The sequence below is a fragment of the Mytilus edulis genome, chromosome 8 (assembly GCF_963676685.1).
Source record: "Mytilus edulis chromosome 8, xbMytEdul2.2, whole genome shotgun sequence".
Classification (NCBI taxonomy): Eukaryota; Metazoa; Mollusca; class Bivalvia; order Mytilida; family Mytilidae; genus Mytilus; species Mytilus edulis.
The window spans coordinates 32,551,851-32,616,937 of NC_092351.1; the positions used below are offsets into that span (position 1 = coordinate 32,551,851).

Consider the following 65,087-nt stretch of genomic DNA (forward strand, 5'->3'; position numbering starts at 1 on the left):
CAAAAGTTTAAAGGTATGTCCATCTGATGACACGAGACGTAATTTGCCATCTTTCATTAAAACAAGCAGTCTGTTATCGAAAATACATGTCATTCCTTGAGGTTTTTCTCCTAGATCCACATGATAAAGTTTTATCCCATCATCGTGGTAACATGTTAACGTATTTCTAACGTAGTTTGAGTGGTATATTCGGTCGCCAGAAGAACTCAGAGAGTCATCCGCTGATACCGGTGTTTCGAAAGGGACAGAAACATCACGAATCAAATCCTTAAAGAGAAGTATGTTTTCACTACATGCTACAATAAGTTTGTTTTTTATGCAAGTTAATTTAAAGCAGCAATATGATATGTCAATTGATTTAACTTTTGTACTTTTGGTTGTAATTTCATACACGTCAATTCGTCGAGCTTCCGGCAATGTTATTGCCACAGTCGTTGTATCCGTTGCCGTTATATCATAGGGGGAAAATTCAACTGGTATAAAATCTATCCCTGCTCCACTCATATTGAAAGTGATAATTGTATTTTTCTCGGATGACGCTAAAATTATTAAGCCATCATCTCTCAACAACCCAGCTGCAATCACATGCCGTTGTAGCTGTGTCGATATATCAATATGCCGTTCAAAACACAGCTTTGCATGCTTAATTGAGGGCCGACGATTGTCTGAAAATAAATTTTATAAATTAAATATATATAGATGTGGTTTTGATCAAAACACAAAAGAAGGAACAAAAACCCTCATTTAAGAACAAACTCTCCTTTAAAGAGTGACGCTCCACTAACTTTATCGAAAAACGTTTTACTTGATCTTGCCTTGTTTGTCATTTTTGTGATTTAATGTGTCTATTTATCTATCCTATTTTTGTTATATTAAGGTAAAACGCAAACAAATGGTTACGTCAACAAGAGCCGTCGGACGATTCACTCTTAGTCTCAATTATAGATCTTGTCCTGCTGATCATATTGATTATATAAATTGTGTCTATCTATTCCAATTTTAAACATTTAGAGAAAAAACGCCAAAAAATGATAAATTAATCGTCATTTAAATGCAACAACTCTAGATCTAATAAAGAGTCGACCGACGATATCGGCCAAAAGATTCGTTTTTATAACTTATCTTGCTGATCATATTTGCAGTTGAAAATTCGCTCTACCTACTTCAGTATTGTACTTTTCAAGATAATAGGCAAAAATTGGTATATGAAAATAAATAACATTTGTCTTTTAAGGATACCAAGAAGTCATCTCACAGTTTTTACGTATATGGGCAATTTGGAGAACTCAATATTATGACCATATCTACTCAGTGGTATATTTTTCTATTCATAAAGGTTTTCAAAACAATAGATAAAACTTGCATTTTACCCCTATGTTCTAATTCATGTTTGTTGGCAGGCGGGGTCTGCGGAGATACACATGCATTTTCTAGACAAGAAACATTGATGTTTCTGACGAAATTATGTTAAATTAGGCACAGCTATTCCCAAATGCCAATTAATATTATACAATTATTGACTTTTGATGAGGTTGATACAATGATTTATCAACCCCAGAGATGTGATATTCACCAAGGCCAACGGCCGAGGTGAATATCACATCTGGGGTTGATAAATCATTGTATCATCTGATATCAAAAGTCAACAATTGCTTTATTATATGACTCTTTAGTTCTCTTTAAAATCTAAACAAAATACTGTCCAATTCATTGTTTGGCAAATTCTCGAAATCTTCAGGTAGATTTTTCCTTCTTAAATAAGATTTAAATGTCCTCACGCTAGAATCTGTTGCTTAGAAGAATAAGAAACGATTTTATGTCGAGAGCGCTGATTGGTTGATATTTATTCGGTCGTCCAATTAAAAACCATTTTATTTATACATCCCTTAAATAGCTAACAAGAATTCCCCGTTTCTATATTTAGGTACACGGACGCTGTTCCAAATCTTATATTAACCTCTCGTGATTTTTGACGCGGTGAATATAATGTTTTATCAAAGAGGATTTCCTATGCTTTTAGCCAATGAGAAAACAGAAAATTTATAGTACTTGTGTCATAACCTTCAAAACATGAAATAATTTGTCTATCAGAAAAAGAAAAAAAAGAATAGTGTATGCAATTTTTTTCAAATATATAGATCCTGCAAGAATGAAATCATATATGTATTTCTACTTATAATTACTTGATATTAAATGCTCGCAGGAGCTTATTTCGCTCACCTGTTAACTATGAATACCGTTGACTTATTCTGAGTTTCTGAAATATGTTTGAACATTTCCATGATTTCAAATGATAGGCTTCATTTTAATTGACCCTCTCAGTTTAGAAGAGCAGACCTTTCATGAAACTCACCGAAATGAATAAATAAACAATTAAATAAAGTGAATATTAAGTAAATAAAAATCAAATATTAAAACTGGAATTTTATTGTCTGAAATTAGGAAAATAATTTATTCGTTCAGAAATGAACCGTTATATATCTTTTGATCGCTAACATTTTTATCAGGTTCTAATTTGTTGTATAGTTTACAAAATGTTGAGTAGTTACTGACTTTTATGTTATGACCAATCATATCTTTTTTAAATGCATGGTTTGTGTTTTTTTACTAGCAGGTTGTATATATAAATTGACTGTGTCATTAATATTCTATTTGAGAGCTGAGGGTTATTCAAGCGTCAATCATAACGACGACCATGTTGGGATCAGTTGCGTCAACCAAAAGTTCTTCACACGACTTTCTACTAAAAGTGTGAGTTAGAATGTCGCGTTTGCTTTCTGTTGTATTTTTTGTAATATTTTTCAATTTAAAAGTATACTTGCATTCATATTTTATTGCTATTTAAGTCATGCGTCTTATGCATTTAAACAAAAGATACGTGTACATATTTCGATGGGGCGGGGAAAAGACAGACAGACAACACAATAATCAAATGAAAAACAAACCTAACAAAGACATTCTTAAACATACAGCAAGTAAAAATAATCATTAGACAACGAACCTAAAAACTAAAGATCAACTAAGGTGCTCCGGAAAGTGAGCAAATTCTGTTCATGATTAAATCCGGTGCAAACCGTATCAGGTTTTGTCATAACATAGGAAGGGAGGATTGGGTTGTGGCTACAACAAAGGAGCACATTTTTTTATATCTATATTTTCCTGAATGGCTAATTTAAACAAGCACGACTGTGTTATTTGAACTATCATACAAAGCCGTCAATAATATTCATGAGATGAGACCGCGTGCGATGAATTGGTGTCGGTAATTAAAAGATTGTGACAATGCAATTAAAAGATTATTTTACCCATGTCAGATTTGCTCTAAATGCGTTGGTTTAAGAGTAATAAGCCAAAAACTACATTTTACCCCTATGTTCTATTCTTAGCCATGGCGGCCATCTTGGTTGGTTGGCAGGGTCACACCACACATTTTTAAAACTAGATGCCCCAATGATGATTTTGGCTAAGTTTGGTTTAATTTGGCCCAGTAGTTTCAGAGGAGAAGATTTTTGTAAAAGTTAACGACGACGGACGACGAACGCAAAGTGATGGGAAAAGTTCACTTGGCCCTTCGGGCCAGGTGAGCTAAAAAAGGAAATACATTACGGCACAATATTTTGGAAGCAGAATCAAAGATTATTTGTTGATATAGAAAGCTGCCGTTGCTCGTGTAACTGTACATATGTCAGAGTATTCGGGTGTTGTTTGTTTGTGATGTTTTGCTCTCCACAATTTGTGGTAATTTCTTGTAACATTTGTATTGTTAAAGACAAGGTAGCTACAATGGTTGACTGAAAACTGCCAATTTAGAAAATAAAATCCATAACAATACAGCTTGGACGATTAAATAAACGCTTTCTCATAAAATCGGCAGCATTTGCGAGAAGCATGTAAGGTATTCAAATCGCTAGACCTTATAAAGAAGCATTAAAAAAGCAGGTAGATTCCTGCATGAGTGTTTTTTCTATATAATTATTCTATAGAGATTGTTTTTTACATTGCACATGATCGTTACTTTCTTTTATGTGTGTACAGCTGGATTTTGGCATCTTATGATATAAAGCATATCAACATAATGAGATTGAAATATTTTGAAAAATTAGACGATACATTTCATATCAGCCAATTAAGATCTGTGATCGTTTGAACGATAATTGCGAGAATTATTTGATATTGAACTCGTATTTATTATTTTCACTGTATTTGTATTTTTGTTATCACTCATATCGTTATTTTGGAGTTAGTTGTTTTCCTGTACTTTAAAGGAATGCTTAATGAACCATCTAATGATCCATTACAACACAATTGTATACTTACCCGATGAAAAATCAAAATAAATGTTATTGGTGGATGCCAAATGTGAAAAGGAACTACATACCCTACAGAATACTTGAGTTCACACCCGAGTTTTCGTATTGCTCAACCTAGTTTTCTGGGATGAAAATTTCAGGGACTGAATTTTCGGCTCTCCCTTGACACCATTTGCGAGTATGGTCTTGAGGAAACGATGATAGTCGGTTGGACGGGGACGATAAATGACTGACCCGTCTTAAGAGAGAGCCACATCTCTTGCACGTTAAAGACACTCTTGTAGATTTCGAAAAAGAGCAGGCTAATGCCGCTACAAGGCAGCACTCGCACCCGCAAAGTGGAAAGGGATTAATATAAGTTACAAAACTTGTTTCCCAATCCACTATAAATAAATATGTTTAAACTAACTACCCCAATGATGATTTTGGCTAAGTTTGGTTTAATTTGGCCCAGTAGTTTCAGAGGAGAAGATTTTTGTAAAAGTTAACGACGACGGACGACGACGAAACGACGAACGACGACGGACGACGAACGCAAAGTGATGGGAAAAGTTCACTTGGCCCTTCGGGCCAGGTGAGCTAAAAAAGGAAATACATTACGGCACAATATTTTGGAAGCAGAATCAAAGATTATTTGTTGATATAGAAAGCTGCCGTTGCTCGTGTAACTGTACATATGTCAGAGTATTCGGGTGTTGTTTGTTTGTGATGTTTTGCTCTCCACAATTTGTGGTAATTTCTTGTAACATTTGTATTGTTAAAGACAAGGTAGCTACAATGGTTGACTGAAAACTGCCAATTTAGAAAATAAAATCCATAACAATACAGCTTGGACGATTAAATAAACGCTTTCTTATAAAATTGGCAGCATTTGCGAGAAGCATGTAAGGTATTCAAATCGCTAGACCTTATAAAGAAGCATTAAAAAAGCAGGTAGATTCCTACATGGGTGTTTTTTCTATATAATTATTCTATAGAGATTGTTTTTTACATTGCACATGATCGTTACTTTCTTTTATGTGTGTACAGCTGGATTTTGGCATCTTATGATATAAAGCATATCAACATAATGAGATTGACATATATTGAAAAATTAGACGATACATTTCATATCAGCCAATTAAGATCTGTGTTCGTTTGAACGATAATTGCGAGAATTATTTGATATTGAACTCGTATTTATTATTTTCACTGTATTTGTATTTTTGTTATCACTCATATCGTTATTTTAGAGTTAGTTGTTTTCCTGTACTTTAAAGGAATGCTTAATGAACCATCTAATGATCCATTACAACACAATTGTATATTTACCCGATGAATACCGTTTATTTTCTCTACAATATTACATAAAAAAAATCAAAATAAATGTTATTGGTGGATGCCAAATGTGAGAAGGAACTACATACCCTACAGAATACTTGAGTTCACACCCGAGTTTTCGTATTGCTCAACCTAGTTTTCTGGGATGAAAATTTCAGGGACTGAATTTTCGGCTCTCCCTTGACACCATTTGCGAGTATGGTCTTGAGGAAACGATGATAGTCCGTCGGACGGGGACGATAAATGGCTGACCCGTCTTAAGAGAGAGCCATATCTCTTGCACGTTAAAGACACTCTTGTAGATTTCGAAAAAGAGCAGGCTAATGCCGCTACAAGGCAGCACTCGCACCCGCAAAGTGGAAAGGGATTAATATAAGTTACAAAACTTGTTTCCCAATCCACTATAAATAAATATGTTTAAACTAACTACCCCAATGATGATTTTGGCTAAGTGTGGTTTAATTTGGCCCAGTAGTTTCAGAGGAGAAGATTTTTGTAAAAGTTAACGACGATGGATGACGACGGACGACGAACGACGACGGACGACGGACGCAAAGTGATGGGAAAAGTTCACTTGGCCCTTCGGGCCAGGTGAGCTAAAAAAGGAAATACATTACGGCACAATATTTTGGAAGCAGAATCAAAGATTATTTGTTGATATAGAAAGCTGCCGTTGCTCGTGTAACTGTACATATGTCAGAGTATTCGGGTGTTGTTTGTTTGTGATGTTTTGCTCTCCACAATTTGTGGTAATTTCTTGTAACATTTGTATTGTTAAAGACAAGGTAGCTACAATGGTTGACTGAAAACTGCCAATTTAGAAAATAAAATCCATAACAATACAGCTTGGACGATTAAATAAACGCTTTCTCATAAAATCGGCAGCATTTGCGAGAAGCATGTAAGGTATTCAAATCGCTAGACCTTATAAAGAAGCATTAAAAAAAGCAGGTAGATTCCTACATGGGTGTTTTTTCTATATAATTATTCTATAGAGATTGTTTTTTACATTGCACATGATCGTTACTTTCTTTTATGTGTGTACAGCTGGATTTTGGCATCTTATGATATAAAGCATATCAACATAATGAGATTGAAATATATTGAAAAATTAGACGATACATTTCATATCAGCCAATTAAGATCTGTGATCGTTTGAACGATAATTGCGAGAATTATTTGATATTCGTATTTATTATTTTCACTGTATTTGTATTTTTGTTATCACTCATATCGTTATTTTAGAGTTAGTTGTTTTCCTGTACTTTAAAGGAATGCTTAATGAACCATCTAATGATCCATTACAACACAATTGTATATTTACCCGATGAATACCGTTTATTTTCTCTACAATATTACATAAAAAAAATCAAAATAAATGTTATTGGTGGATGCCAAATGTGAGAAGGAACTACATACCCTACAGAATACTTGAGTTCACACCCGAGTTTTCGTATTGCTCAACCTAGTTTTCTGGGATGAAAATTTCAGGGACTGAATTTTCGGCTCTCCCTTGACACCATTTGCGAGTATGGTCTTGAGGAAACGATGATAGTCCGTCGGACGGGGACGATAAATGGCTGACCCGTCTTAAGAGAGAGCCATATCTCTTGCACGTTAAAGACACTCTTGTAGATTTCGAAAAAGAGCAGGCTAATGCCGCTACAAGGCAGCACTCGCACCCGCAAAGTGGAAAGGGATTAATATAAGTTACAAAACTTGTTTCCCAATCCACTATAAATAAATATGTTTAAACTAACTAACCTAGTTTTCCATGTAGCATGTTGTAGATTTGTTCCTCTAATGGAATATTAATTTGTCTTTAACTTATTAGTTTGGAATGTTCCTTTGGTATTTTTCTTCTTCGTTTTATAGTATTAAAATTTCAATATTACAAACAGCTGTGTAACAGAACTCCTTGCTCATTCGATGACATCAGAGTCATGATTGCCGATCAAAAATATAAAACTTCGTCCAAGAAGGGATTTTTGTCTTTGTACAAAACGTAAATTAAAAATGTTTGCAAATTTTACTTTAGTATTTCTTAAATTCAACGAAAACACGACGAATTTTTTTAAATTATTCCTTATACCTTCATATAAACATTGTACCATATACAAGATTCTTTTATATTTGAAAAATGACTATCACAGTTCTACTGCGTAACTAATCATTGATGTTTTTGTGCGCTTTAAATAACAGAATTATGTCTGAGAAAAGGAAACGAAGATATTTCTGTGTATTTGTGCTTTTTTTTAGCATTTTTTAATTTATACGGCAGTATCTTTTGGTATGCATTAAGATTTTTTTAAAATCAGGATTAAGTAGCAGCGTATTTCATGGGATCAAATCTATGTATACAACTGCGCCCCTTCGCGTATGGTCTGAATGTGTATATTCTAGACGGTTTTAAATTTTTAATCGGATAGACATGATCACAATTATAGCGAACTTGAAGAAAATCAGCAAACCAAACATCGATCATTGTACCAAGATAATAATGCACTTTCAGGGCTCTTTAGTTCCCTTTCTCTGTTAAATATATCAACAAAACAACAATGTGATATGTTTAATAGTTTCGTCCGATGGATCATGAATTATGGTTCTGAGTTATCGAGTTTCGTCATGCATAACACATTGAATTGGTTCATGATCTATTTGTAGATTTGTACAAAAGTTTGCAGTTATAGACCTTTGTGTTTAAGATTAATGCCAAAAAATGTGTAATCCTTTTGATCCAGGCTATACATAGTCGTTTTGTTTATTTCTTAATCAAACAGATAGGTGTTGTGTTTAATATATTTCCAATTTGTTAGGTATTGTAAAAATGAAAATCTATTATCATTTTTATTCCTTTGGTTTTCATCCATATACTATCGACTAAATGACATAATATAAGTCATTTGAACTGTTCTACGTTTGAAAACAAATTACAGTCGTGCCGTAAAATAATATTTAAACAGTTACGTTCTACACCTGATTTTGACAATTCTATAACAGATTACTCTAACTGTTCCTAAGATATTCCCATTATACCGTTTGCTTTTTTTTTTGTCTACTATTTTGGACATCGAATTTTTTACTAAACATCTTGATTACCATTTATTTTAAAAAATAATAACAACCCTAGAAAGTTTACAACATTCTTACAGCAATAATAGAAGTGTATTTACCTTGATAATGTATAATATAAGTGATTGCACATATACCAACTTTTTGTTGAATATTTAAATACTTCAATTGAAGGTTGCCTTTAATATACAAGTCAAATAGGTAGAGATCATTGTGTTTATCCATGACTACGAGATACACACGTTTTGTATTGCGTTACGTTTTTGTCAAATCATAAAACAAATTTAGTTTTCAAAACTATACTATTTCATTTATGTGACTATTTATACAACAAGTTCGCCTTATTAAATCGTTTATATATTGCAGAAATGATTCATGCAACCTATATTTATTTTTAATTTTAGCATAGCTGTAATATTTAAATTTTATCTAGAATGTTAATATAACGAGGTATAATATGTTTTGCAAATTTTTGTGTCAATCTGATGAGTGAACCTCTTATCAATTGACTTCAACAGTTGTGTTCTAACATGATAGAAAATAAAAGGATAAGATGTAGCCATCCATAACTCATAATGTGTACATCACCGGCAAAAACGTAAATAGCAAAGGAACCGCGCTTTTATTTATGTATGTTGCACTTTCCCATAAAAGGCCTACGCTATGAGCGGATATTCGGACTTTTTTCTAACATTTTTACGGTTTCAGTTTAATCTTTTCAGACAATTTCATTCTTAATTCAACAGACAACGTGTTTTGATTTGCGTTCTTTTAAATATTATTCAAGTGTGTGGCTTAGTAATCGGCAATGTACAAAATTCGGTAATCATGATTTTTATTTTTTCGATAAGACAGTACCATTGAAATTTGAACTGATACAAGTAAAAATTAAATTGCAGTGATTTCGGAATTATCAAACCTTTTGAAACGTGGACATGGGGAAATCGAGACTTTATACTCCAAACAAGAGGACAGTCAGAATCAACTAGATTCCACAAAGCAGTTACAAGAATGTTTATGGAGAAAAACGCAAACTAGAGAAAGAGAATGAACAAATTCTACAGGCATGAAAACATTTAAATGAAGAAGATGTATACTTTCTATATAATGAAAAATTTCTCCACAAGAGACCAAATGATATAGAAATTACCAACTACTATTATATGTCGCTGTAAGGCATTTAACAAGGAGAAAAACCGATACTAAATAATCAGCTATAGACCACAATATGAAAAATATAAAACAATACAAATGATCACAATCACACAAATGCAAATGCAGACTAGTTACATTTATTCGTTCAGTGAACGTTCACTTGTGTTAGTATGTCTTCTGATTGAGTTACGCCATTTCAATCGAAATTTTTAGTGAGTCTGTCTATGTTGTGATGTTACACTATTGTTTCTGTTAAGAGTGAATGTTGGTATCTATCAAAACTTTCAACCCCCTGCATTTGTTTGCAACTGTTCAGAAGACTGAGCTTCAGTGGTTATCGTTTGTTGATGTGGTTCACAAGTGTACTCGTTTCTGGTTTTAATTAAAGATTAGACCGTTGGTTTTCCCGTGTGAATGGTTTTACTGGTCATTTTTGGGCCTTGCTGTTCAGTGTGAGCCAAGGCTCGGAGAAGACCGTACTTTGACCTAGTATAATGGTTTACTTTTACAAACTGTGTATTGGAAGGGGAGTTTTCTCATTGGCACTCATACCACATCTTCTTATATCTAATTCGAAATGTACGACATATTTTTTGCTCCATTCTTAAATACAGGTAAGGTTATATCTTAACTCCATTTGCTTATAAGATGTATTGTAGTATTTTAGATGAAACATCAGTAAAAATAATTAGATGAAGGGAGATAATTAATAATAAGAAAAATGATCCTTCATCATTCAAACAATCGTTTCAACAAATAAGTTATCACTCCAATTAACGATTGTTTGAATGCACAAGGAGGTAGTCTCTAACTTTTATAGAAAATAAAACGCTTTTTGTCTTTCCAGTAAGACCTCTAAACTATGATTTAGGTCACTTTACAAAAAACTAAACTGTTGGTTGATATTTGTCTACGTCTCTTGATGGAATAATCCGAAACCAAACAGATCCCAACCGTGTGAAATGTTGAAAGCCGTCAAAACGGACAATGATTAAGTTTTAAAATGCAATATAATGTTTAGTTATCAGTTCTAGTTTGAATCATTGTCAACTATATATTATGCTAACTTTCTCTCGGACTGACTTCTAAAATCTACATGGTAGAAATAAAAGTTTACTACGTAAATTGATTGGAATGTTACATACGATACAACTTTAGCTTTATTGTGATATCATGGGAACAACCAATAATCATACATCGACGGAAAACAAAAACAATGCAACGCCATAAACATATAAACAACGAAGGGCAAAAATCCGTCTCTATAACACTAAACGTTAAACTGAAGAGGTGGTAAAGTAGGGTAACCAATTCCTGTTTTTCGAATGGCACCCATCGTGTTGATAACGGTTAATGAAAATCGTGTTGATTAAGGAAGTAAATAAAGGCAACAGTAGTATACCGCTGTTCAAAACTCATAAATCCATGGACGAAAAACAAAATCGGGATAACAAACCAAAACCGAGGGAAACGCATTAAATATAAGAGGAGAACAACGACATAACACTAAAATGTAACACATATAGACAAAATCCCACGAGAATAACAAATATAACATATATATATAACATCAAAACCAAATACATGAATTTGGGATAGACAAGTACCGTGACACGTCTTATCGCAATGTGAAATAATCGATGATAATCGCGCATGGTGATGTCATATTTGAGGTAAAGAGGGATCATGATAACGACCATTGAATATGTGACACAAATATTCTATAACGTTTAACCAAATAATTTTGGCGTCGGAAAAAATTAAAAGAGATGATTTTAATGAATCAATTAAAAACCCTTAGTTCAAAGCTTGTTTTGAAAAGCTGTGACCCTCTATTTGTATTTATATACGAAACTATAAAATTTTATTACACAAATTGCGGGAATAATCTGTCTGACCATCCTTAAAAGTCAGCAAAATCTGAAACCGATTCGGCAACTTCCATAGAATATATGCTGGTTTAAATTCTAATAAAATTGGAAATAAATGTAGGGTTTGCGTCCCTACATATATTTGCACTCGGTAAACAAATACAAGTTGATTTAATAAAAGAATTATCATTAACATGGAGAATTAATAGGACTGTGTAGCCTGAGAAGATTTTGTGAAAGGGACGAATCTGGTCTAAACATAGATTTTTCTTTATGTTAAGAATAGGCAAATAGTTCTGTTACGACTACATTTGCACAATCATACCATTGGAATTCAATTGGAATAATAACTGTATAAAAAGATTGAATTAAATTTTCTGTTCAGACACACGAGGTGTTTACACTTGGAATCGAATTGCAAAGGATTCATTAAAAATAACTGCTCAATAGCAAAACAGTTTACTTTTAGTAGGGAGAAAATGAATTGTATTTAAAGTCATATAAAACTTCAAATTAAAAAAAATGATGCATATGTTTTTTAATAACTAAATGTCTATTTTTTGTTATAAAACGTATGTACATAAACTTTTTCCTGCAGAAAATTCTGTTATTTGTCCAAATTCAAAATAAATTTACTTTTTTTTAATTGTTTGCTTACAGCAAACAACGCGTGCTTACCTGAATATCCATGCTTCTTTATAGATTGTTTACAAAAGTGATAATCGATAAACTTCGGCTTTAAAACACGACCATTAATTAGTTGCCATATTTTCACAACACTGACAGATTGGTTTTTTTTTACGATAATACAAAATGAATGCTTCAAAAATGAGGAAATAGTGCACAGAAGACTAAGGTTATGATATATGTACGCATTAATTCAAGAATTGGATTAACATTATTTTTCACCGTCCACTCGTTTCATATGATTTTAACATTCCAATCATATTTTTTCATAATTTATTTCATTTTATTACGATTAAACATCAATCGGTCATACTTTTTGCTATTATTACAAAATGTTACTGACATATTGAAAGCACCTCTATTCTATCAGTGTTGTTGACTTAATCTTTGAAAAATCGATGATAATGAATTTCACAGCAATCATATATCAAAATGATTAAAATTGTCAACGCTAAATTATTAGTGATTGACTAGTGAATTAAATGTTTAATTATTAAAACTGTCTAGTAACTTATACCTTTCCAAATGTACAAAAGTGTTCACCCATGTCAACAATATACAGTTTAAATGGGTTTTTAATGCATGTCTTAAAAAACTTTCCTTTACAACTCACATAAATATGTATGTATAGATTATGACGCAAACTGGTCGGTTAATACCTTGACCGAAATAATGCATGTTTGTATATGAAAAACTATTTATAGGAAAGGAATTCAATTCCGAAAAAAACAGTAATAAGTGCGTCAGTCAAAAATGTAAATTAGACAAAATTCAAGCAGTTAAAAGTCTAATAGATATAGGAAGATGTGGTGTGAGTGTCAATAAGATCACTCTCCATCCTAATAACAATTTATAAAAGTAAACCATTATAGGTCAATGTACGGCCTTCAACACGGAGCCTTGGCTCACACCGAACAACAAGCTAAAAAGGGCCCCAAAATTACTAGTGTTAAACCATTCAAACGGGAAAACCTATATGAAAAACGAAAAACGAGAAACACGTATAAATTACATAAACAAACAACTACTGTACATCAGATTCCTGACTTAAGACAGGTGCAAACATTTGCAGCGGGATTAAACGTTTTAATGGTACCAAACCTTCTCCCTTTTTCTGAAACAATAGTATAACAACACAACACAGAAAACACACAATAAAATATCAACAAGGAAAGGAAAAACTGCCGTGTAATTGTGCGTTTTTGTAAAGCATTTCATAATGTAGGCGGAACAAATTATGGTATGAGCTAAAATATTTTGAAATAAGTAGCAGAGGTATAAATATGATAAAATCTATTCCATAAGTTTGAGTAAACGTGTGATAAAAGAAGAAAAGTTCGTTTACAATGCCTAGGTTTTTGAAAAATGAAAAAAGTGATGTGGTATAAGAATATCAAATAATGCAGAAAACAAATCTGACGTTCTGATGTATAGCCAACCGTAGGGTTACAATTGTGTGTGACCTGTCAATCCCACCACTAACTTTGGATAATGGTGTAGCAGCACAATATAGGAATAAACTAGTTTGAAATGGAAATCACTCAATAAACTGGAGCTAAGTTTGTGTTCAAAACTGGGTTTAGTCTGATGGTATGGCTATATTCGTGCCGAGAAGATAGTTAATCAAATCATTATAATTATAGTCTAGTCCAAGCATAAATGTTAGTATATTATCCATACATTTCCCTTCAATTTTGACCAAGAGTTTAATAACATGCACTGAAAACTAAAATTAGAATTAGTAAATAAATTTTGATTTCTACCCTTTTAATAAACCATTGATGAAGTTGTGTGCTCTATCGATTTTTTTCTCAAACGCAACAAGGAAAGGAAAAACTGCCGTGTAATTGTGCGTTTTTGTAAATCATTTCATAAAGGAGGCGGAACAAATCTGATATAAGCTAAGATATTTGGAAATAGGTAGCAGAGGTATAAATATGATAAATTCTATTCATAGAACTTTGTGCGACTCTATGACTTTGATGAGTAGCTCATAATAAAAATACAATGACGGCTGTGTTATATTAATGTCATTAAAATACAGTTGTTGGTTTTTGCAGAAGCAATTAAATGCCAGGTGCTCCACAATAACTTCTTAAAAATCATCAGATATCTTGTACAAAATAGAACATCGAAGGGAACAAAGATCAACTGAATAAAGATGTATTCCATATTCGGTAACGACCCACATGAGCTTAAGATTGTGAACTATTTAAAAAAAAGTTTATCTCAGAAACGTTTTTGATTTCAATTAAATCTTTCAGTAAATCAAAACGCGATTTTCCGACCAAGATGATAAAGCACTTACAGTTTTAGATGTTCATAATCATCAACACACCGCTATGTTTGATATAAACTCATCATAGATACCAGGATTGACATTTTATATTTGCGCAAGACGCTGGTGGTCCTTTTTAGCTTGCTGTTCGGTATGAGCCAATGATCCGTGTTGAAACCTTTATCTTGACCTAGAACGGAGAGTTGTCTCAATGGCACTTATAACTCATCTTCCTATATAGATATAGGAAGATGAGTTATAAAAGATAAAGACACAATTAGGGTACATCAGTCAAAATCTTGTTATAGTTTTAATAACTATAATAACAAACAACTATGTTAACAAAGACAAACAAAATGGCATGTAGACATACTATAGACAATTGAGGTTGAAGATTAGTACTTAAAATTTGTACAAATTAAATACCCATAGATACTCTTATAAAGAACTAGTTCATTTGCAATTGTGTTCTATTGTGCAATAGAAAACTAAGAAATACTAAAAATTGGCAAAACATTATAACGTAGATACCAAGGCTTGTAGTTGACGTTTATTAACTTCCAGTAGATATTAATAACTATTCGTCGAATGTTAGCTTTTTTGACATTTATTTTTACGATTTGTGTCTAAATATTTGTGTTCCTAGCCTTGCATGTCATTTTCATTACACTTGATATTAAAAAGATTAACAACCTATATCAAAACTGCAAGCAATTTATAACATTCTTATATCAAATATATAAATGCATTTACCTTGATAACTCCTAATTAAAGGTGACTGCACAGACACTGACTTCCCACTTAAAATGTTAAAACTGTAATTGTCTGGTAATATATAGAGATGTGTTCACCCATGACTACGATATAAATATACATTTTAGACAAGGTTTTTCCCAAATCATATAGCAAGTATGTACACGTGAACATATAGATTTGTTGTTATTTTACATGGCCTATGCTGTAATATTCGTTAAGGTTTGCATCACTTTTTTCCGGTTGCTTCTCTTCTATTTACCGTTATGTTGTACTAAAAGATTAATGTTGGCATTATGAAATCCACAATTATGCAAATAATACATTTACATAAGTTAAAACTTTAAACAGACTTTATTGATTCACTTATAGGGTCTTTGCATCGGAACTAAACACATTTATTTCTAAAAAGCAGTTGTTGGCATCACACGGGTTATGTTCTTCTCATATATTTTATGATAGTATGATACAAAACTCCTAACGGGAGGGATTGTGCCTGATATTCATATTATGAAGACATAATCTTTCAATCAGTTTAATTGAGGTCTGGAGCTGGCATGTCAGTTAACTGCTAGTAGTCTGTTGTTATTTATGTATTATTGTCATTTTATTTATTTTCTTTTGTTACATCTTTTGACATCGGACTCGGACTTCTCTTGAACTGAATTTTAATGTGCGTATTGTTTATTTTTTATATATTTTTTAGGGGCCAGCTGAAGGACACCTACGGGTGCGGGAATTCTCGCTACATTGAAGACCCATTGGTGGCCTTCGGCTGTTGTCTGCTCTATGGTCGGGTTGTTGTCGCTTTGACACATTCGCCATTTCCTTTCTCAATTTTATTCTTAAACTAATTGTTCATACATATCAATTGCAACTATTTTATATTATTTATAATATAACTTGTATAAAAATGTGCATTAATTTGATACCAAAGCAACAATCAAAAACCATCAGTCGACGAAAAACACACGGAAGTACGGAGGCCTAAAAAAACACACACACAGAAATTTAAAGACTCATAAAAACGAACCCAAACAAAACAGAGAATGATCTCATGTGCCATATGAAAATAGTAAAACCTGCATTTATTACAGCATCCATCGTGTTGATCAAGGACAGTAAACAATGTGTTTATCAAGACTAGTAAAACTTTTGTTGATCATTTCTAGCACACATTCGCGGATAAGTCACATTATGTGATGTTAAGATTAATGGAAAAAGAACGGAATTGTAACATCGACAATTGGTATAGGTAACACAAACATGCCATCAAGACTAATCGAATGTTGATGATGTCCGTAAAATTTAAAAGAAATGACTCTCCGGTAACAAATAAAAAAATCCTTGATTCAATAGCTTCCTTGTAAAGCAGCAACCTTTCATTGGTTGATAAAGTATAACGTTTTATTTTGTAGGTCTTTTTTTTTTGGACTTCTCCATTTTTATATGTATCTTCGAGTCCGATATTGTTGTGTACTCTTTTATCAAAGAATTCGTGATAGGAAAGAAAAGTCTTTTACATCGTATATACTGCTGAAAGATAGCTTTATATAAGTGCAAAACTCACAATGGGTAGCTGAAATGTAAAACTTCAACAACAAAAAAACAACAAAAATTCAAAACGCAAAGTCCCTTATCAATTATCCCTTGTGCCATTAAGTTCAGTCCCTTCCTGTCAGTTTCTAGATATGAGTCGAGATATGAAGCAGACTTAACTTTATCAACGGTATCTTTTATTTCAAATTCGATTGGATAAATGAGTTTAACACACTCACCAACTTTTGAATTATATTGTACGTGGTACGAGAACCTCATCTATATAGCGAAACGTGATGTTGAAGGATAAATATAAATGTTACGGTCCTAGATCCGTGACATTAAGCAGTGAAGAGGATAACCGAAAAGAGTATAATGAAAATAGCTATATTTAAGAGGGAGTTAAATTTATTTTTCAAAATGTCATATACAAATGTATATATGAGGAATAAAAATTTATAATGTTTTGTAAACAAATGAAACATTTGAAACTATCATTGTAATGACTGAAAAGAAAACAGCTTGATGTCAGTAATTCGATTCACTGAGTATGCTTCAATTTTAGTTAGATTCCCTGGTCTATATTCAACATACGTTATTTAACCAAAGCGGAATTTAAAGAAAAAAATATAACGATATGAAGTTAAGAATTGGAATTTTTTCGCTAAAATTAGATAACTTAACGAGTATCTATTTTCGTCTTTTTTTTTAGACAGGAATAGTAAATAGTAATGTCCTGCATCAATAAGCGGGACATTGACTATAACTAAGAACTATGATATTGTTAAAATGGTGCCAGGAAAAGATTGTTTTTCTTATATACTAGATCAAGATTTCAATTCATGCATTTAGTTGATCACATACTCCAATAGATGTATATAACGTTTTCACCATTTCCATTTTCCATTTTATTTTATACAATGTCTTTATTTTAATTTACATAAAAAAAATCCTTCTACTAGATAATGTTTTCTTATTATAGTCAATTATTTATCCAGAAATCAGAAAGCCTAAAATGAGATATCATACAACTGAGAATCAACAGGCCTTGCCGGTTTTATATGTATAAGCAACCACAACACAGCTTTCAAGAACAGGTATGCATGCAAAGTGTCTTTAATCAAAACAAAAACATTTTATAGCTTGCTATCCGGTTGCAGTTTTTACTGATTTGTAAAGTTTGTACGTTGACCTTTGGTCTCTCAATTCTATGTTATTTCGTCTTTGGTATTGGGTTTTCTCAATGACAATATCCCATTTTCTTATTTCATTTTGAGACAAGTTAAAATGTTTAACATACACTTAAAAGTTGTGAATACTTTATATGATTATTTGTATGGATTTCGTCGAGGGGGAGAAGGGTTAAAGGGTCTTTTCAGTTTTGTTTGTTTGTTTTTTGTTTCCCTTTTTTCGGGTTATTAATTTACGTTTTATTCTGGATTGTTGCATTGACATGCCTCAATTGTAAGTTTTATTAGTAACAGGGATTGGGTATTCATAATCTGTAGTCGTAATCGATGTAATTGATTACATTTTATCAATGAATCGACTGTTAAATGTAATCGACAATATTTACGATTACATAAATCGTAATTTTATCGATTACTGTAAAATTTACGATGAAATCATCAATTACTTTCCAGTATCATTTCGATTACTTTAAGTAAAATAGTTAAATGAAATAAAACCTAGTTTAAATGAAAATAAACAAATGCATGCATTTAGTTATCATGATAATTTTATAATAAATAAAGGCAACAGTAGTATACCGCTGTTCGAAATTCATAATTCAATAGAGAAAAAACAAATCCGAGTTACAAACTAAAACTGAGAGAAACGCATCAAATATAAGAGAACTACGACACATCAGAAACACAACATTAACATGTAACACACACATAAACGAACTATAATATAACAAAGGCCATGTCCCTGACTTGGTATAGGGCATTTTAAGATAAAAATGGGGGATTGAACCTGGTTTTGGGGCATGCCAAACCTCTCGCTTTAATGGCAATGTTAATTATAACATTAAAATGACATCTTTACATGACAGGACTACAATACAAATAAATGGGAGAAAATATAGGACAGAGAAACAATTCATTAAGGCTAAATTTCCAATAAGAGTTAGAATTGTAGCTTTGTATGGATAATATGTTGATTTGTCATAATGGTATGACATTACAATCAGGAAGGAATACAAAATCAACCAATGCATTGAAATATTTGTTCGGTAATAGATACATGTATCTCATTTTGATACTAAAATGTATATTGTTTATGGTTTTGAAAAGAGAAGAAAGAATTCTCAACAACCTTCTTGTTTTACTAGTCAAATGAACAAAGACTTTAAATCAATGAGACATAGACTTTGTTTTGATTTCAGTTAGGTCTTATTAAGTGAAAGATTTAGTTCATTTTTATGAGTTGTCCTCCATTGGCAGTTGTATAGCCTGCAATTATAAGAGGTATTATCCAAACAAAAGGATAAATTTATTCATGTTTTAATAAATTTTGAATTTCCATCTTTTAAAATTAGCTGAACTGATTCTCTTTCTTTTTTTATATAATTCTTTTCAGAGGAAACCTCTCACATTTTTATAAATTATATTCAAATATGCCTGTTAATAACGAGTACATGTAAATATCAAACGTAAGTCAGTATGACAGAAATAAATTGGAAAATTTGGGGGAAAAACTACAATATAAAGAAGCAATTAGTAAAGTGGTCGAAGTCATTTCAACAATGGTCTCATGCATCTAGAAAACAACTGTCAAAATAACATTTTGAAATATTATGCTTTTAGAGGTGTTTTTGTAAAGTTCTAAATTTCCATTTTAAATAAGTTAGTAATATTATTGTGTTTTTAACAACATTCTTCGTTGTTTTATAGCATGTAATCGACAGTATTCGAAAAGTAATTAAAGTTATCAATTACAATCGATTACATACAAAATTCAGAGTAATCGATTATCAATTAATCGATTGCACAAAATCCCGTACATAATCGATAAATAATCGATTGCAACAATCATTAATCGTGTTCATCCCTGATTAGAAGGATATTAATGGGAAATCCTCCGAAACACATCATAACCATAAAATTACGATTTGTTACGTACTAAGTTCTGTAAATGATTCTTGTACATTTGAATGAAGTTAAAAATATTAATCAAATTCCGATTTCGATTGTTACTAGGACGACTGTTGGTATTTGATAACTTTCATGACATATACAGTTTATATCATCATTTCGTGTTGCTTAGTCTTTTTCATTTTTAGCCATGGCGTTGTCAGTTTATTTTCGATCTATGAGTTTGACTGTTCCGCCGGGGTCTTGCGGCCCTCTTTTAACGAATGTTTTATTTCTTTCATTGAGCATTAATCAGACAATCATTTACAAAAAAAAAATTATTGTGTAGGAAACGAATGTGCCATACGACGAATTAATTGTAAAAACAATAAAAACAACAACGAATACCAAATCTAACAATATTAGACAATTTGAAAACCAATAGGGAAAATTCAACCGTCGACACAATGGTAAGTTAGTGGCAACCAGTACGTCTTTTCGAAGTATATATAACCAGTAAAAGAGTGTCGAAAGATACCAGAGGCACAGTCAAACTTATAGATCGAAAACAAACTGACAACAACCATGGCTAAAAAAGAAAAAAGACAAACAGACAAAAAATACTACACGGGACACATCATTGAAAACTAATGACTTGGCAACACGATCACCACTAAAAAATGGGGGTGGTCTCAGGTGCTCTGGAGTGTAAGCATATCGTGTTCCACATGTGACACCCGTTCAGCACCGCGACTTGAAAATGGAACGTGTTTAACAAGTTTTTCTATATATTTTATGTACTATGTTCTGTAAAACACAAGTCAGTAGCGACAAGGGAAATTAGAATCGTCCATTTTTACAGATAAGTCTCATCATTAATCACTTCTTTATAGCTTTGTAAACCACAACTTTATATATTTTTGTCGTTTAAAAATTAGGAATTGCCTGTGTGTTCAATATATTTATATATTTTCAAAACTTGTAACAGAAGAAGTAAAACGGGTTATTGCTCATTATAGTTCAGTAAACAAAAAATATATATCTATTTACCCTTTGAATAATTTGTATTTTGAATAAATAGTATCATGAATTCACTAAAATCTCTTAGACACGAAGTTACGTACAAGAATCGAACTCGTGCAAGGAGTTTTCGGTGTAACAAAATGTATATACTTATATATTAAAAACAATTTTTAATCATACGTGCCTATACAGTGTATATAAGATAATCTTTACTCAGTCTGTAATCTGTATTAGTATGTATGATAGATTCGGCTGCAGTGATTTTACTTCATTGAATTTTCTTAACAAAAGTTTATGTCTGAAGAAACAAATGCTTTATAAAAAGGTTTGTTTTAATGATAATTACAAAATGATTAACATTCTTACTATCAACGACAACTAATACAAGAAGACAGTTAATTTAAATAGATTACTAAAATTAAATAATCGTATTTGATGAACAAAATATTTCGAACAATACTTTATGATGCATTATTACACAAATTTTTTTTATTATTCCTGAAATGGCAAAACATACAAGAAAATTAAACAAATCTAGTTTGTTGATGATCTCATACATCACTGATATTCAAGAGTAAATGATATGTTTAATGGGGTACAAACTGCAGATTGAATTTGATCATGTCCTGCTTCAAAGTTGTTCATCTAAATTAATTAGTATTTAAACCAATCCTGTTGCATATTTTAGACTACATTGTTGTTTAAGAACGTCTTCTAAAAGTGTAGTTTTATATTTGTCCCAGTCCACCTTCGTCTGAAATGTGTCTTGGAGCTTTGATTCCGTTGGGTACGGCCTTAGTTCTTCTCGGAGAGTTCTTCGAAATCTGTCATTGGCGTATTTCAAGAAAACTTTCTTTGAGAGCATTACTATCTCAGCACCTCGGCTGACCTGTCAATGAAACAAATAACATGTTATCTAAATATTGAAAGGTCTCTTAAATGATCACCGCTATCATAATTTGTCTAAGTATTATTTGCGATATGTTGGAACTATTTTTGGTAAAATGCAGTTTTATGTGATACAACAGTTATCGCCTGAAAGTCATGATATTGAATTGACGTTGCTATGAATTTTACACTGTAGTTATTTCTGAAAGTGTGTTTGGCATTTTATTTTTGTTCTTTTTCTTAATATTTAGAACAATTCATTGTTATATCAGTAGACGGTACTTCAGTGTATAATTGATTTTAATTTGTCCTTATTAGAATTCAACTGTTTACAAAAATTTGCATTGTTCAAACACTAAGGATTTTCAACCCAAGAAAAAGCTTTTCTTTAGTTGTTACGCTAATTTGAGTTAAACGTCACTGATTACCTTTGTTAACAATATGTTAAATGGCGTACAAAGGTTCATAAGCCTAGTATCTTTGAAATTTGTCACTTTTTGAATACACGTACGACAGCATAATAGCTGTTATAAATAGTAATGTACAAACCAAGCATAAAGGTGGCGTTTCATTCATCAAATCCTCAACGTCATCTGAACCTGATAAAGTATTCAGTCCCTGAAGATATATGTAATGTTTAATGAAGTCGATATCATATTTTTATAATAGAATCCATATCATTTATTAAGTAATACTAATTATTTCATGAGTGTATGTATGGCTATCATAATGTATTAAATGTCACAAACTAATGGTATATGGACACAAAATTAATTAGAAGCAATTGGAATAAGAGATTGAGTTGAAGATGGCATTTGATAGCATGTGCAACATAGCGCAAGACTCTTGGGTTTTTAGAAGCCTGTAAAGTCTCAACAGCTTGAAACCCCTCTATTGTAGATATTTTGCACTATGAGATACTAAAACATGACAATACTGAAATTAGCAAGGAACGTTATAAGTTGTCAAGTTCTTAACAGTCAATACTTATAAGTGCGACCAGTAAGGGCAGAAATTGTACGAATATGATTTTAATATGGTGCTTGTGGAAATGAATGTTAAATTAATGTTAAAAAGAAAACAGACAAAAGAATGATCCAAACAGAGGTGTAAAATATCCTTCCAATGTCGGATAAGATGCCTTCACTGAGCAGTGATTTACCTAGCAGTTTTACTATTAAGACTTTAATTTAGATATTGAAAAGTGCAATACTTTCATACAAAAACAATTTAAATATGCACAATATTTTAGCGAGATGTTTCTATTGCAAATTTGTTAAATAATGTTCAACGTTCGGATCAGCGCTTGCATTTAGCAATCTTTTGATCTTTTAATATTTGATTCTGGGAGCTCGAACTAAAAGTTAGTGAATGCATGTACTCCGATCTCAGAATATTCATAAAATTGAGAATGGGAATGGGGAATGTGCAAAAGAGACAACAACCCAACAATAGAAAAAAACAACAGCAGAAGGTCACCAACAGGTATTCAATGTATCGAGAAATTCCCGCACCCGGAGGCGTCCTTCAGCTGGCCCCTAAACAAATATATACTAGTTCAGTGATAATGAACGCCGAACGCCATACTAATTTCCAAATTGTACACAAGAAACTAAAATTAAAATAACACAAGACTAACAAAGGCCAGAGGCTCCTGACTTGGGACAGGCGCAATAAATGCGGCGGGGTTAAAAATGTTTGTGAGATCTCAACCCTCCCCCTCAGTATGTTTAGATATTGATTTTTACATTATATGAGAGAATTGTCAGTATGAGAACTTTATAAATGTAATTTTGTGGTTGGTATCAATACTTTACTACATATATTTGCTTGAAGAGGGTTTCTTTAACCTCCCACTATTGAAATAATAGTACTCACAAATACATCTTTTGCCTGAAGTAACTGTACATGTACAAAAACAGAATTCTTTCTGACTGTGCAAATTTCCTCTGATTCTGGAACATTTTTCTTCAAAGGAGCCTCTTTTTCAATCATTGAAGCTGTTGGGAACATCTGATACCAAAAATATATAGTTGATGTAAAACATATATGTATTCAAACTAATCTATGCACACACCCTTATTAAGAAACAAGTATGATGTAAAATATATACATTTATTAAAATACATTTGTATCCACACAGGTAATTGCATTTCCCTTATCAGAATATTACCAAGATGTAAAATGTGAATGCTTGATGTATAACACATTTGAACTTGAACGGATCATTTCAACTCTCTTTCTTATAATGACATCGTTGAAGAGTATTAATAAAACTGACATATTAAAGAAATATAAAAGAATTTTAAGTCGTGAGATAAAGACAGGGAATGCGTAAAAAAACAGCATCACAACAACACAAAAATCTGATGACGTCAACACACTGTCTTCAACAGAAGACGGGTGCATACAAATTTTAATAACATGTAGTAGTAGTTCCTATAATCAGATATTGTCGTAAAACCGTTTTTGGTGTTCTATTGGTTTATTTCAAATTATAATTGTCCGCATATTTTTACAGTTTTAGGTATTTGCTAACACTGCTTCCCAGAAAAACGTTACTGGTTTGTGCGCAATCTTCATCCAAATTACTTTGGTATCTTATAATTTTGTATTAATAGTTAGACTTTTCCAAATTTCGACCATTAGCGTTATTAATGAAAATTATTTAACCTTAACTTTGAAGGTGACTACAATCGGTATCTTACTAGTAACACTACAGTTAACGTTTGAAACATGCACAATTTGTTTCGACTATCAAATCTGTTCCCGACCATTTCAAATAGGTCGGGATTTTAATCGATATTACTCGACTGTTGTCTGAAACATAGAAAACAGTCCGTACTTGAAATTGACCCTAATCTTCAACAAACTAAAGAGTCTGGACGCATACTCGACTAGGCTGAGTAAAGGCAACAGTAGTATACCGCTGTTCGAATTTCATAAATCGATTGAGAAAAAAAAAATCCGGGTCACAAACTAAAACTGAGGGAAAGGCATCAAATATATGAGGAGAACTACGACACAACAGAAACACAACATTAACATGTAACACACACAGAAACGAACTATAATATAACAATGCCCTTTTTCCTGACATGGTACATGAGATTTTTAGAAAAAAAATGGTGGGTTGAAACCACTATCGCTCTATATTCGACTGTTTGAAAGGACTCAAATGTCTGAAACATACTCGGCCAAAGTCTGAACCAAATTCGAACAACGCTTGTATCATACTCGATAAAAGATTGAACATTACTTGACAAATCAGCTGACTTTATCCATCTTAAATGTATAACTATAATTTATTCATCACTAAACCACTTTTTTGTTCGAAGTTTGTTATAAAAAATATAGCTTACTGAAATTTCTAGCCAACGGAAAACAAGACAACAAAATTGGAGAGATAGATTTCAAGTATATTGAGGATTCATAAGACTTGGTCGGATATGGCTCAGACGTGATCTAATATGGTCCAGACGTGGTCTAATATGGTCCAGACTTGGTTGTGTATAGTTTAGATGTTTTGAATGGTTATAAACAAAAGTCGGGGAAAATCAAGTACAATTCCAACCAATTCAGAATGATCTAGTAAAATTCAGAACAATCGATTACAAGTATTGCCTTTTTCAGACTTTAACCGGTTTAAATGCATGTATGATGTGTCAATGATAAGAACTTGGAAAAATAAACAATAATTATGTAAACTATTTTCTTTTTTGTTTCTTAACGTGCTAAGTGACAATTGTCGGTAATCGTAATGTCAATCTTTAAATGAACTAGAAACGTTTATATATTCTTAATTTGTTTAAGCGTTTCTGAAAAGACTCCTTACATCAAATGTTTTACCAGAAAAAATACAAAACTATAAATTCAAACATCAAATAAATTCGTACAGTACCTTATAATTCGACAAAAGCAATAAAGCATATATACTTACTTTTAGTTCAAAAAAATGTCATGTTCTTAATTTTGAAATGCGTGCGTTAATAAGATTATGTGTTAATTAAAGAAATAACGTATTAGTTTCACGACAGAATTAAGAATTTTATAACATAACAGATAGTCATACAAAAAATAAGAAAAATCTATAAAGCAATTAGAAATTAGTAAGCATGCAGTCAGATATTATAAAGCAAAATCAAATAAATGCAACATCCTTAAATATTTGTTAAAGGTTATATGGTATACGAGGTAAACGATGATTTGAGTTGGAATTACAGGTAAATGCTAGCCTTGTTATAGGAAAGTGGTTAACCGTGGTTAGTTAGATTTCCCCACGATAATACTTATGCACCTACGTAGTGTGGTTTCATCTTCAGCATTGATAACATTCGGTCATTAAACGTGCTAGCTGAAACTCCTTTAGATCCATAATTTGTTGAATGTACTGGAGGCATAATTAAAACGTCACTACTCTTAACAGAAGTTATATATGTTGTACCGTTGTCTTCAGTTTCGTCTTTTATGCAAGTTAATTGATTATTTAGCTCAAGTCTAGGTAAAGCTGCCATTTGTTCTTTCTTTTTCTTCTCATTTTTCTGTTTTATTTGTCGATCTCTTTCTTCTTCCTGATCACCTGTCTTCTTTTCTTTCAAAGTCTGGTAATTTTAAGTCATATATTTGACAATGTAACTACATGAACCAGCGGGATATGTAATAAACGATGACAAAATATAGATTTGAAACATACTAAAAATGTTTATACATGTATGAACTTCACTTGGTCCCACTTCCGTATCCCTTACTCCAAGACTGGAACCTCTATTTCAACTTCCTTCTTACACCGTTTCCCCTTTCAGACTCCCTCTTCCTGTCCGATCTTTTTTATGTTTCCTTACCCCTGTTCACCCCACTCACCTCCCCCCCCCCCCCCCATTCTTGAATTATTTTTGTAAATCAAAATTCTTATTAACATATATATGACTTTCAGGATTTCCTAAACTATTATGCATCGAATTGGGAAACATAGGACACTTTCAAATTCATCGACAGATTTGAAAATCTATAAACTACTGTCCTATTTTTGTTTAGCTCTTATATCGACTTAAAATGTGTTAAAATTGGGATTGGACAGGAATATTGTTACAATGTTCATGCATGATATTTACACTCGTATTAATTGACCGAGGATACGAATAACTCTAAAACTAATCAATAAAAACAAATGCTAAACTAAAACACAACTACAATATCAATACATTTATTGAGGGGTTCAAAATATATTTGGATTTGGATTCAAACTTGAAGCATGCAATAAGTGATTATATAATCGGGAATCTAGCTTTTTGATTGTTCAAATTGTGCAGCTAAATCTAAAATTGACTTTTAAGCCATTTACCTGTTTCAATTTTTCATAATACTTTGACATTTCTTCAAATACTTCTGGAGTCATAACAAACTTTCGTTTATGAGCAATACCAGTGTCTACCCTTGGTGCTGAAAATATAAGAAAAAGTTTGGATATGTATCACTGAACATATTGATTTAGTACTATGGATGGTATCTTTTCATGCAGATGTTTTCTTTTTAATAGTATCAGAAAGAAAAAATTGTAAATGTTAAGAGAAATAGCAATGATGATATTGTCTGTATGATTGTATCGGTTGTTATATTTTATCAAAATTCATTAAGTATCAATCAGTGGTTTTTTTTAGTTGAATAGTTTCGTTCATATAATTTCGAAACTTAATTATTGTATCAAATTTATATTATATTTAGTATATAACTGCAATTTTCAACATAAATCAGGAATATAAATTAACAACTATCAACACTTTAAAATAGACTTTCAAACACTTACATGCACCCATACCTAATTCAGGTAATATAATATCACTGACAGGATCAGGATGGATATAGCTCTGTCCAGCTTTCCGAGCTCTTGCTGCTTTCAAATCCTTCATCACCTCACAGGTTCCCTGTGTATGAATTGTGTCATGAATAATTTGAGTTATAAATGTTCACCTCAGGGTATCACAATGTTTTCTATCAGTATCGATTTTCAAAATCATGGACGTGAAACTCATTTACAAAACTCATCAAAGATACCGGGATAAAAACAAAGTGTACACTAAATACATGTTTCGTCCACAAAATACTCATCCGTGCCGCACGAGAAAAAAAATGCAAAATACATAACGAACCTGTAGGCTTTGAGGGCTAAAAGGACTAAATGAACTGTTCGCATTAATTTATTGTATTGCAGTACCTTAAAATGAACAACAACGGAAAACAAATTCAAATGTATAACAAATGGAAACTGCGTGGTTACATAGTCGGACAGTTTATTAATTAAAACACATTGTTTTGCATTGCATAAATAAACTCATTAAATAAACCAGGATTGAAATTTTGTATTTGCACCAGACGCGTTGTCATTATTTAATTTGTTCGTATAAATGATATAATTCTGAAGTGACAAAATAGTTTTTTTATCTTACTTATATATGTTGTCATTAAATAAACTCACTGTCACTATTTTACTTTTTTTTTAAATGTGAAAGATTTGTTTCCCTTTTGTCATATGTCGATACTTACCGATTTCACACAATATAACCATTCGCTTGTTCTACCATTTGGTGTTATCAGACTCCCTCGCCTATTAAAATATAGGTAAATGTTAAGTATCACACTAACTTTACCTTAAAAAATTTAATACATAATCTTTAGTGTATACAAATTATTACATTTTAATGTTGTGTTTCTGTTGTGTCGTAGTTTTCCTTTTATATTTGATACGTTTCCCTCAGTTTTAGTTTGTATTTTTTTTCTCAATCGATTTATGAATTACGAACAGCGGTATACTACTGTTGCCTTTGATAATCATTGATAATAATAACAAAAAGTTGTTTTGTAATTAATAAAATCTTGTCAATTTTCAAATAACTTATGCATATAGTAACTACTAGGAATATGATCTTGGTCCTATTACTATACCCATGTAATGACAGACAGAAACAAAAAGCGATATTGTACAATATAAGGTTAAGATACCGGTGTAATAAACAATTATTTTGACAAATCTGCTTTATAAATGATTTCTACTACATGTTTATGTCAATTTGCTGAAAGACTGATGTATCTGCTAAAAATCAAAATATGTTATGTCGTCAAATAAAATTGAGAATGGAAATGGGGAATGTGTCAAAGAGACAACAACCCGACCAAATAAAAAACAACAGCAGAGGGTCACCAACAGGTCTTCAATGTAGCGAGAAATTCCCGCACCCGGAGGCGTCCCTCAGCTGGCCTCCGGGTGAATGCCATGTTTTTTTTATATTGTAGAAAGGCGACATTTATTTATCGATGTTCAAATCTCTTGAATCTATGGAGAAGATAAATATCGTAGTAGAAATAACAATTCTATAATACAATGAATGACTTACTTGAAATAATGCAGAATGCACGTCCCCGGTTCATTGACTAAACATTCAATTGGCCATTGTGACAAAATGGGAACTTGTCTGTAAAAAAAGATGTTAAATACAATTAAAAGTTCAAATATCAGTAATGAAGCTAAATGCTTATGAAATTCATAGAATATTTCCTTATAAAACGTTCCAATTAACTTTATTTAAGAAAATCTGAATATTTTGTTTTTCAACTGCATAGAAGAAATGAAACATATATCTAATAATGAACAATCTTGATGTGATACATATTAATTTTGTTTTTCGTTCATTTGTTGTACATAAATCAGGCCGTTAGTTTTCTCGTTTGAATTGTTTTACCTTTTTTTTTTATTTCTGGGCCTTTTATAGCTGACTATGCGGTATGGTCTTTGCCAATTGTTGACGGCCGTACAGTGACCTATAGTTGTTAATTTCTATCGCATTTTGTCTATTGTGGAGAGTTGTCTAAATGACAATCATTCTACAGCTTCTTTTTTTATATATAATCGGAGATAATAAGTAAAGCCATATTTACGGAAATAAGGTAAAAGTGTCAACATGGGTTGATAATTTAAGTGTTGAAGCATCTGATTTGAGACAGCATATACTATCTTATGTCAAATGTGCAGTTATCTTACCGTAAAAATTTGACATGCTCTGCTTCTTCGTCTAGGTCATCTGCATGCATGAATATAGCATTGAAATCTTCTTTACCGATTACTAATAATTCCATTGGCGTTGTGCTTTCAACAGTTGCTGTTCTTTTTGTGTTGAATATCAAACCAATTTCCTTTAATGAAATGAAAGTAAAATTATTTACAATATTATCCAAGATATATGATATCTGCATAGAGGATGTACATTTAAAGGGGCACTAGCTGTCAAATTCGTGGTCACCGATTTGACTCAAATACTCATATTTGATTTATAATAATGTAAAACATTTATCCAAACTACTGAAAGTATAAAATAAACAGTTTACAGAGCATGGGGTATATAATATGTAGGTTCGTTTCGTGTGTATTTTAGTCCAGACGCAATCCAATTAAGTGTCAGTCTTTGTAAGAATCAGGCTATTCAGGTAAAAATTAAAACGTGATTAGAAAAAACCCACCGAGTTAATCATGCTATTTAATACTAACCATCATCCTGATTTAAAAAGTGTTAGTCTTTTGTTTGTGTTTGTCTGGTAATATCAAATAACATGGTTAGAAAATTGGTTAAAATGAAAGCATATCAGCGATGTAAACATGAATAAAGATATGAATAGATGAACAGATTAAACCAACACGTGCAATTGGATTTTTTTAGGTCTGTTTGAGTTTATTTTATAGATTAAAAATATATGTTTCTCATTGTTTTTAACCGTATAAGAATGATTTTATATGGATCGAATCAGTAATCAAATGATTTAACGTAGTTTCACTTTCATTGTTGACATTCTTTTTCTTTAAATAATCAATACACGTACAATGCATGCGTTGTCAATCTCTAGCAAGGGGTTAAATTGAAGTTCACATGAATACAGATTTAAAGAGGTCGACTTATTCACTTGCAAGTGAATGAGTAATTATCAATGTTTCTTCGCCTAATTTGACAAAATTGAAATATTTTGGCTGCTAAAAGCGATTTATTATTTCACTTATTTACTTTCATTATTGATTGAACAAAAAAAAATCTTACTTTATTTTTAAATATATCTCGTACCTAGTGCCCCTTTAATGATAAGCATTATTTTTTTTTTCATTAAATTTATTATCGACAAACTAACAACGGTAACGCCATAACAAAAACACAGAACAAAAAACAAAACGTGTATTGAACAAAACGAAGAAAACGAACCACTGAGCAACACAAACACCACCAATACCTGGGTGAGTCTAATATCTGATCTGGAAGGAAAGCATATTCGTCGTCATTTGTAAAAACAGATATTCAATAACGGACAACCACATTGTGTTTTCTTATAAACGCGTAAGGCCCGATTTTGATTTCTGATAGAATTGATGTAAATAATTCTTAAAGACTTGAAAGACCAAGTAATATATCATAATGTTGTTAGCGGACACTTTTGTAACTAAAGTATCAATTAATGGAAATAAAATCAGGAACACAGCTATGAGTATTCAAGATTTCCCTTTGCTATATGTATATATAGAAAATGCATGCCGATACTTTAACAGACACCATAAGAGATTTACATCAGTAGAGCAGATTCGCCTTACAGAACCGATGCACATGAGGAACCCCTAGTTTGGGTTGAGGTTCAAGTAACTTAGATTCTTTAAAAGATGTAACGGTATTTTTTTAGAGAGCAACTTTTTTTAGATGACGTTAAGATCAAAAGAGTCATTACAAAAAATGATAAATTAAAAAAAAATCGAATGTACAAACATTTGGTCATCCAATTTCAATGTCAATGTTTGCTATCTGTTAATCGACAATTTCACTTGGTTCCGTCAATAAGACTTTTATATTAAACAACTAACTAATGGAAAATGTGTTTACATTAAGCCTCGGTCACACCTTACCGGATAAGACGAACGGACGCCTAACGGATAAAGATAAAAAAATTCGATTGACAAATGTTATTTGTTGGGAGTCCGTTAATGTACTGACAAGATAAAACGGACGCGTAACGAATGCATACGGATATGCAACGTACGAGAACGGATGTCGAACGTACATCCAACGGAAGAGTACCGCATAAAACGGACACCTAACGGAAGCGTACCGGATAAAACGGATGAACAAGATATACGGAAAAATTAAAGGCGACAATAATATCACTTGTAAATCGCATAAATATTCAAAATGTTTCAGTGTAACTGGTTTTGGTTCTTTCTTCATAATGCCGCCAAAAGGCTTTGTCTGGCCTGAATAAGAACTGCTTGATTGTGAAGACGTGCCCTTACTCTAAGATCGATTATGAATAATAGGAATTCATGTACCTCAAAAAAATCTAATTGGTATTTCTGACGCGAAATTTTCAATTGGCATTTATCCGTTTCAGATCCGTTAATCATCCGTTTTATACGTTATACGTCCGTTTGAAGTCCGTTTCACATTCGTTCAACATCCGTTTGATCCGTTAGACGTCCGTCAGAAGTCCGTAGATGAATGTATCTGCCAGACTTCCAACGGATGTATAAAGGACACGTAACGGATACAAAACGGAAATGAAACGGACGAGTTCCGTACAAAACGGACGCCTAACGGACGTTCATCGGACATTTCATCCGTTGGTTGTCCGTTCAAAGTTTTGAACATGCTCAACATTTTCCATCGGACAAAACGGACGTCGAGGGATAAAACTTACGCTTAACGGACATGCAACGGGTATGGACGGACGTCTGACGGATAAGAACGGACGTCTAACGGACATGAACGGATTGAATAAAAGTTATCCATTAGGTTTCCGTTCGAGCTATCCGTTAAGGTGTGACCGAGGCTTTAGATATATGTTTACAAATATACATTACATATGATTGGCCATATGCAGGTTTAAAAAAAAGCACTCATATGTGACAAGTACTTTTCATCTTAAAACAGAAATGTAGACAAATACATTGTATCTTGACAAATTAAGTAGAAATAATCAATTTTGAATAGGTTGTTTCTTCATATTTCATATTTTAATAGTTCATAATAGTGTATTAATGTAGTGATATCTGCCGCACACTTAGAATCTAATATTATCAGAAAACAATAATGTAGTCCTGTATTGAATCAGTCAATTAAAAGTGTGATCGTCGGTAATCAAGCCACGTCATGTGCTAATCACAGCATCATTTCTTATATAGATATAGGAAGATGTGGTGTGAGTGCCAATGAAGCAACTCTCCATACAAATAACAATTTAAAAAGTAAACCATTATAATTTGTTTAATGTTCTTGAAGCTTTAAGAATATTAACGTACTCAAATGATTGATGGGTAACTAACAGCTCCTTATCGGTTAAACCCTTTTAAAATGAATCTGGTGTTTCCAAAGTTAATAACAAATGAAATCGACGGTGACTGTACGCAGTAACCTATTAAACAGACCAAACAATAAATTGAAAGTCCAACATCATGGAGCTATCTGAATGAAATAGCAGAAATTAATGTTTAGTCGTGTCGATGTCTAAATATAAACGTCTACGAAAATGATTCTAGAAAAAAAAACAGATCGTCGATTTAAACGAATAATATTAAAAATCAACTACTATTGGAGTTAATCTACGAGTTGTAATTCTTTAAATCTACGACACTACAGCTACTGGTAAGGAATTAAACAATTAACAATAAGCATCAACAAAAGTAATCTTGCGAAACAACTTACATGATTAGCTTTAACCATTCAAACGTACACACATGTTTGATCCATTGGTTTGTACGAACCTTGCATTTTACATGCAATAAAAATTATTCTTCCTTTTTAAATTTCATGTTGCATAATACTGTACTCTGTTTGATACTAATCATGCTAAACTACCACGATTCTTAAGATGCTCTCATGCAAAAAAAATGTATAAAGTCAGGAATATGACAGTTGTTGTCTATGTGTTTTGTCATTTGATTTTGCTAGCGATTAGAGTCTTTCCGATTGAATTTTCCTCGGAGTCCAGTATTTATGTGATTTTACTTTTTTCTAGTAGTTGGAATTACTAGCAATGTATTTATAAAGTGGAATTTTCAATACGTTTCCAGATACCTAGCGTGATGGTGACATTTAAACACACGCCCATACATAAATATGATTATTCATCATGTATTGGTCGTTTTGTCTGGTATGTTACAAGTTGGTACTATTACCTATTCGACAGAACATTGATACAAATATATGTATATGTATATAGAGATATCATTGGTGAAAATTGAAGCATTTAAATACCGACATGTATCATTATCATCAAATTACCTAACTGCCCTTCACAGTTGACGAAATGTGAAATCCGAGTATTGAAATCGAGGTTATGAGGTTAAATCAACGTTCTACATGACAAAGCAATTGATAATAAAATCAAATAAACTAAGAGCAAGCTAAATTAAAGTACTGATTAAACTAATAAAAACTTCAGGATCTTGTTGGTAAATTGTGTAAGGAATGTCTAAATCGAATGCGTTTTCCATGATATCAAACTAGGTTTTTCACAAGATATAAATTGTGAAACTCATGTCAAAAACAGGAGTTTTTATCTTTTCGTACTTTTTATTAAAATGGACATTGAAAAGTTTTAAACTGTATCAAATTCTTTAAAAACAATTTCAATTTAATCTTTAATATCAAGCCGTTACATTCGTATAACATGTAAGCTACAGAATTGCAATAAAGTAAGAGATAATCAAATATTTGAAATTTGATATTGAGTGAAATATGAAATAAGGATATAACCAAGGTAATTTTTACGCTTAATCCGATAAATGGTGTAGTGAGACTACCATACTTTTTCCATAGAAACTAACCATTATCGAACGTACATTTTGAATGCGATAGTCCTTATCTTATCTCATTATCATGTCATTAAGTGTTTTTCTATTCACACACTAATTTATTTCCGTGTATACTCCTGGTGTCAATTTTAAACAAATTGTATCTTGAAAACAAGCTATGACACTTATACGTGTATTACATATTTTTGAAGATAACTCGATAGTAGAACCTAATTTTGGCAAATCATAAAAATTGATATTTTTTAATTGATACTTCATTCAGATCCTGTCTTCAGTTATATCAAGAGTATTCGGATAAGGCATAGTAAATCTTTCATTTCGAATTTTGAGTTTTAAAGTCTGATAATAAAATTAATAAAAAAAAATTTAAAATATAATAAGTCGTCTATATACAATTAAAATGGTTTTACTGATCTTGGTACGAGCTCTATATGTGCTACTCAAAAAAACAAAATCACAGGAAGAATACAACATAAAAAATTACTACACAGTCTAAGGATTTGTTATAACATTACCCCATCTTCCCAAGAAAACTGTAATAAATAAATGAATAATATCAAATTAGACTTATAATACGTGTGTTTACTTTTGAATAACATGTCCTGATCAGCTGACGTTCTCAAGTTATACTTGGTCTATTGATCTAAAGATGAGAAGTACGCTGGTAATTTATTGCTTTCAATTCAAGTCTTAACAAATGTGCTGAATGTTTAATTTATGAAACAATTTACACAAACTTTATCTTTTTTATATATGTTTGCTTGAATTTTGAGAGGCATGCAAATCAAACATAATTTGATAAACAGTAAAGGATATATTTGTCTGACCGCATTTGAAAGACATACAAATCGAATATAGTTTGATAACCAGTTAAGGATACATTTGTCTGACCGCATTTTGGAAAGACTTACAAATCAAATATCATCTGATATACAGTTAAGGATATATATTTTGACAACATTCTGAAAGACATACAAATAGAATGATATATGATATACAGTAAAGAGTATCTTTGTGGAAGAGATATATTAGTATCAGGTGAAAATAATGAGTGTATAAAAAAACCTTGACATTACCCCAAAACTTTGTCCTTTAGTCAGTCTGGCTGCCACTTGCACTTTTGTTTCCCCAGTTCTTTCATTTCTCACCATTTTCTTCACGAAAGCTTTTTAAAAAAGGAATTTCTATAAATGTATCAAAATCTTAAATCTTATGTTTTATGAAATATATATACAAAAGGAAGCTTAGAACTAAAATTGAGAAAGGAAATGGTGAATATGTCAAAGCGACAACCACCCGACCATAGAGCAAACAACAGCCGAAGGCAACCAATGGGTCTTCAATGTAGCGAGAATTCCCGCACCCGTAGGTGTCCTTCAGCTGGCCCCTAAAATATGCATTATAGTACAGTGATAATGGACGTCATACTAAACTCCGAATTATACACAAGAAACTAAAATTTAAAATCATACAAGACTAACAAAGGCCAGAGGCTCCTGACTTGGGACAGGCGCAAAATTGCGGCGGGGTTAAACATGTTTATGAGATCTCAACCCTCCCCCTATACCTCTAGCCAATGTAGAAAAGTAAAAGAATAACAATACGCACATTAAAATTCAGTTCAAGAGAAGTCCGAGTCTGATGTCAAAAGATGTAACAAAAGAAAATAAATAAAATGACAATAATACATAAATAACAACAGACTACTAGCAGTTAACTGACATGCCAGCTCCAGACCTCAATTAAACTGATTGAAAGATTATGTCTTCATCATATGAATATCAGGTACAATCCCTCCCGTTAGGGGTTTAGTATCATACTATCATAAAATATATGAGAAGAACATAACCCGTGTCATGCCAACAACTGTTTTTTTAGAAGTAAATGTGTTTAGTTCCGATGTAAAGACCCTATCAGTGAATCAATGTTAAAGCCAAAATATGCAATCTTTAATGACCTGACAACAGTATCGTAACTATATCCCCTTTTAATAAGTCTATTTAAAGGTTTTGTTAGTTTCTGAGGAGAATACTGACATTTTTGTGCTTTATAAAGAATATTTCCATAAAATTTTGGATGTGAAATACCTGAACGTATAAGATGTCTGCATGTTGAGTTATATTTACGAATTATTTCCTTATACCGGTGATAAAATTTAGTAAATGTTTTGACCAGTTTGTGATATCGAAAACCCTGGTGTAATAATTTTTCAGTAATACATAAATTTCTCTCGCTAAAATCTAATACATTGTTACATACACGAGCGAATCGTACAAGTTGAGATATATAAACACCATAAGATGGTGACAAGGGAACGTCACCATCTAAAAATGGATTTCAAAAAACTAGATTTCAAATTAACAAAAATATTTTGTTACTTATATGACAACTACATCGTTATTTGCAAAACAAGGATTAGCAACATATTTCTTTTTATTTTATATTTCAAAATCGAGTATTTCTCTAAACACAACAATAATTAAAAAAATCATTGCAAAGAAAATAAGAAGCAGTTTTATACTTAAATATAATCAATATTAAGAATTCATACAGAAATTGGAAATTTTGAATTGAATTTTTAACTTACATAAATGGTGCTTATAACTTTTACTATAATATATAATGGACATAGAAAAGATATTGTGTATATTCCCTGTAATTTTCTTTTAAGGAATCTAGATAGTTTGTCATTTGAACAACTTTGTGGTGTCAGAAATAAACTAATGTCACTCATATGCAGTTGAAATGATATACAGTACAAACCTGTGCCAGCTAAAATGAAATAAAATGATTCTGCGTTATGACCTTCTCGTAATATAACTTTCTTTGGACCAAGTCTGAAAATAATCATATCTTTTATTTTAAAATCACGTTTGAGAAATTTCAAGCCAAAACATCCCCTTTTATAATCAAAATTATATTTTTTTTTTGTATAAGGAAACTTTTTACTTGATATGATGTTTTGTGACCATCAATCCTTTTTATTTATCAAATCATCGAATTGTATTTGCCTGTGAGCGGAAAAATCCAAGACAAACTACTACTTTTACAGAATAAAAGCCTAAATTAGATAACAGATTAACTAAATTCATACATTCATTTGAATATGCTATCCAAGTGAAAAATGTGGTAAATCAAATGACCTAAAATGACTTAAAACCTTCACTATGAGCTTTGCATCAAAAATATAAAAAAAAAAAAGTCATGGGACTTGCTCGTCTCTTGTACGCGGCCTCTACCCTATCGCCCATCGCCTTACTGCTGTCTTTTAACTTTGTATATTATAGACAAGTACAAGTTTGACATCTGCTTACCTTTTCCGGAGCACCTGAGATCACCCCCCAGTATTTGATGGTGTTCGTGTTGCTTTGTCTTTAGTATCCTATTTTGCATCTTGTGAACTATTATTTATCTGTTTGTATTTTTCTTTTTTAGCCATGGCGTTGTCAGTTTATTTTCGATCAATGAGTTTGAATGTCACTCTCATATCTTTCGTCCCTCTTTTCTCCTCTTTTTTTACCTTTGTAAAAAGTAATGAGTGCTTTCCAGTATTACATCGACATGAAGCCACAATTAAAGATCGAGTCATGATAACCTATCAATGACTATTATTCCTCATGTTTCGTATCTAATAGTATCTACTTTGAAGGACATTTTTTTTATTCCAAGCTGATAGAAAATTACTCATCTCATATGACAACTAATTCTAACCGGTATTTTTAAGAAATATTTTCATGATTGCGTGTTGCGTGAATACCGAATGAAACTATTTTTTTTAGACTCATTAGACTGCATAAGCAACCGTTTACAATCTACTCTTAATCTACTCTACGATTAATATAATAACATTTAATGAAAAACAATGGTTCTATAGCCAAACCTTAAAGGCAGATTACATCTTCATATATTGTATTTGCTCTAACCTATCCAAAAAATATATAAAGTACATACGTTTGATACCATGCGACTTGGCATAGCCGTTCTTGTGTTCGAAGAGGATAATCAGCCAATGATTTTAAAGCTTGTAAACCATGCATAACCTGTTGGTAAAAATTAATCTATGTCATATTCTTATAAAATTGCTCCACGCTCTTGCTCTGTATCTTTAGTTTTTCGACTTTTAAATGATTATTTTGTCTTTCACCATATTTGATTATTTCTAATTTCTGCCTACCACCATATATGAATGAATATATTGGGAAGGTGTCATTCAGACAAAGTACAAGTAAAGACAAAAATATAGATTCTACATACTGGTTAATGTCTTTTGTTCTAGGTCTCTAATTTAACTACATGTACAACTGTACATAAAATTTAAATTACTTTTCTTCGAGAATATTTTTTTCTCTTTTTTTTTAGTCTTATCCACCATGGTTGTGTGTGTTTTTTTGGTTTGGTTTGTTTGTTGTTTTTGGTTTGTTTGGATTTTTTTTAGCGGGAGTCTCATCCATTGTAAATGAGTTCTAAACATACACGAATTATGAAAATGCAATATTCTATTCAAAATTACCAAATATCTCTTAACATTTTGAAAATAGTTAAATATATTACTTGTTTGATCATATCTGGTGACCTGAAGCTGGCTCGCGTTGTCAGTGTTTTTCTATGTTCTACTGTTAAAGATATCTACAATTATAAATACAAAATGCTGTTGTTAGACAAATTATTTACAAACCTCGAAATTTAATAATCGTTTATTTAAAAATAATAATAATCAATTCCTAGAAATCCTTAGTGCTATGCCATTTGTCATCGCTCACATGTCGTCGCTATCTATTTTAGGGACTCTAATATGACGCCCTTTGTTTGTAAAACACATTATAAAACAAGAGTTTTAACGAATAATCATTAAAAAATAAAACAATTTTTTGTCGATTATACGTTGTTGACTCGTAATAAATATAAACCCCGTCCACAGAGGAATTAGCTTCATATATGGTACATGCATTAGTTCAATAATTCTTATAACACTATATAACACAATAATCTCCAAAGACTATATAATCAGATGTGATTTAAAATACCTACAAATGTGGGAGATGAAATCAATATAACCTTTAAACTTACAAATAATTTATTAAGCACAACTTGTTATATTGCACATATTTTGCAACACATGCATTAAATGACCGACAGTAGATTTTGGAGCTTGTTATTTTATAGTTTTAGTATCATAAGCCTGTACTTTGAGTTCCATTTTCTAACAAATCACAATCTTCTAATCACAAGAGGGACATGGGAAATAGGGATCAAAAGTTGAGGGAATACAGGAAAAAGCGTCTTCATATCCACAGTAAAAAAAACTTCATAAAAGTATTCTCTTTAAATTGTTTCTCGTTACTGTAAAACGAATTCAAAGTGATTATGTGTTTAAACTTTAATTACACCATATGATCTGCCTATTCTATTTGTTAAATAATGCATTAACTTGACCAATCATATGCAAAACATCTTGTTACATTAATGACTTTATTTCTCACAAAACTTTGGTCTGCATACAATGTAACAAAACACACCTGTGTTATCCAATACTTGTCATCTCACACTTTAGAGGTGACAAGATATGGCGTTCAAAAAATATTTAATCTCGTTTACAACTTTCTTTTTCAAATTGATCAAATTTAGTTTAATAACAGACCTGCATATTTTTAAATATGAAATGTAACACATACAAAACAGAATAAGTGGTTTTTATTAATTTTTTGTTGAAACAGAGAATTAATTTTCATAAAATGTATAGATATTTGCAATTCTCCTACTACTATTATTGTGTTGGTATAGTTGAAGTGTTTGGTTTTACGACATTATACACATTGAAGAAACTTTTGAGACGGGTATCTATAATGATTATAAAAAAAGAAGATGTCGTATGATTGCCAAAAGGGCAACTGTCCGCAAGAGACCAAAATGACACAGAAATTAACAACTTTAGGTCACCGTACGGCCTTCAACGATCAATGATCAAAGTCCATACCGCATAGCCAGCTTCAAAAGGCCCCGAAATGACAATGTAAAACAATTAGTTTGTTTACACCTTACCTCTTTATTAGCCTTGTAAGCCTGTTTGTCAAACGATAGTCCTTGTTCTACCATAGCCTGTGATGTCTTTGCATTCACCGCTTCTTGTGCTATGTCAACAAAGGATTTCAGTTCTCTTTCTAGCCTTGAGCTTTCGCTGCTACTGCAAATTGTAAAAATAAATGTGTGTCATTTTATATCTGTGCCAAAAAGTATCTTGTTGCATATATATGTATTGAAATAAGTAAATAATTGATTGGCTGTTTTATATGATTAATGCAACTGCCAGCAGTATTGGTTATTTTGTTTGTAGCCAGTTCTTATTGGTGCAGGAAGATGGTTAAACTGAGAAAACCCGCCGACTTAATCGTGAAATCGAACCCACATGTCACGTGGAAAGTTCGATCTCACAACCACAGTTTTACAATAAATACGATGATTCAAAAGCAAGTCTAGAGTCTACACAACATCCAGTTATCAGAGCACCAAGAGCAATACCACAATGATGTACTCTTTAAAACTCAAGAGCAATACCACCTCTGGGCAACAATAAATTTAAAAAAAAAAAAGGGAAAATTGTCTATAACTCATACCCAAAGTACTTTAACTTGAATACCAAAAGGAAATAAACGAAGACAGTTCACGAAAAACTTGCAACCAATAAACTAATTAAATATCACATATAATCTAGCGTCAAGCTGCATAAAGCAGTTTTTAGAACATTCGTAATTGTTTTGATTTTAATTTGTACAAGCGTATAATATGACATTCAACACCACAAATAACCAAACCTCCGCTGTTTTCAACATATAAAATACAATTTCCTTTCATTTGACTATAGAAAATTATAATGTATGATAGATGAGCCTGATTTTGTTTGAAAAGGTATATTTATCATCCTTATATTAAGTACTGTCATTTCTTGACGCAAGGTAACTTCATTCTATTTAATATATTGTTCGCTTATACCTGATTCTAAATGTCCAAAATATCTTAAAGCATCCTTATAAAAACTTTGGAAAGATGTAAAAGTATAACACTGTTACATGTAGGTAAATATCATTGAAAGGTGGTTTTTTTTTTTGGCCTTAATACATCAAAATGGTTGCAATACAGTGATAATATGTACAAATATTCTGCAACAATACTGATATGAAAACAACTTACTCCATGATAAGAAATATCCAGTTTAGTACGATTAAAACTATCCTTCCAAATTTCCTGAAAAAAGCTTTTGCCTGTAAGAGAAAATTGTTTATGGATGAAAACTATGTTTGTAATGTTTTACCATAATAGTTATCAATGTCTTAAGTGTAACGAAATATAACGAAATTACAACAATGCAGGAACTGCTATATCTTCTGGAGCTCCTGAATTCCTCGAAGATTTGAGTTTCAATTTTAGACCTCATTGGTTTAGTTATAAATGTTTGTGCAGTGTTATTTTCAAATGTGTTTGTTCAATTGTTAATTTCTGTTTTCACCCCTTGGTATCATCTTACTTTTTTAATATTGTGCATGTTTTGTTTTTTTTTTTTTTTTATAAAAAAAATAGACTAAAGTTATTGCAATACTGGTATCACTGTCCATAAAAGTTTGTAATAATAAACTATAACAGTAAACATAAGATAAGGTATTGAATAGTTTGATTTGATCAGTTATGCATATCGAAATTTCTTTTAAAATTATTAGCAACAAGTTGGGGGCGACGTTGGTGATACAATGTATGTTATGCCTTAACATATGGTATTGTCACCAGTTTTCTGTGTCTTTCTGTTAACTTTATATTTTCTCGTTATCTTATTGATATTTTCTCTGTTCCTCTTTCATAAAGTTTATGAATTTAAAACATTGTTTTGTTTTTAAATTTTACATTTATTTAGATGAAACTGCATAAATGAATGAAATCCGAACAACTTATTAAATGCAAAAATATGAATAAGTTCTGGTAGACAATTATACAAGCAAATAACAGTGGACATGGCATTTGTTCTACATCGGCAGATAAACAACGTACAGCTTCTCTCACTAATTGCAAACTTTCTTGAATGTGTAATTATTTTCGCATTTATTCAATTATTGAATTGAATTGAATTGAATTTATAGTTAAGATTTCATTTTCATATCATAATTGTTATCAATTTATGATTTAATACACATCGTTTTCATTACATTACAATTACGACTTTTTTATACTGATTCGGAAGCTGTTTTTGTGATTCAAATTCAATTTCATTGTTGAAAGGTGCAAAATTAAAATCCCTTATATAATGTATAAAATTGTTAAATTATCGATCAAGAATAGTAAAGATATTTTTTCTTTATATACAAGTACTTGGCATGTTTGAACTAATTCTGTGTATTTTTAAACAAAATGTAAAGCTTTATTTGTTAACAATAGCTTATTGGTAAAAATGTTATATGATTTCCTTAACAAATTACAATGTATGACTTGGATGAAGAGTTGTCTTATTGGCACTCATACCACATCTTCTATATCTAATCATTATTGTAAAATATATGTCACTACAATAACCAATTTGGCATTGGGTTCTTCGGTATGTGTATAAAGCCTAATCATTGAATAAAAGTCAATATTCAAAGTAATTAACTAAAAACTGATGGTCACTTGTTTACTTATCAACTGCACCACAAAGTTACTATATTTGGACCTGATAACTTTTTTTTTAATCGAGCATCATTAACGAGTCGTTGGGATTTCTCAGTTTTTCATATTCATATTGTCTATGATGATTTTATCGGAAATTCATGTTTGATATGAGACAAAAGAAGCCAAACAAACACAACATAACTGAAAAGAAAAATCACATAGAAAACCATTACATTTTTCATATCATCGTACTCCCTCCTTCTTTCGTGATTATTTGTGTGAAGCATTTTAACTTTATATAAGTTTGAACAACCTTCAAAACATTGACTTTGACTATAAATTCATTACCTAATGAATAGAAAACTCTGTTTAAAGTGCTTTTTAAATAGAAACAGGTAGTCCTTTTGTATGATGATTTTTTTGGCACACCATTTAGTCTCGAATTAATCAATCAACATTCTAGAATTAAAACTTTAATGACAAACTGAATTACTTTCAATAATATCTATTTCAATATTTAGATTCTTTTTTCAACACAAAGTTGAACGCATTTAAACTTGAAAAAAAGGCAAATTATATTTTTGTTATAAAGAGATTTAACTACATAAGTTTGGGGTAATATGTTTTTATTATATGCAGCATGCGTATGTATGTATTTTTACGGCAAACGATATAAAGTGAAATAGTCAGAGGTTTGAAACAATCATGATTGATTGATTTGTGTTTAACGCCATTTTTATTACTTTTGTGCTATTTCGTTGGATCAGTTTTTGATAATGGAGAAAGCTGTAATGCCAGGGAGAACCCTCTTGAAAATAAAAGCCTATTCAAATACATACTAACCTCTCCTGGTTTTGTAAATCTAGATGGCATATTGCTGGTACCAGCTTGTTCGAACAAATGCATTGTTTTCAATAATTGTGTTTTCTTGGGTCTTGCCTGTTTCATGTTGTCAAATTTTTGTTCTATGAAGCTTACATTTTGACGAAGTAGAGCAATCCGCTTAAATTTGTCAACTGGTAACTCTAATTTTCGTGATATTTTTTCTCTCATCTTTTTTATTGCCATCTGTTTAGATAATATAGCCATGGTCAACTCGTCTATATTGTGCACTCGTGATGCCCTGTGTTCAAAGACAGACCATGCCGCCATATTCCAAAGACCTGATAATGAAGCATGTTGTTTCTTTTTCATATATTCTACGAATTGTTTTTCGTCTTTTTCTGATAATCCATTCAAAGTATCCTCAACTTCGTACTGAGATATATTTAGGTGTTTGTAAATGTTTTTCACATGCGCACCTGGGTCTATACGTTGATGTACTGCTGGAGACGTGTGATTTCGGATTCTGACATCTTCTCTGAATTTTTTCCGTAAATTAGCCTCATCATACACTGTTTTCAAGTCATAGCAATCTAAAAAGTTTGGCACTGTAGATGCACGCCGAGCAATTTCTTTTCTTAAGTTGTCTATTTGAGGTGGAATCTTATTAGAATCAGAACTCATAGCTGACGATATGCGATTGTTCAGATAATGGGAACTTTTATGTTGTCTTGACAGTATGCGTTTATGTTTGGTAGACGGTGACACAACACGAACATTCTGCTTTATTCTTGATCTTTTATCAAAAGTCTCTTCGTTACCATCCTTGAATATATCCATTGCTTAACCTTATTAGTAATATATGATTTAAATTTAAAAAAATCTTTACTATGTCCCTGAAAACGAAAGAGGTTAAAATCAATATAACAAGGTCAAGAAAAATTGACAAGATAATATCTTAGTTGGATTATATTGAAATAAATTATTTAAATCAATCTAATAATCCAACTGGCGACATTTATTATAATTTCAATTCGAAAAATTCATTATTAAATTAGACTTATTTATAAAGATAAAAATATGTAACAAAAATTTTTTCTTCAAAGTATGTTCAAAATTGACAAGTGCAATGTCAAAGTGGTAATTAAAAGCATATTTGTTCTATTTCAACTACGACTGCATTCGAAAAGTCTTCGTCCTTTTATAAATCTTTTCAAACTTTGTCACATCTAATGTACTTTTATACTTTGATATACAGTACGAGTTTTTTTCATCATTGTTGAAGGCGGTTTTGCCACCTGAAATTGTTCACATGTTTAACCTTTCTTTTTAAGGGTTGATGGATACCTCATTGTTAGTCATACCACATCTCAATATTTTCATAAGAAAAGCATGGCGTACATTTCGACATCGGTTGGTTACGACAATAACAATACCGGCAGATAAAAAAAAGATTCGAAGGAAACTGCAGTGAGAATTTAATTATATAAAAGAAAAAGGTTCTAATCGCATATAAACCTAATTTTACAAGAGCCTAGTTATAGAAAATGTTTGCTCTGATTAAAAAATATAGCTAGACAAAACACAACATAAGCTTTCATGAGAAACGAATCTTAAAAATACAAATAAACCAAAACGATGAATATATGAAACGCATGAGAAACATAGCATTAACAGTATACAGGTTATAGAAACGTCTTTTGAAATACTAAAAACCCTTTATGCAACGTTCTACTCAACAAACATACATTCGGTTTTGTCATGCACACAAAATGCACACGATTCGCTCAATTGTATAATTTATTGTTTTGTGTGCGTTAGGGGAGGTACAAATACATAAAATATATACTTATAATATTGATGCTTATTATTGAATTAATGTTTTCGTATCTTAAATAAACATTTTTGAAATTAACTATTTATTTAGACCTGGAGTTATATATCAGACTTCTTCAGACCCGAAATCGTAACCTATTATACGAATGCAACATAAAGCATGTCAACTATGAGTATTATTTACTTCAAATTTTCACATTAATTTCTTTTCATTTTCTTAAAGTGATAATCATACGTCTTGGGGATTTAAACTACTTGTTTGATGGAAGGTAAAAAAAAACGAAGATATAATTATTAAGCGTGGTGCATTTAGATCTAGCCGTTGATAATGTTTAGAAGGGATTTAAATTTAACAGGGTTATTTAACAAACGGAGTAATGTGACCTGATAAACATGCTGTTCACTTCTCAATTTCCCTTTTCTGTGTAAACTAGGTTTTTTTATCGGATAGAATTTGTCGAAGATTGAATCTTTCTTTACAACGAATTTCGTCATCTCAACAGAAAAAAAGATTTTCAAAATTTCTTTGACGACTTCTGTATATATAAAGTTTAGGTAGGTTCTGAGTTTAGATATTAATGAAAGTCAATAAGACGACAATAAAAAAAACACAAAACATATTTATATTTGCACATTTATTTTTGAAATGACCACAATGAGAAAAGTCTCATGCAATTCTACAAAACTGAGATATGTATACACCATATGCTGGGGTATATTGGATATCACTTCTCAGTTATGATAAGTTTTAAGAGTACGTTTACTGAAATTATCGCCTTTGTAATGGTTTTTAGTTTTATGAGATCCATGGCATCAGTTTGGAAACCCCCTAGTATTGAGGCAGAATTAGTTGTCGCTGTAGTATCTTACAGCAGAATGCATTGAGTGCGTAGGTAAAGGTAGAATATTTGGTTAGCTTGTTGCTAGCTGAACCGTGAAGTCATTATTAGGTTAGGTATACTGCCCTCCTTTCGAAGTAGTCTAGTTCTACAGATAGACATATTGGTTATCTGTCGGACTAACAGAGAGATTGTTATCTGTCGAACTAACAGAGAGAGGGTTACCGTAGTTTGGTTATCTGTCGGAATAACAGAGAGAGGGTTACCGTAGTTTGGTTATCTGTCGGACTAACAGAGAGAGGGTTACCGTAGTTAACACTCAATGCATTCTGTTGTTACTGCTTTGTCACAGCTACACATAAGATGTAATTACTCACTTATTGAGTAAAGAAACATCATCAATATATTTGAAAATGAAATAACAAGACTTGGCTTGATTTATTTTCTTGTTCGCCAATATCAAATCACATTACTCTACATTATTGATGTCATTAAAACAAAAATATCATTGTTGTACGCTATATTTACATGTACATTTTCTTGAATGGTTGATTAATTTGTTGTTGCTTGTTTAACCAACAATGACAATTATTTCAGGCATATATTAGGACGAGAACAATTCATTTTTAACAATAACCAGACATATAAAAGGAAGGTTCTGAAAAGTAGGCCGTTCGACTGAATTGCCATTGGAAAAGGTAGGTTGAGAATTGTTAAAGAAAAATGTTTAGTTTTGCCACCAACGTACCCTTCAAATCGCAAGGTACAATAGCATGTTCTGCAGACATTGGTCAAATATACGGTGATGTGTTTTTCTTCAAATGTTGACTAAAAGTTTGTTTAGGGCTTGAATCATCTTGCTTTCAATGCTTAAAGTCATAAGAAACCTCAAATCAAACAAAATAATGCATATGTTTTTTATAACTCAATGGATAGTTTTCATTATAAAACTTATGTACATATACTTTTTTCTGAAGAAAATTCTTTAATTTATCCATATTTAGAAGAAGTTTACTTTATTTTAATTGCTTGCTTCCAGCAACCAATTCCCCCGACATATTTTCCGTATGCAAAGTGACCTCAGTGTGACCCATCTCGTAAAAATCCGGTGATCACAATACGCATGGATGTCCTTAAAATAAACTTTTATCTGAATTCACATGTGAAACAAGTGCTCTCTTTCCATGCTTTTTTGTTTATTTTTTGTCGATTGTTGACAAACAGGTGACCATCGTTAAACTTCGGCTTCAAAACACGAACTTTAATTACCTGACATATTTACACAACAACACTGACCGATTGAAAAAAGAAATTGACGATTATACGAAATTTACACGAAAAAAATGAAAAATTCGTGCACAGAAGACTAAGTTTATGATGTGTGTATGCATTGGTTCAAGAATTGGAAGAACATAATTTTTCACCGGTCACTCGTTTCTTATGACTTTAACAACAATAACTTCCAAATAAGTCTCATTTTGAGGTCTTTCCATTAATCCATTTTGTAATAAGATTATTGAACAAGGACTAAGTTGCATAACTAGTATAGTATCTACAATAATCATATTAGGTATGTAATAAAACAGAAAATTGTGTATCATTTAAATAATAAACAAAGCAAATTGCGTTGTTAAACACCTATAATACGTTTCAATATTAAATTCAAAAGATTAACGTAAAATTATTATATAATAATTGGTCCTTTTTATGAAACTAAATCCGTCTAATCCTTTTTATAACAATAAATCACCTATTATGATATATTAGTAAAAGGTTTTAATTCCTTTGTCAATTGACATATACATGCATATATCACTATAGTTTAAAATACTTGAAACGGATTTTTCCATTGACTTTATAAAATAAAGAAAGCTTCAAATACATTTATGTTGGCTTTACAAACTATTTTTGTTTTTGACAAAACGCGTAGTAATTGATATTATTTTGTCAATTCAGGAATTGGATGTTGGTGGAAGATTTTTTTTTTTTTGGGGGGGGGGCTGATTTGGAGTTTGACATTTAGTTTTGAATCCTCATTATAAACTTGTCAAGGTTTTGACGACCTCTAGTAAGTAACAAGCTAATGTCTCGAGTAGTGATATGCGTACCTTTATTGTACAGACCTATAAATCTGCATATTTCAGCTGCACCTGAAATCGTATTCTGCGTGAGGGAACAATCTTTAAACTGTCCATATAGTGTCTAGTGGCTAATAGTTTACAATATCTTTAAACAAAAATGTTATTCAATCTAATAAATTGTTCTGTGTGTTATCCATGAACAAAATATTAGCTGCTTTGTTTCAGGAGCTAACGAGAAATAAACTCGGTTAGTTCAAAATTTGGTAAAAGTAACCAATATAAATATTAAAAGAATTGGTATGATAGCCAATGACACACCTCTCCACCAGAGAAAAAGAAGTAAGGAGCTATAGATAAAAGTACTCCCGTAACAATGGGCAAATACGCGTTCTGCATCAAAATCTATCTAAAAAAGTAACGAATTGACAAATGAAAAGTTATTCTAAAGCCAAAACGTATGGCCTGATTTATGTTATTCTATTATAAATGAAAAAATAATTATGATGCACAGAAACAAACGAAAACCACTGATTTACAGGTGTCTGGCTAGGGAGAGATACATTCATAATGCGGCTGAGTTAAACATGTTAGCTGGTATCAAACCCTCTTCTTAACTTCGGAGAGTGGTGCTACAGCACGAAACCAGAAATTAACTGTACAAAACAACAATTGCAACACATTTTATATAAACAACAACAAACATCAACCACTGAATTACAGAGTTCAAACTTAAGACAGTCATGCAAGTGAAGTACGATTAAGAGTAAAAAGATAGGCAACTTAAAATAAGGGTAAGAGTAGGCTAATCCATGAGTCACTAAAAATCGGAGTGATATATCATCTTAGTAACACTTAAGTTAAATATAAAGTACCAAATTTATTTGAAGTTTTCAATCAACTTTGGTATATATCATATGTCAATGTTGAAGTTGTACCCTACATAAATTAAAAATACCAAAACTATATTTTTAAACACAAATATTTCAAAAACATAATATTATTACAATACCCGAAACAATGTTGAGAGATTACTTTTTCATTCATAATTTATAGTCATTTATACGTGATGTTTAGAGCAATTTTCATAACAGCTAATAATACAAAGAAAGAAATCAGAAACAAATCTGTTTTGAAACAAATTGATCTCAAAAATACAGTTTAAACTGAACGAGCGTTCTGATCAAAATGTATGATAAAATGTCTGCTGTCGTCTGCTCAATATTAAGGTCTGAAGCGAAAGTTGTTTCCAGTCGTTCTATGTGTTGATGTTGTCAGATTTTATGAACTTCTCCTTTTTGAATTTAACACTTACTTCATACATGTACATGTGATATATTTCATATTGCTTTAATCTAAGTTTTAGTTTTTGTATTGGTTATATTTTAAACCACTTGACTGAAACACAAACACTCTAAGTGGGATTCAGAAAATTTGGATAAAAATCGAATTTCTTTTATTATATTGAACTAAAATTAAACTTTAAATGCAAAAGACCCCTAAATGGCTAACAGATACAATTGCTATCGATAAAATTGAGAATGGAAATGGGGAATGTATCAAAGATAACAACCTGACCATAGAAAAAAACAACATATAGAGAATAGTCCATGATTATACATGTACATGATATTAAAGAATTCATGAAATTTTCACCTATTCTGTCAGTTGAATGGACTACATTGTAGAATGAGATAAGTTATAGAGAGTAAAAAACATAAAGGTTTTTTCCAACAGGTGTGGTGTAAATTAAATCAGTTGTATTTTATGGCTGACATATTTATGTATATACATTTGTACATGTACATCATTTTGTACATGTATGTAGATCATTGGCTTTTCAACGCATTGATATTTTTCAATGCCGATTATCTATTTATTGTTCTATTGTTGGTATTTTTCAGCTTCCTAAAACAGTTTTCATACAACATGAACGCAAGCTTGAAAGGGTGTCCTCACACATTTTGACGTGGCTGCAAAAATTTTGGTTGACATATGTGTCCTCTTCTCATCAGTTATTGTGCTATTAAGAATGCATTCTGGCGTCACAATTTCATTTGAAAAAGCGAAGTACAAATTCAAATGACATACGAAAACATATGATCTGACCATATACAAATGTACATGTACATGTATGAGGGTAGTAATGGGGTACCTTATTGAAGATTTCTTGCCAAATGAAAACAACTGTAATTTTTAGACATGAGGATAAAATGTACACTTTTTTCAGAAGATAAAAAAATCAGCTGAATTTTGACAAATCATGCTATATGTTTTCCAAAAATAACAGTAATGATAATTATTTGAGAATCACCTTCAGAATATTTTCACTAATCACAGCAAGTTAAATTTAAACTAATTTGAAGCTAAGGGTAGCGGAGAATGACTGTTTGACACCTGACAGTAAATTTAAGGGCATTACCACCCTCATGTATGTACATGTTATCAGCTTTTCTTCATATAACCATTTAATGTAAATGTGTTTGTGCGAATAAAATATTGTCTATTGTCTATAAGCCAGTGAGCCCCGATGAACTTTATGGCGAGCGAGTGTAGCTAATGAGCTAATGTGAATCAAATTGTGTCCTCGGTGGGGGATATATAAGGGATCTATATGAAGAAAACCTGATTATCTGTTTATCATTCTATGGCCGTGTTCACACCAAACGCCATGTACAGTAAACTTGTTTACCATTAGTTTAATGTACTGGACATTGGTTTCACATAAAATTTGGTCACATCTATACACCTTGTTCAATTACCTGTACATAAGATTTGTTCACACTTGTAAACTCTATGTCAATTAAATGTTCATTACGTAGAACCGAATGCAAAGTTTTCGGACAACTTTTCTAGCAGTAAGGGAACGACCATTTGACCTCAAATCGGGGGGGGGGGGGGGGGGGGGGGGTGAGTATCGATGGAAATATTCCGAACCCCAATTGGATAAAAAAAAAAAAAGGTCCTACAGATGATACAAAAATACTCTAAATCTTCCCCATACATTACAGTGTTAAATGTTGAAAACAAAATTGATTACCAGCATCAGAAAAAAAAACCGGAATAAAATGTTTGTATTATATTGAAATATCTTAAATTAAAATAATTTTCATTCCATTCATTGAATACACATAAATGTTAGGTATATATTAAGTCAAAAGAGGAAAGTACTTGTTATGTACAATTTTTTTTTTAAATATGTTTTTGCTTTTATCAAATATGATAAAGTTTATGTTCTCTGTTCCTTTCGTTTTATATATTTTTCTCAGTTGATTCCTATCAAATAAACAAAATTACGTATTCCATTAAGATTTGAAATTAAAACTGTTGAAGAATAATAACTTTTTGAAAAAATTACGTTTCGAACATTACCCTGAATTTTTCACCATTCCATACTTAATTTATCATATTCAACTTACCTCAATTTTAACACTACATCCCAAAAACAGCAAATCAATATCCTTTAACACGTGTTTCTTATAATAAAAATCCAAATAAAATACTATTGAAAACACATGTCATCGTTCTATCATAACAGTACAAAAAAATGTCTTAATTTAACTATTATTGTACACCGAGAAAATTCATAAAGAAAGCATTTTCTATAAGAAGTTTAATCAATGTGTGAATACATTCTATACACAAGGGTATTAACGTTTATTTTTCAACATTGACAACGAAATACCGTCGATTTTTTTATAACAATACAATAGAATTTAAGTCATATAAACATAATGAATGAAACCAATGGTGGACTTTTATTAAGTAATTAAGAAATCGAGGTTTACAGAAGATTATCTCAGATTTAAAGACCATAAAAGAGAGATTTAAATAGGCACTATTTTAAGAGTAAAGACGTTTTCTATTTTCCTGTCGTTAAAAATTCTGGTCATATCGAGAGAGGATTACTAAATTTATAAATTATAGCCTTGCTCGTGTATTAATTATTACTACAAGTATTTTGTGGTTGTCTCAATAATAGTTTAAGACGATTGGTTATAAAAGTGAAACATAGGTATTTGAAAGAGAGTGCACTAACTATGCGTATAATTTTTATACTTTTCTACTGTTTACATACATGTAGGTATTGAACAACACAAATCATGTGATTTATGTATAATTCAAATAAATATTCTTAAATTTATCTGCTAGACTGTTAGCCAGCTCTTTTAAAATGTTCGGAAAAATTTCAACAAAAAGACAAACATGGAAATGGGGAATGTGTCAAAGCGACAACAACCCGACCATAGAGCAGACAACAGCCGAAGGCCACCAATGTTTCTTCAATGTAGCGAGAAACTCCCGCAGATTATAAATAAATCTCGAATTTGCAATTCAATAACATTACAGTTAATTTCTTCTGCGAACTATAATCTTGTACATGGTCTGATATGGTCAAGCCAAATTCACTTCTAGGATTTTTTTATCATTACAGAATCCGCCAAAAGTATTATTGTATTATAAGGACAATGCGCATATGATAGTAGTACGACATTGATCATATCTGGCATATATGAAATAGGGATTATTTTTTTCAGTTGATATTGGTAGAACTTCTTGCGTATTCGGGTAATTATTCCTCCTTGTGTCATGGTTTAAATTGGCGCATTTTCATTATTTTCTTATTAGTTGTTTTTATTTATTTAGATGTTCCGTTAAAATGTCGTCATTCTGATTTATGTTCAGAAATGTAATTTGTGCTTTTATTCTGCCAAATTCTCCTACGATATGTTAATTCAAAGGAAGAATATTTTATATGGATAAAAACAAATGTTTTGTATTTTTATCGAGTTGTCCATTTTTATGCAAAAGTCTCTCATAACTCTTTTGAGAGTGCCCTCGAATGTTTTTAATTTTGTTTTGTACTTTTAATTAAAACATGTTGTATATATTGTATTCATGTTTGTATTGTACATGTAGAGAGGTGAGACTATAATAAAAAAAAATGATTTGATTTGATTTGTCAAATAGTCAATACTCTGTATAGTAATGCTGATTGTCGTTCTAGGGTTTAAGGTGTTAATCAGCTTATTATCTATACGGACAATTAAGCTTATATTATGTGAATTGAAGGCGTCATAACTGGTAACAATCTCTTTCTGTTTTGGCATATTTGACAACATATTATTACTTTTTGCTTAATGGTTTGTTATAAAAATAATTGAAAGGAATTAATATAGTACATGACCCCCCTTAATTGTAACAGGTGATTTAAAGTAAAATGTTTCGTCGACTTCGATATTCTGTACATTGTTATCACTTTTCGTCAATTGGAATAAATTAAATTATAAACGGTTTCAACGTTTCTGATGGAAGCAAACTCATAAAATTTCTACGAAACACACGAAATTTACAAATTTCACAATTTTTTATTAACTCCGGCGCATTTTGTTTGTGTCTGTCCTAAGTGAAGTCAGGTATCTGTTATTAGTTTAGTGGTTGTCGTTGGTTCGTGTCTGTCATACATTTTTCGTATATTGTTTTGTTGTTAATTAGGCCGTTAGTTTTCACGATTGAATTGTTTTTTCAAGGTCGGGCCTTTTATAGTCTACCATTATACAGTAAGTGGGGTTTTTTTTCATAGGTGGCTTATAGTTGCTTTATTTACTTCATTTGAATTGTGGTGGATGGTTGTCTTATTAGCAATCATACGTATACACGTTAATCTCCTTATTTTCACAAAGTTGGAATATAGTTGGAATATATATTTGTTTTTATGAAACGTCCACACAGTATTTATCTTAAGACCAACTAACAGACAAATTAATGTCAAACCTGACCATTATCAAACACAGATCACAAGTCAACGTAATAAAATTGACGTCTAAAAATCAGCACACGTCAAAAAATATATTCATGATATATATGAACCTGTAAGAGCAGTTACAAAATCTTGTTAATTCTTGTTTTACACGAGTTTATAAAACTTGTCTAAATATATTACATATGTCATTTTGCCATTCGCACTAAAAAGCGCACTCATCGCTTTCAATATCGATCCAAAATAGGCATGGCTATAGGAAAAAAACATTATTAAGTCTTTTCCCGTTTATTTACTCGGCGAGTGGCCGCATCCAAGAAAAGCAATGATTCTTAAAGCCTTTTATCAAAGGTTACCAAATGTACCAGTTGGTTCAGTTTGGTCAAGTTATTTCAGAATTACGTTAATATAGAAACAGGCAGCTTCGTCGTCAGCAATAAGAGAAAACCAGTCAATATCCGTATCAAGTCAAATAAAAACTTACGAAATAAAAATACACAGAAATACAATGTTAAAAAATCTTACCGTACTTGATAATTAACACAGTTATTTCAAAATTACCTTACATTAGAAACAGGCAGCTTCATCGTCAGCAGATTGAGAAAACCAGTCAATTTCCGTATCAAGTCTTATAAAAACTTACGAAATATTTAAGATACGAAGAAATACAATTGTAAAAAAAATCTTACCTTACTTGATAATTAACACAGGAAAAATATTCAAATTTATATTCAATTAAAATAAAACTTTTTTAAACTTTGATTTTGATAACAATTGCTATTCCTTTCTAATATAAAACCACGCGAAATCTCACATTCCTTAGTCTCAGTATTGGTATTACTATTAAGTCAATACGAATTTAACAATATTTCGTGGTTTAGTTCAGTTATTTGTATATATATATTAATTTGCAATCGATTTGAAATCATTTTTGTATAGAAAGTAAAATGGTTTAATCGACCAGCTTTATTCCAATGTCATAGAACAAACAATACCGGGACAATATATTTCAAAAATTGAAAGCGACCATCGACTATTTTATTCGATTTAACATAATGGAAGAGGACGTTTTTCATCTATATCTTCAATTCACCATGATAATTGCATCTCGAAACAAACAAAGAAAGAAAAAAATATATATCATTTTCATTTTTAAAACTATATTCTGTACACGCATTGTAAGGATAATTCATATAGTTCCCATGATTTCAGAATTAGTCTTATATCGATTAAAAAGGAAAAGTAGCCTGTAGAAACGGTATCTTTTAATACAACTTTCTTTTTTTTAAATTCACAGAAAAAGATAATCTCTACCGAGGATTAAAATTTGAAATTACACTAAAATTATTTAAAACAAAAACAAGCAGCGCAGATACCATAACAATAGATATACATATAAACATTCAATTCACCAAGATAATTGCATCTCGAAACAAACAAAGAAAGAAAAAAATATATATTATTTTCATTTTTAAAACTATATTCTGTACACGCATTGTAAAGATAATTCATATAGTTCCCATGATTTCAAAATTAGTCTCATATCGATTAAAAAGGAAAAGTAGCCTGTAGGAACAGTATCTTTTAATACAACTTTCTTTTTATTTTAAATTCACAGAAAAAGATAATCTCTACCGAGGATTAAAATTTGAAATTACACTCAAATTATCAGTTAAAACAAAAACAAGCAACGCAGATACCATAACAATAGATATACATATAAACACACGAGTTGTACAAATATTTAGATTTTTTCATTCGACTTTTACAACATACTGCGTTAGTTAATATTTGTTCTTCCCTCGACGGGGCTCGAACCCGGCTTTTTTTAAATCTTGACAACGGGAGAGATCCGTTTGCGCCAAAAATGTGTCCTTTTGCGCCACATCTTTTTTCTACAATGCTACGTTTGCGCCGCCTGTTTTAAAATTACATGGTATCATTTGCGCCAAAAATAAAACATATGATTGCGCCAATTACTAGACGAAAAATGACTTCTCTCCACCTTTATTCGGACTTGGAACCGGCAGTTTACACGGCAAATGTTTCCGTTTCTGAAACATACTTTCTTCTTACTACTGCTGCATGGGTACTTCCTAATTGATTGTATGTAGTAGCTTTTAAGTTCACTTTATTGTTCAAAAAGACAAACATTGAAGGATGAAATGCATAAAACAGTTCATAATAATTCCCCGTGAAATGCTTCTGCCCCATTACTAGTACATCTTGAGGTAGATGGAGTTTCAGTCCATACGGATGGTGAGAGCAAAGCACTGTGTCATCAACGTATGTGGCTAAAACATAATCATAAAAGCTTATATTTTCTTCTCTTTTGGCATATCTTGTATTAAATATATTCAGCAAAGTGATAAGTTTTCTTCTCTCTTTGTACATGGATTGCATGTCTACTGCATTTCAAGTCATTTCTCTCCAAATGCTCATCTTCATGGTGAAATATCTCCGATCATATGATACGTTTTAAGCATAAAATAAGAATAAATATTAATCATTAATATTTATGATAGATATGTGTACAGGTAAATTGGCGCAAATGGGTTCCGAATATTGGCGCAAATGATACATTTGGAAAACAAAATTTGGCGCAAATGATACCCCTGAAAAACAGTAATTGGCGCAAAAGGACTGCCGCCTTGACAACACCGCCATCACGGAGGCTATCTCTATGAAACATAAGTTAGGTAAAATTTGTGGGGTCTTCAATAAAAACGTGACCAATCCAATTCTATTTTCTGGCTTGGATTTCCGTATTTCTCGTATGCGAGATATAGTCGGTTGAAAATCATTAAATTTTGTGTGTAGAAGTATTGAACTTTATATTGAAGGAGCTGATAAATAAAACAAAATGTTCTTTAAGAGAAATCTTAAAAGGGTTATTCCGACCGAATTTTTTAATCTGAATTCATGTCTTATTGTTAAAGATCGCGTGTAATTAGATTTGTTTTGTTAGATTGCTGTCTCGTTGATATATTTTCCACATCTTCTTTAATCCTAACATGGACTTAATAACCTCCTTGATCATAGATAGTAAAAACATATGACTATTCATTAAGGCGATTCAGATTTCCATATTATTTTTAACAATTGGCATTTTATAAGAAGTGGATATTTTTGGTGCCTGTTCATAGTTTGTTGTAACATAACCTTTTAGGTTACATTACATTATTAAAGAGTCAATTTAAACTTTAACTTAATTCGTTTAAAAAATCAAATTTCCAATCATTGCTGAAAATCATTGAACTAGTAGTCAAAATGAATAGTTTTACACTGAAAAGTTAATAACCATAAATGTTGAAATTCCGAAAATAAGATTAAATACTACTATAATTATTTTCCTTAAAGGTTAACATGGTTCAACATAAGGCATATCCGAATAAATCAGATCATCAGAGAAACTAGTAAACATTTCATTACAGTTAATCTGGACAGGAATTAACATGCAGTTTGCAAAATACTACTTTGAAAACCTTGTTCATAGAATCTATTTATCTCTTCACTAACTTTTGTTCTCAATCCGAAGAACAACAAATAACTCATATCGCATTTTAACTGATGAAGATTTATAGCTTTGACTTCATTTTAATATTTGAAACCATAATCCCGATACGGGCGAGAGATGCGTTCAGGAGACGTTGGAAAATCTATTTAACTTGGATTAGTTGATAGCTGTCTATGCGGTATTAACTTTGCTCATATTGAAGGCAGTACTGTGACATATAGCTGTTAATTTCCGTGTCATTTGGTCTCTTAGTTTGATTTAAACAATATTTTATTTTCAAAAGTGTATAAAATACAATTATACCATACAAAGAGTAGGAATTTGGAAACAAGAAGAACTTATATTAATCCGTCTCCCTTTATTAAATTTGGTCTCTTGTGAAGAGTTTCTCATTGGCAAACATTACACATATTCTTTTATTATATATTAAGTAACGAATAGCATTGTTTCTGTCTTACATTAACACATCATAGGAAGTTGCCTGTTTCTAGAATAGCGTCCGCATTTTTGCGCCTGTCCCAAGTCAGGAGACGCTGGCCTTTGTAAGTTCTGTATGTTGTTTTCTCTGATTATTTTAGTTCATTCAATTGTTTTGGAGTTTAATGTGACGTCTATTTTTACTAGTACACAATTTTTTTAGGGGCCAGCTGAGGACCACCTCCGGGTGTGGGATTTTCTCGCAGCGTTGAAACCCCATTTTTGGCCTTCGGCAGCTGTCTGCTCTATGGTCAAGTTGTTTACTCATTGACATATTCCCCATTTCTATACTCAATTTGATTCATCAAATACAACCAGACACGAACACAAATGTGACATAATCTAGTCTTACATTAGGTCAAAGGTTCATGTACGCTAGAGACAAAACAATTGATCTAACCTACTATAATTATATTTTATAAGCAGAAACAGAACGATTTATCGGATGACATTTTAATAGTTTGTGTACCTTTAAATATTGTATCATCTTACCCAGTCCTTTAAACTTAGATAATATGAACTTTTTTCTTGACTTGGGGTGATCTAAATTAGACATACTGATATAGTTCCATTCGCCACCTTAAACATATTATATATACATACATATAAAGTTCCAACCGCCCTTTTAGACATATATAGACAAACATATGTATAGAATTCTTCAATCACCAAAAAATTAAAACAATTTAGAGGCTTGCATTGACATAGTTCAAATATATACTGTCTTACGGGTTACATCATGTGAATGTTGCAACGTCCGATTCTTTGAGTTATATAATGCTATGGATATCTATCAAAATTGAAACATATTAACAACACTTTAACATAACAACTAATTATCTAGTCTTAAGACACAGTTCAAATATATATACGATATATGTAGAATGTACAATGTACAAACAAATTCTTATCAATGTTTAGGTGGAAAGGGTTTAGAAGGGAAGTCAACTCGGTGTACTTGATTTACTATAATCGAGTACTCGTCATATTTACCGATCGATATTCCAGTACTCGAGTACTCTTTGACATCCTTACTATTTACACTTATATAACCTAACACAATTTCTTTAACTTTTAAAAGTTGTCTACCTGTTTAATTCCCCGTTTCCTTGTTGTCAGTTTCAAAAGGTTAAATTAAAACAATATGATGATGGTGTTTATTCAAAAGTTGATAAACTAAACATTTACTTTCATATACTCGGAAGTGAAACAGATAATCTTGTGTACACTTTTACAAAGACGATTCGGTTTCTATCACGTAACGCACAAAACAACCCGAATATTTAATCATTCATGTCATGGTGTCGTATGAAATATAGACAGTGAAATCCTCGGGTTGTAAGTATTGGTTTAACACGGTTACATTACACTAAGAGCAAACATGTTTGACGTTGAAATTGAATACAAAATGTCCAGATGATCGCATTTGTTTTGACCATCGCTAACAGAAAACTTGGTTTGCCTCAAATCTAGGGAAAACTTTCGATTTCGATTGGAATTGATAAGAACGTTAGATATGTACATAATTAAGAATTATGACCGAATATCCAATCTTATTTAAATTGGAAATATTAGACTTTTTGTGAGATGTTTATAGTCAAATTATTTGACAATAGACTTGTATGAATGGCTATCAAATATTCGGCTTTGAGACTTCCAAATGAAGGTAAAATCCAGAGAAGCACTTTCGAGATACATGTAATTGACAGTACTTGAAAATAAATTAAAAATCGTCATTCATGCAGTTACTCATAATAACAGACGTCACCATTTTTGTAGATCTTGTATTTTTGATCGTTTACTTTTGATTGTTTTAACATTTCTGTTCCTGTTTTCGAAACAATAGTAAAATAATCGAAATTTCAGGGCAATCATTAATGTAGGAGTTTTCCAATAGTTTTTTTGATAAAATTCTAATTATGATTCTTATTTATTTAGTACTGTTGAAAACGAGAAAATAAAGAAAAAAATAGTAAACCAATGAAAAAATATCATCATTTGAGGGAAAATCTTCCTTAAGGAATCATCCAATCGATTTATAAATTAGCATTTTGTAGATCTTTTACAGTGGTTATCAAATAAACTGTTTCAATGTTTGTTGGGGTTTGTTTTTGTTGCAGTTCATAGTTTCTATTATTTTTTCCCCGTTGTTAACCTCGTATTTTTTATGTGTTTCCCTCGGAAATAGTTCATAATTAACTTACCCTGATCTGTGGTATACTACTATTGCCTGTATTTACAGATGGTTTTTTGAAGATGTAATCACAATTTTCAAGATAATTGGAAAAAAAACCGAAGATAAGTTACAAACTCAAAATCTAACGACATTAACCCATATGATGATTCAGCTGATGATTTTGTTGGGATAAGTATTTTGTAGATCTTGTATTCTAAGCGTGTATGCTCTTTGTAGTTTTTAAGATGTTAGCAAACTGTGACAGATATGATTTACTATTTAAGGTAGCAATATTTCCTCCTCCCTTTTTATCAGGGTATGAAAAACATTAAGGTTAAACGCAATCCAATATTTCATTGAAAAAGCACACCCAAGGAACTTTTAATTCAAAGTATTGGAAAATATAAAGAATGGAAGGTTTTACAGATCAACTCATCTCTGTCAAATTACTGACCATATATAAATTCATGCTCTTCGGTAGTATACCTGAGAAATGTATGATGAAAAATTTCGAGGTCCATTCAACATATTAAAAAAATAATAGTATCAAGAAAATAGAGGAAGGTGTCTGATAAATATAAAATGTGTGAACATGTTGCAAATCATCACTGTCATACTGCTGGCCATAAATAGTTTCTTCTGTAATGTCTTTTTCTGAAAAGAAAAGGAATGACTGAAATATTTGTTGGATCAATAAACTGAAAGACAATTATACAGAGTGGCAAGGTGAATGCGTTATAGTCCCTCTCTAGGGATAATAGAACTCGTTCCTCGCGTTTGTTTTACAAAATTTTCTTCAACCATTTTAATCATTTAAGTATTATAAAGGATACCAGGATACTAGATTTAAGATTTGCTTTCAAATTTTAATTTTTGAAATTAGTAAAAAATGGTTTTGTTTTACACATTTTATTGACATAAAAAATAAAGTGCACCTGCAGAGACTGTTATAAATATATACATATCCAATATAAAAAAGAAGATGTGGTATGATTGCCAATGAGACCACTATCCACAAAAGACCAAAATGACACATACATTAACAACTATAGGTCACCGTACGGCCTTCAACAATGAGCAAAGCCAATACTGCATAGTGAGCTATAAAAGGTCCCGATAAGACAATGTAAAACAATTCAAATGAGAAAACTAACGGCCTTATTTATGTAAAAAAATTGTTTCTACTACTGTTGAATCCGCAGCAGTTAGAATTAATGAGCTATTACATTACTAGTTTGATATCGATGTGGCATTGACATTGAACTGAACAACATTATTATGTGATTGTTACGGCTGGTTAAAATAAAGGCAACGGTAGAATACCAGTGTTCAAAAACGAATTTCTTTGCTTCTAAATAGCCAGCTTTATCCAATTTAGGAGAAAAATGCATGTGAAGAAATCAATACTCAACCAATAACAAGTTACCTATCTGAAACTATTTCACTTTCACTTGAAACATTTGTGTTGCTATCTTGTATATAGTAACACACAACTTTTAAGATATTAGTTCAATGTTTTGCACACTCTATCAATTTTATGTTTACCCATATCCTTTTACGTCAACTTAATGACTTTTCTCGCATATCCGATCTTTTTTCATTACTGAACAACGATAAAGTTAATAGAGATAAATGTACATGCATCTTGATATCATCAGACAAATATCCAATTTTTCCAATTATCAATCTTTCATATAATGATGTATAAGCTGCAGCATGTCATGTTGAAACGAAAAATGTTCTTATACCACAATTTTCTTTCGGAAATTCCTATAACAATCAGTTTTAAGTTGTTTAATCTAGAAAGACTCGAATTATAGTGCGGTATTTGATAAATGCCGTAAATATGATGGTAAGAGTCTTGAAATGACAAATTAAACAAAAAACGGAAGGGCACTTCAACTCCAAGTGATAAAAAGATGCATTCAATCTGACTTTAAACTCCCAGTCAGTACAACATTCCCTAAAAATGTCTTAAACCTATCTGTATCATTTTCTAACGTGCTTGTAGTGTATGTAGTACGTGCATGTAGCTAACATGTATACGCTTGACAAACGCTAGAGCTAGATTAATTTTTATTCTGTTTAAAAATTTCCTGTAGTTATAGCGTCGACGAAGCGTATACATTTGCATTTCCATGTACTTCCAACTTCTAACGGTTGCTTAGCGTTCCACTTTTATGCACTTAACGTATACGGCTGGTGCACGTCGATCTATACGCTATAGTGTGACGCCGGCATAATGTGTAGACAAAACTGGTAGCTGGTGTATCAAATAATAAGCCTGGTACCTTGATAATTATATACTAGTAACCAAAGTTAGAGATAATTAAGTTTTTGTAACTGAAATATAGGTTTGTATTTCATTTCGTGTACGATGGGATAGTTTTAGATTTAACCAAATAGATATAGGAAGATGAGGTATGATAGCCAATGAGACAGCTCTTCATCCAAGTCACAATTTTTAAAAGTAAACCATTGTAGGTCAAGGTACGGTCTTCAACGCGGAGCCTGGGCTCACAACGAACAGCAAGCTATGTTTAGAATTAGACTATTTACCGGATTTGTAATCACATAAGCAGCAGGAAGGGTGCCACATGTGCAGCAGTATCTGATTACCCTTTCGGAACACCTGAGATCACTTCTAGTTTTTGTTGGGGTTCGTGTTGTTTATTCTTTAGTTTTCTATGTTGTGTCATGCGTAATTTTATTTGTCTGTTTGTCTTTTTCATTTTTAGCCATGGTGTTGTCAGTTTATTTTTTCTATTTATGAGTTTGACTGTCCCTCTGGTATCTTTCGTCCCTCTTCTATAAGGGGTCCAAAAAAATTACTAGTGTAAAACCATTCAAACGGGAAAACCAACGGTCTAATCTACATAATAAACGAGAAACGAGAAACACTTATGAACCACATAAACAAACTACTGAACATCAGATTTCTGACGTAGAACAAGTGCAAACAATTTCAGCGGGTTTAAAAGTTTTAATGATACCAAACATTCTCCCTTATCTGAAACAATAGTGTAACATCACAACATAGATAGACACACTATAAAATATCAATTGGAATGGCTCAATCAAAAAATGTAGTACACAAATTAAAGTCATAAGAAACCTCAAATAAAAAAAAAATAATGCATATGATTTTAATAACTCAATGGATAGTTTTCATTATAAATCTTATGTACATATACTTTTTTCTGAAGAAAATTCTTTAATTTATTCATATTTAGAAGAAGTTTACTTTATTTGAATAGCTTCCTTCCAGCAAGCAATTCCCCCGAGATATTTTCCGTATGCAAGGTGACCTCAGTGTGACCCATCTCGTAAAAATCCGGTGACCACAATACGCATGGATGTCCTTAAAATAAACTATTATCTGAATTTACATGTTAAACACGTGCTCAATTTCCATGCTTTTTTGTTTATTTTTCGTCAATTGTTGACAAACAGGTGACAATCGTTAAACTTCGGCTTCAAGACACGAACTTTAATTACCTGCCATATTTTCACAACAACACTGACCGATTGAAAAAAAAATTGACAATTATACGAAATTTACACGAAAAACATGATAAATTCGAGCACAGAAGACTAAGTTTATGATGTTTGTATGCATTGGTTCAAGAATTGGAAGAACATTATTTTTCACCGGTCACTCGTTTCTTATGACTTTAACACAAAACGAACGAATAAATTTGATCTATGAAACGATGTAAATACAAAGTTAATTAAAATACGGGATTAATAAATAAAGTAAAAGTATTATACCACTATGAAATATTAAACAATTTCAGAAAAACATCAACTTTGAAAAACATTACGTCATATTATACACAGGTGAATGAACATTTATTTTGTTGTTAAGTATACTTCTTTTTCTTAAGGAACGACTGTAATATTATTTCTGTCTATGAAGAAATAACATAAAAAAATTGGTGCATACTGAATAACGCGCGTAGCGGGTTATTTAATAGTGTGTACCACATTTTTTATGTTATTTCGAATAGACAGAAAAAATATTACAGTCATTTCTTATAATTTAATTCTAAATTCCATTTTAAACCATAGAAAACCATAATAAAACGATGATGACGTCACGGTCACATGACTAAATTATGTCTATGGGCTCATAACAAAATAACGTCAGC

At 31.5% G+C, this 65,087-nt stretch overlaps 1 protein-coding gene across 5 annotated transcripts; it reads right to left on the minus strand.

Moving 5' to 3' along the window:
- Positions 1–21,562: 21,562 nt before the first annotated feature.
- Positions 21,563–52,629, minus strand: LOC139485392 (uncharacterized). Of its 5 annotated transcripts, none has more exons than XM_071269845.1 (18): positions 52,425–52,629; positions 44,274–45,148; positions 41,988–42,058; positions 40,842–40,983; positions 39,354–39,428; positions 38,754–38,842; positions 37,566–37,639; positions 35,879–35,967; positions 35,318–35,335; positions 30,006–30,157; positions 29,362–29,439; positions 28,514–28,574; positions 27,789–27,894; positions 27,315–27,412; positions 26,275–26,574; positions 23,852–23,986; positions 22,523–22,591; positions 21,626–21,974 (listed from the first exon to the last, which is right to left on the minus strand). In XM_071269845.1, exons 2-18 carry the CDS (start codon positions 45,090–45,092, stop codon positions 21,747–21,749), a joined length of 2,604 nt encoding a protein of 867 aa, XP_071125946.1. In that variant the 5' UTR covers positions 45,093–45,148; positions 52,425–52,629; the 3' UTR covers positions 21,626–21,746. The 5 variants fall into 5 exon arrangements, with proteins under 5 accessions (XP_071125947.1, XP_071125948.1, XP_071125946.1 ...); XM_071269843.1 differs by having other exon boundaries at positions 27,777–27,894; XM_071269846.1 differs by lacking the exon at positions 35,318–35,335 and having other exon boundaries at positions 21,563–21,974; positions 27,777–27,894.
- Positions 52,630–65,087: the final 12,458 nt, after the last annotated feature.

Excerpts from the sequence above, each read along its gene's own strand:
- LOC139485392 (XM_071269843.1), bottom strand. The coding sequence starts at position 45,092 with ATGGATATATTCAAGGATGGTAACGAAGAGACTTTTGATAAAAGATCA. Across the intron at positions 27,895-28,513 it reads GGTTATATTGTGTGAAATCG|GGAACCTGTGAGGTGATGAA; the intron begins GTAAGTATCGAC and ends ATTCATACACAG. Across the intron at positions 26,575-27,314 it reads ATTATGAAAAATTGAAACAG|ACTTTGAAAGAAAAGAAGAC; the intron begins GTAAATGGCTTA and ends TAAAATTACCAG.